Source organism: Orcinus orca, chromosome 19 (assembly GCF_937001465.1).
Source record: "Orcinus orca chromosome 19, mOrcOrc1.1, whole genome shotgun sequence".
Taxonomy (NCBI): domain Eukaryota; kingdom Metazoa; phylum Chordata; class Mammalia; order Artiodactyla; family Delphinidae; genus Orcinus; species Orcinus orca.
In genome coordinates, this window is record NC_064577.1 from 37,319,907 (window position 1) to 37,380,854 (window position 60,948).

At 47.0% G+C, this 60,948-nt stretch overlaps 1 protein-coding gene across 1 annotated transcript; it reads right to left on the reverse strand.

Annotated features, from left to right (window-relative positions):
• Positions 1-736: 736 nt before the first annotated feature.
• On the reverse strand, positions 737-52,825 carry ITGB3 (integrin subunit beta 3). The gene is made up of 15 exons (XM_049701643.1): positions 52,690-52,825; positions 37,179-37,264; positions 29,394-29,589; positions 27,619-27,871; positions 26,260-26,422; positions 25,460-25,621; positions 23,531-23,626; positions 22,812-22,901; positions 21,955-22,094; positions 20,076-20,500; positions 14,519-14,741; positions 13,491-13,591; positions 11,119-11,238; positions 5,434-5,600; positions 737-3,947 (listed from the first exon to the last, which is right to left on the reverse strand). Exons 1-15 carry the CDS (start codon positions 52,754-52,756, stop codon positions 3,882-3,884), a joined length of 2,355 nt encoding a protein of 784 aa, XP_049557600.1. The 5' UTR covers positions 52,757-52,825; the 3' UTR covers positions 737-3,881.
• Positions 52,826-60,948: the final 8,123 nt, after the last annotated feature.

A 60,948-nucleotide genomic window follows, 5' to 3' on the forward strand; every position in this document is an offset into this window, starting at 1 on the left:
AAACTTGAGCATGCAAAAAAATCACCAGGGGGACTTAGATCATCTGGTCCTAGGGCCAACACTTTGAAACCCACTGCCTTAAATAAAAGTTGGAGTTTGGAAGAAGTTGATTCCAAGCTTCATGGATGACTTTGAGGGGTTCAAGACTTCAGTGGAGGAAGTCATTACAGGCGTGCTGGAAATAGTGAGAGAACTAGAATTAGAAATGGAGCCTGAAGATGGGACTGAATTGCTGCAATCTCATGATAAAACTTGAACAATGAGGAGTTGCTCCTTATAGATGAGCAAAGAAAGTGGTTTCTTGAGATGGAATCTACTCTGGGTGAAGAGGCTGTGAAAATTGTTGAAATGACAGCAAAGGGTTTAGAATATTACACAAACTTAGCTGATGAGAAAGAAGCAGCAAGGTTTGAGAGGACTGACTCATTTTGAAAGTTCTACTGTGGGTAAAATGCTATCAAACAGTATTGCATACTACAGAAAAATCATTTGTCAAAGCCAGAGTCAATCAATGTGGTGAACTTCATTGTTGTCTTATTTTAAGAAATTGTCACACCCTCCCCAGTCTTCAGCAGCCACCACCCTGAACAATCAGCAGCCATCAGTATTGAGACAAGACCCTCCACCCGCAGAAAGATTAGGACTCGCTGAAGGCTCAGATGATGGTTAGCAGTTTTTAGCAATAAAGCATTTTTTAATTAAAAAATAAAAAAATAAAAGTTGGGCATTTAAATGGTCCTGTAAGTAATTTGCCATTAAGCCTTTATTTTACTAATTTATGCTTCCTGCAGACAAAACCTAGACTAAATTGACAGTTCTGTTGAGATTATACAAGTTCCTAAAAAATCTCCAATTAAAAAAACAAAACTCTGACTCTCATAACAGTAAAAATGTACTCATTTTGTTACTAAAGTCTAAAGAAAAGCTCTAGGTTCCAAAACTAACTTCAGTTCCCGGAATCGTCATCATTCTGTTACATTTGGAAGCACACTTGTTCTAAAATAATCATTTGTGAGGCAATGACACTCTTATTCACCCAAAGGAAACAGAAATAACAACACAGGAAGCACTGGGCAGCCTTAAGCCAATTCTTTTTGGAAAGCACATTTAATTCACCGTTGCACAACTCAAACAGAGGAGGTGGTTAGGAAGTCAGGAAGGTAATTTCAACCAGGAATATTTAACAAAGAGAAATATCTTGAAATCATGAATGTTCTAGGAATATCTGAGAGGTAAAGAACTGACTTCTTATGTGACAACTTGTCAGGAATGTTCAAAATTTCCCATTATTGTCCACAGACCCTGAGATTGAACGTAAAATATCTCCAAAAGAGCTAGGCACAAATAACTTCTTCGGGCTGTTTTGTCTGAGGCTAAAATACTATTTTGATGTTCATCCTACACAATGCCAAAACTGACTGCTCTTTGCTATCTCGGGAGCACAGCTACAGCTTCTCCCCACATACAAACAGTACTGATCTTCAAAGACTACAAGCCTCATTCCAGAAACTCAGACAAGATTCTTACTGTTTTTTTCATCCTTTGAATACATGTTCCTCCTCCTTTGATACAGTTTCTTCATATAAACCATTTTATCTAAAGAAAGTGACCAACTGTTACTCCAGTGGAGTCTCTTCTCAGTAGCCAAAGGTTATAGTTAGATTCTAAACTTCTTGGATTCACGATCATCCCTCCCCGTTTATCCCTCTACAACATTACCATCCTCAACAGGAAGGTGTAATCCACGAGTGAGGCAGGGCTCGGTCATCTGTCCTGTTCCTAATCCCAAGGCTTATTCTCAGTGTTAACACATGGACACAGAAGACACATTGCAGCTACTTCTTATGGAGTCCTCTTCCCCAATTCGTGGATGAAACCATGTGCAAAGTGAACAAAGAAATAATAACTAAGTGGAGCTTAAGTGCTACACCAGGAGATGTGACTACCAACAACAGTTGGAAAAGGGGTTCTGTGAGACGACAGAATGAAGCTTTTTCATTGAGAAAGGTGATATGGGATGACATCTGCTCTTGCCAGAGCCAGGTCTCCCAACTGAAAAAACAAACAGTATCAACATCCCACAGAATCCTGACTGCATGTTTGATGCCACAGTAAGTCCCAGCATCACAGACTGTTGACACTGAAAGAGACTGCCTAGACTGGCTGGTCCAAACCCATCATTTTTCAAACTAGAAAACTGAGCCCCAGGAAAAAGAAAGTAACTTGCCTTAATTAAGGTTAAAGTTCCTTAGCTGCAACACTGAGGCCAGGACTTAGATTTTCTGACCATCAGACCACTGTTTTTAGGCCCCTCCCTTTTTCTTGGGGAGTGGTGGTGGTGGTTAACGTTGAACGAATGTAAACACCAATGGAGTTTTTCTGCTTTTGCTAGAAAAAAAGAACAGCCCATTTACCTCCTCCTGCTTGGGCAAGGTCCAGCATGTCCACGTGTCCATCCCCGCAGGCTTCAGGGATGAGAGAGCCCTTACAGACCCAGCAACTGGGCAGCAACTTGCTATGAATGACGCTAAGTGGGAGTGTCTGCATCCAGCCCAGGTCTGTGTGGCTTTTCACCCTTTTCTTCATCATCAAATAAAATTACAAATATAATGCAAGTGTGTTTATATCTATGCTCCTTTAGATTAAACAAGCCTCATCATGGTTTCAGGTGCCCCAATGAGAAAAATAAAACAAAATTGCACTTGTGGCCTCTCAGATTAAAGACTGAGTTAAATGAGGTTGCCCGGCCCACAGGAGGATGGGCCACACACGCTGATACGACTGGCCCGTCATTCCACCCTGGCACTTATGCCCAGCAGACTCAAAGACCCGTGGGAATGACGCCTTCACAAGACACCCAAGAGGTAGATAAATGCAATCAGCCCCATGGGTGGACGTAGCACACAGAAGCACAGGGTTGGGTGTGTGGAGGTGCCTTGGACACGAGACAGAAGGCCTGAAGGGTGAGGCCAGACCTCTGGCTCTAACCATGGCACTCTCCCTGGAAGGAAAAGCTTCTGGTCATGAGAGAAATTCCCCGTATGTAGCAAATGTCTATAGTAGTGAAAGGGTGGAATAGGAGGTAAAGAGGTGTTGCTGGTCTAAGGGTGACACACTTTTTCTACACGAATCACTAGGGTAGAGCTGTCAATGAGGCAAATCTGAAGGGTTAGGATTATGAACTGGGGAACTCGGGCACCTTAACCCCAGGCCATGCATGACCCGTGGGTGACCCTGCCGTTCTCACTCTCAACAGACCGAAGAATAGGTAGCAAGGACTTCCTTTAGGAGAGAACCATGCTGGATTGAGGTGATGGCAAAGACAGGCAGCTCTGATGGTTCAGCTCTCCCCGGATTTCTCCTTCTGCCTGAGGGAAGGGAGAGGAGCTAGGGGCATGGATGACACAGCAAGGCTGCAAAGCCTGGCAGTTCCTACCAGAGCTGCTGAGAGTCAGGCCCAAGAACCACAAACACAGGGTAAACCAAGGTCCCTTTCTCTGAAATGAGAGGCCTTGGCCCTGCCCTCCTCTTTAAGAGAATGGCCTGAGAAGGAAAGCTGGCTTCCCACTGAGGTAATGAAGAATACCTGCTCAGCTACTAGGTCACCCTCAGGTTAAGCAGGTAGACTCCCTGAAGGAGGCGTTCTGAGGACAAAGGCGAGGAGCTCTGCTTATCTGGGACACATCACAAGTTTTAAGTTACACACTCTCCCACACGCAGCACACTCACATGCACACACGCACAGAGACCCACATTCTTCCAACCCACCCCACTCCAAGCCCCCAATTCTGCCCCACAGGTATTGCCCCTGTAAACACGACAGCAGAGACACCCACAATCCTGGGACAGTCTGATAGTGATCTGAGGATGACTGCCTGTCATTAAGTGCCCCGATAGGTGATGTTGGTGAAGGTGGACGTGGCCTCTTTATACAGTGGGTTGTTGGCCTGCGGAGAGAACAGAAAAGTGTCTTATAGCGAATTCCTCAATTCTTCCCTACCCTCAGGGTTTACACGTCATCTGAGATGTTTACCCAAGACACTCTTCTCTGGGATACACCATCGATGGACTGCCTGATGCTCATGGTACTCACACATTTGCTCTTAAGGACGGAATGGATAGGAAATAAGAGGAGAGATAAAGTGGAATGCTATCTTGCCACCATGCCTAAGGGGTTAAATTCAGCCCATCACTTTTGGTGATCCCAAAACACTTCAAGATAGCTTTTAGCCAATACTTCCTATTTCCTCCCTATGAACTCTCTCTTTTGCCTTTCTCCCTTTTTTTCTTTGTTGTGACTGTGATTGGGAGTGTGGGCAGAGAAGAGAAATGTAGCAGGTGGTGGCTGGAACATATAGGACCACATTTGCTCAAATAATTCTTAATCTGTTTTCATCTCATCCCTCAAGCACTACCCACAAACTGTCACGTTATCAGGAAAAAGGCCCTCACAATAATTTGGTTTCCCGAATTATTTTCTAACAAAAAGAGACAATTCCCATTAGGTCTAGTAGTCCTTAATGGTAGCCTCAAGAAACAGAGCACATTCTCATGTGCCTCAGAGAGTCAGGATTTCTACATCATCTGAACAGAAACATCTCAGTTTCTTGGGACCCTTGAGTACAATGGCCTGAGGTCACCATCAAATGGGAACAAACTTTCAGCCTAACCTCAGGTATTCAGGGAGTCGGTCATTTGGAAGGTCCAGAAAAAAGTTAAAATGTGGAACACGAGCCAGAGGAGAATAGAGTAAACTTAAGTATACAGAAGGTTCTCCATAAATGCTTGTTTGATTGGATTCAATCAGGATAAACTTCAGGGAGCGTACTTTTAAGAGGCTGACCCAAAATAATTCCTATCATAACCTAATTCCCTCCCACAATCAGGAAAGCTGCTTAACTTCTCTATACTCAGTTTCTTGGTCTATAAAATGGGAATAATAATGTTACCTACCACATAGGGCTGTTATAGAGATGAAATAAATTAATACGTAAAAAGCATTTAGAACGGTTCCTGGTAAATCCTCAGTAAATGTTAGTTATTATTATCTGTCTCTGTTTGTCTTTAATGCTTTCATCAGTAGTATATCATGTATTACTATATGTCCTCAGTGTAGGATTCTCAAGTTTGTCCTGTCTCCCTCACTCAGAGAATAAGTTTCCTTTTCATCACTTCGCAGTGTCCAGAGCAGAGGTGAGCCCTCTCTGTGCTCAGTTGGTACTCACTGATGCGGTAGAGAGAGAATCGGGTGGTTTCCAAGAAGCATACGGACAACAGGACAGTTAGACCATCTCTCAATTTCCAGAACAGAGGCTAACTGGGAAACTATGGTGCTGGCTGATGCTGGCCACCCTAAATAAGCATCTGCTGCTTCCTCTTGAGACCCTTGAACCAGCGACTTAGGAAAATGCCCAGCTCAGCCCAGCCTCTTACTGTGTCCCATTTGGCTCTGGCTCTCTCCTCCTCAAATTTAGCAAACTCCTTCCGGTCATGGATGGTAATGAGGAGCTTCCAGATGAGCAGAGTAGCAAGGCCGATGAGCAGAATGGCCCCCATCACTGAAAGCAGGACCACCAGGATGTCAGGGCCCTTGGGACACTCTGTCAGAAGAGAGCACAGAGCAGGGTGGTTGGCAATGGAACAGGAATCATTCGAATTGGCTATAAATAAGATCTTCTTGACAAAGTAATGAAGTATTGGGTTGGCCAAAAAGTTCGTTCGGGTTTTTCTGGCCAATGTCATGAAAAACCTGAACGAACTTTTTGCCCAACTCACACTAGAAAGTTATCTAAAGGGAACAGGACTTATAAAATAAGCCAATTAATTTTTTAAAGGAGGGGGGTACAAGCTTTAGAGCAGCAATAATCTGTCCTGATTGTTTTAAATGAGAGGTTGTTAGTTGGTCACCCACAGGCGGAATCTAGCCTACTCTGTGTGAGTCCCTACAATTGGTTTTTGTTTTTTAATTTTTTTAAATAAATTTATTTATTTTTGGCTGCGTGGGGTCTTTGTTGCTGTGCGCGGGCTTTCTCCAGTTGCGCAAGCGGGGGCTACTCTTCGCTGCGGCGCGCGGACTTCTCATTGCGGTGGCTTCTCTTGTTGTGGAACACGGACTCAAGAGTGCAGGCTCAGTAGTTGTGGCGCATGGACTTAGTTGCTCCGCGGCATGTGGGATCCTCCCGGACCAGGTCTCGAACCCGTGTCCCCTGCATTGGCAGGCGGATTCTTAACCACTACACCACCAGGGAAGACCCACACAGTTGTTTATTAAAATTTTGATTTTGTGGGCAACATTGAATAATCAGGAGATTCTCCCCTTAGAATTTAAGATTCTTCTTCTCTTTAAAAAAAAAAGTCAAAAGACCTAGAACCACTGAACCTATATTTTTATAGGGTTGTAAATGGCCAGGGCTGAGGAGCAGCTGCCCCTTTTAGATGGGACACGTTTTTTAGTTTGCCAGACTCCTCACTACTCCCTCTTTTCTCCACTAAACAGAGGCAAAGTGTGACTTGTCATTGAGTCTGTGCCACTGTGGGCTTTGGAGCCAGACTGCCTGGGTGTGAATCCTGGCTTTCCACTTACTCTGCTATGTGACCTTTGATAAATTATTTAACATTTCTGGTGTCTGTTTCCCATTTCTCCATCTCTAACAGTAATAGCCCTGACTTCAAACCTTTATTATGAGGAATAATTAAGTTAAATATATTGAAAGAACTCAGAACAGTGCCTGGCAGAGCCAGTGCGCGATAAACATCAGCTCCCATTATTACTGGTGCCCCTGTTGCACGTGGCTGTTTTCCCTAATTTACTTACCCAGCTCCTGTAGGCATTTGAGTTAGCTGCCCTGGTTCAGATATCTAACATCCCCGAGGGCTGGGAACCAATGACAATTTTAGCATACTTTGAGACTAGGAGGCTTGCCAGCCAAGACAATATTTTGGGTTTCTTCCCAAAATATTTAGTCATCCAAAATCCTAACCCTATTGAGAACCGACTTCCTGTTCAATCCCAGTCAACAACCAACATAAACAGAGGTACGTCACCCCTCTGAGGGCCAAGATGAGTATGCTCTGAACAGCTCTGCTTCCCATCAACCACAGACGTCTGATGAGTGACCTCGCTCCGGTAACTCTCAGGTGTTATGTAATTAGGTGTTTGTATATGTGAGTACTGATGGGCCTGGAAAGGAGTCACACCTACCTTCCACACTGTTTCCCACCTTCTTCTCTAAACATATACACTATGCTCACCACACACTACCCAAAAACAGCCACCACCAGAATCCAAGCTGGCTATTTCCCATCCCACCAAATTACAAGCTGTCTATAATGAAAGAAATGTCTGGAGAGAGGCTGTGAGGTTCCAGTGTCCGAGGTCCTAGGAGTGAAGGGCCCCCGTTCTTCTGGGAAAAGCAGCTACGAATTCTCTGGAAGACTGAGGTAGGGCTGACCCTCAAACCTCAAAGTGGAATCTCTTCAATTTTACATGTCAGTACAGGCAGGACAGGTAGAATGCCAGATCTTAAGGGGAAAAATTAAATCTCTTAACCATCTGTCCTGAGAGGGGTGGATGGCAGGCTTCCTGGAAGCAGACACAAGATCAGGCGGTCTCTGGAGAGCCCTCCCAGCCACAGTGATGATGGCCCACAGTGGGTGATGACCCAAGGTCAGGGAAGACAGGGTAGGGTTAGCAGACTTGACAGACAAAAGTACAGGAAGTCCAGTTAAATTTGAACTTCAGATAAACAACAAATAACCTTTTAAGTATGTACCACATATTGCATGGGACATATTATATTTTATCAGGCAACACTATCTGGAAGTGATGAGGGCTCAGCTCAGGGGAGCTCATAACCTGAGGGCTGAACACCACTTGGCCAATGCCAAACTCTGGTGGTGCCCTCTTCACTGCCCTGCAGTGGCTCAGCCCTTCAAAAAGGACATCTGCAAGGACATGAGTTAGGGAAGAGAATGAGAATAATCTCCTCCTACACTCAGGGCCCCAGACGCTACCTTCTACTAAAAGCCAGAGACCCTGAAAATGATTGGAGGTTGGGGTGAAAGGAGAGGCAGAACTTGGAATTCCAGGACTACAAGGTAGGAAACGTAGGTCTAGGGTCCCATCTCCTAATGTGGAGGAAGGGGTCTACTGGCAGTAAGCCTAAAAAGTTACCCTCCACTCTGTTAACTAGTTATGTGTTACCATCCCAGTTATCATCATCTTCGTTCCCCACAACTCCAGGAAGTAGATTCCAGTCTCAGAATACGAGGTCAAATGATTTGGTAAGTGATACAGCAAGAGCACCAGCCGGATTGTCATAACAAAGAGATGAAGTAATGTTAAACCCCAAAGCAGGAACACACTGCCCTTCTGTAATGAGAAGGGACAATGGTACAGATCGGGAGGGTGTGGGAAAATCCATTTAATGTGTTAACACAGGTGGATGGGAAAGTGTGAGGAAGTCATGGCCAAACTAACCTATATCTGCTCCCCCAGAGAGATATACCCAGACTCCTCCCTCTCCACTTCCCCACACCAGCCTTCCCTGAGTCACAAAATAAAACTAAGGTGATGCCCTTTCCTTACCTTCCTTCTCCCTTATAAAGGATAAGAGTTCTGGAAAGGCTGATGAACAATATCACAAATGGGGACCCCATGCTTTCCTCTACCCACGGGGACAGCAACACCCTGGGTGACATAGATGTAGCCCTCTTCCCACCTTCAACCCCTCCCTTCTTTAAGCAGCTAAAAGTCTGCCAACAGATATTAAGATGTATATAAGTCTGTCTGTCTCCTAGGAATAATCAGTCCTATTAATTCATTCAAAAACTGTGTATTAGGTATCTTCTCTGTAAATGACTGAGCCAAGTATGGGGATATAACAGTAGATAAGACAGACACCACTCCTGTGTTCATGGAACTTATGGTCAGCTGAGGGAGACAGCCGCTGTGGAGAACAGTATGGAAGTTCCTTAAAAAACTACAAATAGAACTACCATACGACCCAGCAATCCCACTACTGGGCATATACCCTGAGAAAACCATAATTCAAAAAGTCATGTACCACAATGTTCATTGCAGCTCTATTTACAGTAGCCCGGAGATGGAAACAACCTAAGTGCCCATCATCGGATGAATGGATAAAGAAGATGTGGCACATACATACAATGGAATATTACTCAGCCATAAAAAGAAACGAAATTGAGCTATTTGTAATGAGGTGGATGGACCTAGAGTCTGTCATACAGAGTGAAGTAAGTCAGAAAGAGAAAGACAGATACCGTATGCTAACACATATATATGGAATGTAAGAAAAAAAAACTGTCATGAAGAACCTAAGGGTAAGACAGAAATAAAGACACAGACCTACTAGAGAATGGACTTGAGGATATGGGGAGGGGGAAGGGTAAGCTGTGACAAAGTGAGAGAGTGGCATGGACATATATACACTACCAAATGTAAAATAGTTAGCTAGTGGGAAGCAGCCGCATAGCACAGGGAGATCAGCTCGGTGCTTTGTGACCGCCTGGAGGGGTGGGATAGGGAGGGTGGAAGGGAGGGAGACGCAAGAGGGAAGAGATATGGGGACATATGTATATGTATAACTGATTCCCTTTGTTATAAAGCAAAAACTAACACACCATTGTAAAGCAATTATACTCCAATAAAAAAAAAAGCAGCAATTTGATAGTGTGATGAAGGCCCATCTAAAGGGAAGCACAGCTGCTGTGAGAATCAAACAGGTCACCAAATCTAGGCATCGGAATGGAGGCTGGAGGAGGTCTGAGATGGCTCATCAGGGGACGTGATGTATCTAAAGCAGAGGCGTTCAAACATCGGGGAATATGTCACAGTTAGCAGGAGCATTAACAAAGGACACAGAGGCATAGGCCTGTGGAAGCAAGACAGGGCTCAGGACTCTGGATTTTTTAACAAGGGAACATACAAAAGTTTGAGAACCACTGCCCTAAAGCAGGGGCCAGTAAGCCAAATGCGGCTGGCCACCTGTTTCTGTAAACGCAGCCAGACCCCTCCATTTGCATATAGTCTATGGCTGCTTTCCTGTGTCAGAGTTGAGTAGTCACAGCAGAAACCACCTGGCCCACAAAGCCTAAGATATTTAATATCTGGCCCTTTACAGAAAAAGTTTGCTGGCCCCTGGTCTAAACGATGATTTGAAGAAATTCCTATGGCTGTAAAGAATGTCCAGCGACCGACTGATTTACCCTCTGCCTTCAGAAATTGTTCCTTCACTCCTGAAAGTTCTTGTCCACTCCTCCCATCCCCAACGCCCGCCACACTGTAGCCTTTATCCCTCTGCAGTGTCATTACCGATTTACATGCCTCTCTCCCCCATGGTGAGTACCACATCTGCCTTATTTACTGTTATAACCCCAGCACCTAGCCCACTGCCTGATATATAATAAGTACTCAAGAATATTGTCAAATGATTCATTACTTAGTCCGTTGTTTAAGGGAAAGAAAGGAGATGAAGGAAATAAGGGGAAGCAAGCAAATCTACCATGCTGGATGGTGACAAATCTGTGGTGGGTCTGTGTGTGACGGGATGAGCTCCCCTGCTTCCAGAGGGTCTTGAGAACACGAGGTAAGTTTTCAGCGTTCAAGGCAGCCTCGGGCCGGTGCCTCAAGCACCTAACCACATCCTGTGGTGAAGCTGGCAAGGGCAGCTTGCCCTCAAACCTCAGGCCTTCCTCTGAAGCAGCAAGCAGGTTGCTCTTGGCAACAATTTAACTTTTAGAAGAGCAGATGCCTTGTGCTGGAAAGTGCTAGCATTGAAATTCCTTACTTCTTAACATTATCAACCTCGAAAAACGCCATGCTATATATACTCTGTTCCTTGATGAGCTCCATACCTCCCTTCTTCCTCTCCTGACCCACCTTCTTATTTTTCTATCTCCTAAATTAGCAAGTAAGTTCTTGCTAATATTTGTGTTTATATACCCCCACACCCAGATAACAGGCCCTGACTTATCACTTGTAAGGTCAGGTTTAACCTGGCTGCCTCTGTTTAAGAGGAGTGATGGGTGGAAATAACTGCCTAATATTGGTCTCCCTCTCCCTGCGGGGCAGGGTTGGGACCCTCAGGGTTCACTCACCGGGCTCTTCTACCACATACAGGATGGACTTTCCACTGGAGTCTTCATAGTACTGGAATCTGACGACACAGTCCTCCTCATTCTTGTAGGTACAATTCACAGCATCCTTTCCAGTGTCCTCTGGGGGAGGGGGAAAGATGGGAGGATGAAAAACAAGGCAATTCCAGAAAGAGGGAGCCATCCCCAAAGCCAGTCATGGGACGTCTGGGAAAGCAGGTGACAGGATGTCACGTATGCCTGACGTTAGGCAAGATGCCTAGATTCGAGAGGGCTGTGGTGCCTGGCAATTGCCTCTGGATGACCCTCGCTGACGTACTTTGTCCCTCACAGGCCCTTTTTGGTTCTTATTCTTTCCTCTGGAAGGGACATGACATAAAAGCATTACATAATCTGATTCAAAACCTGGCTCTATCACCTACCGGCTATGTGATCTTGGCTAAGTTACTTGACCTCATCGAATCTCTCCCTTCTTCTAATCGAAGAAAAGATACCTTCACTCACAGGGATGGTTGAGAATCAAACAGCATGAAGTCAACTACCCAACACACAGTGGGTGTGCCCTTCCCCCTCATTCCTTTCTCTACTTGCTCAATGATTCTCAATAGTTTGTTTACTCAGCCCTTATATTTCTTCTATTGCTGCTTCCAATCCAGTGTTCCTCTCCAGAGACATCTCCTCTTCTCTGACTCCCATTATGTTTTGTTGGCTTCATCCCTTCTAATTCTAAAACCTGTTATTCTGACTGTGAAACTATGGGCTACCCTCCACCAGCTGCACTATGCCCCTACAAGATTAAGCAAAGGTGCCAAGGTCACACAGCAAATAAGTGATGGAGTAGGGGTAGGACATGAGTCTCAAAGCACATCCTATGGACTTTAACTCAATATGCCTTCAGTAAACCAGTAGTATTACAGGACAGTGGAAAGAGTAAGGATTTCAGGATTTAGTTCTGATCTTAACTCACCACTCATTTGCTTGGACAAGTTACTTAACTTTCTTGAGATTCAATTCCTTATCCTCAAAATGAAGATAACAATAGTACTAAGTTCTACTTTACTAGGTTGTTGGGAGAAGAATAAGATAATGTGCATGAAAAGATACTTTTATAATTTGTATGAGTTATAAAATTCCATAAAAAGAAGCATTTATTTTTATGGTTATCATGGTGGGGGGCTGGGGTACTTATCGACTAACTTGGAATACCCATCTGGTCTAGATGATAAAAATATCTCTGGGCTTCCCTGGTGGCGCAGTGGTTGAGAGTCCGCCTGCCGATGCAGGGGACGCGGGTTCGTGCCCCGGTCCGGGAAGATCCCACATGCCGTGGAGCGGCTAGGCCCGTGAGCCATGGCCACTGAGCCTGCGCGTCCGGAGCCTGTGCTCCGCAATGGGAGAGGCCACAACAGTGAGAGGCCCGCGTACCAAAAAAAAATTCTGTTCCATCTAAGCTAATCATAGGAAGCCTGGTCTCCTCCAGAGGAAAAACTGTCGCTTAACTCAATCCCCAAATCACTACCCTCACTCCAGCCCCACTTTTGATATTAGCCAAAGGGTCCAGGGATCTAAGTCTTTCCCATAACACCCCACCCAGAAGCTGGCTGGCTAGCTGTGTCTTACTGTGGCTCTCATTGAAAATGTGTTTCCTGCCTTCATGGGAGATCACCATCTCCAGAGAGATTGCCATCTCCTGGCACCACCCAATGCCTAGCTGGCCCAGATAACCACGTCAGGTATGTGACAGCAGCAAAGATCATCTCCTTTTAAGTCAAGATGAAATACAAACCAGCATAATTGCAGGCAAGAGTTTTGCTCTCCATCATGTTTCTATCTGTCTTACTCCAGGAGGGGCTCTGGAGAGCCAAAGGGCTTCAGGCTAATGATTTTGGCTACAAATCCGTAAGGGCGAAGGTTTCCCTCTAAACCAGCAAAGCTGTATGCCTGGGCATTGCTTAACACTCGTAGTTAGATAAACTTAGTAAATGATTACTGGCCTACTAAGCTAAGATTATCATGGGTAACCACTTCCTCACTCTGTGCCTCAGTTTCTTCATCTGTAAAATGGGGTACATTATCTTCCTTTCCTTGGGGTGCCTGATTTAGACATACTTTAAAGGGTATTTGCAGGATTTTGCTGAGCCCGTGGGCTCTGGGAAGCAGAAGGGGAAGGGACTGCTGAACAGATGAGCGAAGAGGCAGGAGGGCTCTCAAGAAAGCCAGCCTTTAAGAGCCTACTGTGCCTCAGGCCTGCACAACATGCCTTCGAGGTGGGAATTACTCTTCCGTTTTGCAGATGACACTTGGATAGGTTATGGGATTAAATCGGAGAAATTTGGAACGTGGGTGTGTGCAACTGTGTGACATGCCGAACTTACTAAGCTCCTTCACAGGCTCGATCTCATCACGGCAGTAGCGGCTGCAGGTATTCTCCTCGTATAGGGCTCCTCGGTTAAACTTCTTACACTCCACACACTCCCTAAAGGAGAGAGGACATAGGCATGAAGGCAGGGAAAGAACAAACCTCAGTGTGTTTCAGTCTGGCTCTGCCTGCCATACACCAGGAAAACTGTTCCACCCCAGAAAACAAACACAAACAAAAACATCTGTAAGACAATCCTGGGGTCCCAGATAGTCACGTCTGGAGTTCGGGGTGGGAGCGCCCTCCTCACCTATAGGTAAGGCCAGGTAGGCAGAGGCCCCCGGTAACTTCATTAAACTTCTTTATGTCCCATCCAAGACTGTGACAGGAGGGCAAACCCTACGCCACTTCTGGGAGCCTTAAAGTCAGAAATGGTCTCATAATTTGGGGGCCCGGTGCAAAATGAAAATGTCAGGTTCCTCATTCAAAACTTAGTAGGAATTTCAAAACAGTGACAGCAGAACATTAAACGAAGTGTAGAGCCCTTCCAAGCACGGGGTTCTGTACAAATGTGCGGGTTGCACGCCCATGAATCCAGCTCTGCTTAAAGTAGTAAGAGAAACAGCAGCGCCACAGGCCTGGGCTAGCAGGGACTTCCTCTGACGCCCAGATGAGGGACATTTGCAGCGGTGAACTTCTCCTGTTTCACATAGTGTCCTCCGTAACCCCAGCCCCACATCCCGCACAGAATCAGAACATGAGCACTGGAACACTCCCCAGGAGTCACCTGGTTTAGCCTTCCTCCCAACTCAGGGATTCAGGATCCAGCCTAAAAGAGAGGTTTCTCCAACAGCAGTCCAGCTGGTCCTACTCTGTCCCCTTCACGCTTGGCTCTACCTCCAGTTTTTCCCCAAGTTTTCAAAGGAAAGAGGAATGCTAGTCATTTGCTGTAACAGACTCCTCTCCCTAAAGCTTTGGTGAGTAAGAGAGAACCTGCACAGTCTGGGGGACCCCCGGACACTCAACTCTCTCCAACTCACTCACTTCTTAAAGGTGCAGGCATCAGGGCAGGTGGGACACTTCTCACAGGTGTCCCCGTAGGAGCCCGGCTGGATGCAGACGCAGCTGCCGCATTCACACTTGCCCCGCCCGCTGCACAGCAGCCCATTGCTGGACATGCAGGTGTCCGTGCGTGTCGTACAGTTGCAGTAGTAGCCGGTCCAGTCGGAGTCACACAGGCAGTCCCCACAGCTGCACTGGCCATGGCCTGAAAACACACAGCCCAAAGAGGCAGACCAGCCAGTGAGGCCCCACCCCAGGACAGCATCCTGGCTTTACCCCTCCTCACATTGCCACACTTTCACCCCCACACTGAGTGGTTAATCATCTTCTACACTGTCCTCATAGCCTCATGCTTCTCTGCATGTTGTTCTCTCTGCCTAGATGCCCTTTCATCCTGTGACCACTACCAAACTCCTACTCACCCTTTAAAGCCCAACCCAAATGTTCCTTTCCCTCTGTAACTTTTCCTGACCTCCCCAGGCCAAAGCAACTGTCTGCCCATGTGCTCTCCCAGCACTTATAAATACCTCTATTTCAACCCTGATGTTCAACCCATTTGCTTGCTTATCTGTTTCTCTTTCTGGATTGTGAGCTCCCGGATGGGGGAGCACATATCATATTCATTTTTCCAACAATAGTGATTAGCATAACATCTGGTACAGAGTAGGCATGCCATTAATGTTTATTTATCCATCCATTCAACAAATATTTACTGAGCTTATACCACAACCTGCGCACTGGAGACTCAGCAGTGAACAAGACAGGCAAGGTCCCTACTATCATGGAGCTTACATCCTAGTTAAATTCCTGGAAATTCACACAAACCTCCACCAACATGTGCCCTGGGTTGTATTATCATAGTATTGCAAAGAGCCGTCAGCCCTAGTAGGAAAGACCTATTCACTTTCCTACATGAGTATAGGAACGGGACAGAGAGACTAGGGTGGGGGGCTGGACGGCTTAAATGTAGGCATTAACTCTCAACACTATATTCCCCTAATATTCATTTACCAATGAATATTGGTAAACTTGGCTCCTAAACCCTACAGAAAGGTGACTCATTCTGCAGGATTCTGAATCAGGAAGAAGTGGGTGAACAATAGAAATCTGATTGTTAATCAGAGGAAAGGCAGGGAGCAAGGGGGAAGTAACCTGAATTGGTCTGAAAACCATGCCACTGTGTGAGCAGATGGGCCCCAAGATGGTGGAGGAGAGGGTGGTACACAGCCAAGCTCAAATAGCAACTAGCTGGCAGCCCTGTCCCCGGTGACCCCGGTGGGTCTGATAAATGTCCATTGGCCACTATGGGTCCCTCTGGATGGGTATCACCCACTAAAGGATGAGTGATACCAGCATAATCCTCTAGAAACCACACCGGCATTCAAGACTCAGACACACCTTCACTGTGTGTGTGTCTGCTTCCCGAGAAGGAAGGGAAATACAACCTCATCTGCCCCAGCTGCCAGGGACATCTAGAGAGTAGAGCTACCGGGCTGGCAGAAGGGTGGGGAAAGAAGAAGACTGCATTGTGAGGTTGGGTTCCCTGGCAGTATAGCTTGTGGTGAGGATTCTTGTTCCAGTGACTTACTGGGGAAGCAGAAGGGAAGGAGGGACGCGGGACAGGGCAGGAGGCAAAGGCCGGCAGGAATGCGGTCTCATCCGGAGACTCCCCGCAGCCTGATCCCACGGTGGGCTCAGGAACGTGAACGGTACCACGATAACCTTGAGGCAAAGGGATTGGCTTTGTGTAACCCCACTGTCCATCAGTCATCAGCCAAGCTCTGAGAGCAATCCAGGTCCTGTCAGCTGAATACAATTCTCCAGAGAAGGGGCAGCTGTGAGGTATTATCAGTAGCCCTACCAGCAGCTGGGGGATGGGTGGGGCAGCCAGCAGAGTGGGACCCCACAGTGTCCACTACACCCAGCTTCTGGCCACACCTCCCAGATAGGGAAAAGACATCCCAGAGGCCTGGCAGCACTCAGAGGCCTCCGTCTCCTCTGAAACGCTTGTCCCATAGTGTTTCCTTTGTGAGGCTAAACAAAGCGATCTTTGAGAAGACTTGTGCAGGCCAGCCAGGGAGTGAGGCTGGGAGTGGAAGTGGCAGGCCAGTGCCACTAGGCTGACTCCAAGGCCCCGGCAGGGTCAACCCTTAAAAGGAAGCCACAGTGTGGTAATGTCACAGGACTGGCACCCCTCCAGCAAAACGGGTTCACAGGAAAGTCAGGGGAGGAGGGTGGGAAATGAAGAGAAAGTGTAAGAAAGAAGAGGGAGGGAGGGAAGAAGGCAGCGGGGAGGTGGGGGGGGGAGGGAGGAGGAAAGGGAGGGGCCGGTGTTCCAGGTCAGAAGGAATGAAGTCACTCTCCCTATATAGCTTGACCTTCTGGGCTGATGCCTCACTCCACTGCCCTCCTTTATAAGCCAGCCCTTCCTCTGACTTTCCACCTCCTCCATGAAGCCGCCCAGGCCTCCCCTGTCCACAGTGAGTCTCTCTCCGGAGGACTCCTATAACACCCACTTCCAGGATCTGGGAGGTTCTGCCTTGTGCTGTGAATTCTCCTTAGGTAAGTTAATGGAGAGCAAAACTGTCTTTTTCATGCCTCTTTATCCCACAACACTACGGCACACAGCACAGAACCTGGCTCACGTGGGTGCCTGATCAATCTATGTTCATGGATGTGGCAGGTGGAAGAGTCCCTTGACGACAAGGACGCACGCCCTGACGTTTGAGAGGTGCTGAAACTGTGCGAGCACGAAGACCATGCCTCCGGTGGGGAGGAGAGGACAGGGACGTCCAGGGGTTGAAACAATGGCCGAGGCATAGTGCTTCTGCCTCATGAGCCCCTGCTTGAGCAAAGAACAGACCAGGGCTTCCCCGGTGGCACAGTGGTTGAGAGTCCGCCTGCCGATGCAGGGGACACGGGTTCGTGCCCCGGTCCGGGAGGATCCCACATGCCGCGGAGCGGCTGGGCCCGTGAGCCATGGCCGCTGGGCCTGCGCGTCCGGAGCCTGTGCTCCGCAACGGGAGAGGCCACAACAGTGAGAGGCCCGTGTACCGCAAAAAAAAAAAAAGAAAGAAAAAAAAACAGACCAGGCCAGCAGCTCTGGGCAGGGACAATGCTGAGCTGGGCTATAAGCCTGGCCAGGTCAGGAATCATGCATGAGCCCCGTTCACCCATATGGACCGAGGGCCTGGCACAGAGCAGGTGCTCAGGGAGCATGTGTTCCTGACTGTCTGTCAACGGAGAACGTGATCATGGCACCACAGGGTCCAGACCTGAGGCCAGCGGGCACCCAACACCCTGGCAGGAAGGGAGAGGGAGGCCTCTGAGAAGCTGCGGCGGCTGTCCGGGGTTCCCTCGTTTAATTGGCAGGAGCACACTGAGGACGGGCTGTTCTTGCACTGCTGGGAGGCAGGAACCAGCGCTGCTGACCCCGGCAGCTTTGTTTTGTGGCTTCAGTGTGGCCGGCAGCCAAAGGAAACACACTCTGGCCGGGGTCCCTCCCACATGCCTCAGTCAGACCAGGAACAATCAGGCCACAGAGGAGCAGAGGACCTCCCTCCATCCCTGGTGCCCCCGTAGGCTATGCGTAGGCCTCTCCTAGGGTAACGCTCTTCCCCTCAACCCCAAACTTCTCCTCATGGGTCTCCCATGTCAAACTTAACCATTCCCTTTGGAAACTAGAATATGATGTAAATACTATTAAATATTAGAAGGAACTGAAATTTCTGCCTCACGCCCTAATTCAGATTGATCTGTGTGTATGTGTGTGTGTGTGTGTGTGTGTGTGTGTGTGTCTGTGCGTATCTGATCTCTCTTTCCCATCATCTCTCTGATACCGTTTCTCTCCAATCTCTCTCTCGAATTTTGCTGGCATGAGTAAAGGAAACAACTGTATAGCACAGGGAGCTCTACCTAATGCACTGTGGTAACCTAAATGGGAGGGAGTCCGAAAGGGAGGGGATCTCTGTATGCGTGTGGCTGATTCATTCTGTTGTGCAGTGGAGGCTAACACTATACGGTAAAGCAACCACACTCCAATACAAATTAATTTAAAAAAATGAGTAAAGGAAACAATGTTGCAGATAACACATAGGAGCCACTTTTGTATTACTTGGGCTTTAGCGCGACACACATTTCCATTCCTCATCAGGCTTTCTGAAAGGCTGACGTTACAGTGAACATCTGGGTAAATTAGCTCAGCTGGTTAGAACCCCCATGCAAGTGAAGCCAATCTGGGTCATGGATTTGATCACCCCAGAAGCCGATTATAATCTCTCTTTGATTGGCCACACAAGACACCCACAAACCAGTCCCAACCAATTTGCACATATCTCCAATCTATCCCTCACAAGAGGGATTAAGCCACAGTCCACTACACCCCAGCAGAAATGTATCCCCAGTGCCCAGGAACAACTCAGACTGCCTAACTGCCTCTGGGAGTGTTGTCAGTGTGTCTGCAGATAAAGACTACATTAACGTTGGCTGGACTTCTTCTAGCTGGCGAAGTACCCCAGGAGTGGGCTTTGGGGCAAGGTGAAACCAGCTTCAGATTACCAGTGGGCCTCCAGATTTTACTGAATTTTGTAATGAGAAGGACAAAACGCAGTACCCTGCAGGTAGAAGGACTCAAAGTCATAACCCCCAATCTGCAGGCTGGGACTCTCTATGGCAGTGCTATCCAATAAACATCTGTGCTGTTCAAAAGGGCAGCCGCTAGCCACAGGTGGCTCCTGAGTGACAGAGAAATGAAACTTTTTCTTTTTTATTGAATTTGATTTAGATTTAAATGTACTTAAACTTTACTCTTGATTAATTTAAATTTAAATAACCACCATATTGGACAACAGCGATCTAGAGTACAAAAAGTAATAGTATATCAATAGTGATAACAAAATAGTACCAACATTTAATAAGAGCTCACTATTTTCCAGTCATTGTCTAAGGATACTGGCACATTAAATGCGCTCCAATATCTTGCATATACACTACCATTTTCCACGTCTTTTGTGATGAAAAAATAAATTCATGTAAAATAATTGTTTGAAAATAAATAAATGTTACTAACTTCATTACATATTCTGACATCATGTAGTTTCCAAACCTAGATATACTAAAAATTTAATTACCATCAGTCAGTGATTTTTTTTAAACTTAAAAAGGGGTTGGTCCATATCCTCGAAAAGATTAGGAACCAGTGACAAAATACTAGCAGAAGGGCAGATGAAGGAAAAGAAAAAAAACTATCTTCACTTTCAAGTTTCCCCACGTCTTCCCACCCTCTTCTAGGAGAGAAGCCCCAGGAAGCAGATGCTCATTTCTCTTCCTTGTGCCCCTCGAGCAAGGGCAGAGGGAGCTGAGAGGATTAAAGAGAAACTCATTTCTGTTTCCTGCCATTGGAGTGGCACACCATCTACTCGCTCTGCCCCCGGGCCTTCCTGTGCCCACCTCAAGCCCTGGCCTGCATCCATTTCCAGAGGCTGCAGACGTGTGAGTGTGTGGGGGTACCAGGACGGGAGGGGTGTGCAGTTCTACTCACCTGAGCACATCTCCCCCTTGTAGCGGACACAGGAGAAGTCATCACACTCACAGTACTTGCCCGTGATCTTGCCAAAGTCACTGCTATGGCAGACGCACTGGCCACAGAGACACTCGCCCCGCTGGCTGCAGATGGGCTGGCCCTCCCGGGGGCTACACTCGTCCTGCTGGGAGGGACGGTAGTCCTCTTCTGAGCACTCACACTGGGACCCCAGCCAGCCAGGCCCGCAGCGGCACACCCCACACTCAAAGGTCCCGTTGCCGTTGTTGCAGTGGTGGCTCTGAGGCTCAGCCTGGGCCTGGCAGGCACAGTCACAGTCGAAGGTGACCTGGACGGTGAGGCTGTCTTTGAAGCCCACAGGCTTGATGGTGAAGGACTTCTCCTTCTCCTGGGGGCAGCCACGCACCTTGGCCTCAATGCTGAAGCTCACCTGGATGGAAAGTAAGATCGCATTCAGACACAGGTGGACCCTGTTGACACTCCAGCCCCGGAGGGAAAGAAGCTGTTCCCTGCCCTGCCCAGGAATATCCAAACTGGGTGTCCTGTCCCCCCGCAAGCTGGAGTTCCTCAGCCTTCCCACCACCATGGTCTGCAAAGCCAAAGCAAGAGCCTGGGGATAGCTGTGCAGTTGGGACATATCTGGCTGGGTGTAGACATGGTTTACAATCACAAGATAGCTTTTTTCTAAAATTCCATACGTGAAAATAAACCAGCTCAAGCAGAAAAGAACCTTTGATCTTACAAACGCTCTGCCGTGGCCAAATAAGCTAGCGGGACTGATTACGTAATATCATCAGGATATACAAAGCACTATTTCACACCGCACAGTGGCCAACCGCAGGCTCAGAGTCTACTGTGCAATTTCCACAAGACATTTCATCACTTATGCAATCAAACATGTTTCAGGCCAATATTTTTTACATAGGGTGTGTGCACATGTGCCTAGAAGACAGAGAGATGGATGGATGGAAACAGATATATAGACAGAGATGATGTAGATATAGATGATATAGCTATAGATATCCCCTCTTTTTCTCCACCCCTTTCACCAACCCCTCTCCCCTAAGGCAGAAGCAGAGAAGAACCAGCCACTAAGGAAGGAAAACTATAGACGGACTGGAGAGGCAAAATGAACATTTGCATTCTGACGTTCCAGGAGGATGGGTATTTTGTGTGTGTATGTGTTTATTTTGTTTTCCTTTTAATTTTTATTGGGGTATAATTGATTTTAAATGTTGTGTTAATTTCGAGGGTGGCTATTTTTTTTTTTTTTTTTTTTTGCAGTACGTGGGCCTTTCACTGTTGTGGCCTCTCCCGTTGCGGAGCACAGGCTCCGGACGCGCAGGCTCAGCAGCCATAGCTCACGGTCCAGCCGCTCCGTGGCATGTGGGACCTTCCCAGACCAGGGCACGAACCCATGTCCCCTGCATCGGCAGGCGGACTCTCAACCACTGCGCCACCAGGGAAGCCCAAGGGTGGCTATTTTTGCCTATTCTGTTTGCTGCCGAATCTTCAGCAGCTGGAACAATGCCTGGCACAAAGTCGGTGGTCAATAAATATTTATAGATGACACTGCTGTTTTACCTTGTGAAGCAAAGAAAGGCATTACCTTAGGGGAGGCTGGAGACCAGTTAGGGGCTGTGCATAAACAGAGGTAACCTAAACGCAAGTTTTTAAAAATCCTGATGGTGAAGTTACTTAACGGATAGAGAAGGTTTAGGCAACAGAAGCCTCAGAGGAAAAGGCTGGCAGCTCCATTACATCTAACTTGTAAGGACGTTCAGAAAGAAGGTACAGGGAAGGAAGGGGTGGGTGCCCACAGACGCTCTGGGGCACAGGCTAAGGTCAGAGCTGCAGCCTCAGCCCCTGCCCAGCCCACCTCACCGTGTCTCCAATCTTGAGTCCGACACAAGACTTAAGGCCTGGGATGACCTCGTTGTTGAGACAGGTGGCGTTGAAGGATAAGGACAACTCCTCAGGGAGGTCACGCACTTCCAGCTCTACTTTAGAGCGGATTTTCTGAGCAGAAAAGGGCAAGAGAAGATAAGAAAATGGGCTGAGAGGAAATGAGTAGGAGCCAATTACATCCCAAGCAAAACCTCCCAGATGGTCCTGGACTCACCTGCAGTGCCAGATGCTGAGGTCCACCTGCAAGCTGCCAGAGCATCCCTAGGAGCCTGTTTCCTGCTATATGTCCAGCCCAAGACCTGCTTTCTCTCTTTCTCCACTTGCTTCTAGGTGAGTCTGGGTAAAATCTAAACTAGCTACGCCCTCCTGCAGGACTCACGGACGTGTGAGAAGGGAGTGCTAATACTGGTCACCTTGGCTAGTAGCACTTTCTACCTGATCTTTCATCAACCTCACATTCCCCATGGTTCAGCTCCCTCTCTGCTTTATTGTTGGAGCCCAGATCTCCATCACTCTGTACCCGCCCCCCTCAATTTCAGGGCCCTGCTCGTCCTCATCACCATCCCCATCCTCTCTCTTCCACCTTCTCTAAGCTCTTCCCCCATTGTTCCTAAGCCTCCTAGGCGTTCCTTTCTGAGCCGTTTCTATCTCGGAAGGCTGCAGTCCTCCCAGTGCTGGCTATCACTTCCTGGCCTCTGGAAGAAGAAGAGGAAGGCGGTGAAAGCTGCATGGTGGACTTGCAGCCAGGACTCCCAAATCTGAGCCCTCCTGGGTAATGCCAAGTGAAGTGGACTCTTAGCAGGCCCATTCCCAGTGTAAGACACTTACCCCGTAAGCATCAACAATGAGCTGAAGGACATTGCTGGAATCAGTAGACAGGACCCCCACTGTGGTCCCTGGGATGAGCTCACTATAGTTCTAGAAAGGAAGACAGAGATGTCCGGGGATGACTGATGAAGCTGGTGGTCTCCAAAAGCCCTCCCCAAATCAGACTGAGGGTCTTGAAATGAAACTTGAGGGAAGGATGGGATTTTTTTTTTTCTTTTTGCGGTACGCGGGCCTCTCACCGCTGCGGCCTCTCCTGCTGCGGAGCACAGGCCCCGGATGCGCAGGCCCAGCGGCCATGGCTCACGGGCCCAGCCGCTCCGCAGCATGTGGGATCCTCCCGGACCGGGGCATGAACCCGCGTCCCCTGCATCGGCAGGCGGGCTCTCAACCACTGCGCCACCAGGGAAGCCCAGGATGGGATATTTTACTTGTCACTGCCAGGAATATATCTAGCAGTTTTTCAGCACTGAGCAAAATTATAGAGAACCTCACACACCCCTCTCCCCACTGAATTACTCCCCTCCACCACTGCAAACATCAACACACCTATCCTACTAGGTTCAAAGTTAGAGGAGAGAGACCGTCGAGAGGAATCATTAGCTCCTGGGTCTTTCCTAGTTAGGGACCATGGCCAAAGCTGGTGTGGGCTGGTTCCCTGAGACAAGTCCACCCATCACAGGCCCCACTCCCACTCCAGGAAGCCCCAAAGGCATAGTCACCTGGTAGAGATTGACTACATTTTCAGTCACTGCAAAGATCAAATTGATGTTTTTCTGGGACAGCTTCTCGGTCATCAGCCCCAGAGAGGGATAATCCTATGAAAAGAGAGGATGTGATGGTTAGTTAAGAAGTCTATTCACATACATCCATGAATTCTAAGCCTTAGGACTTGGGTGGTTTGGGCCATGGCCCTGACAGTGGTGGGATTTAAACCTTTTCACCCCATGACAATGTGAGGCAAACACAAACCCAGTTGTGAACTCTAAGGATAGATAAAGAGGTACAGGCTGGTAGTGCCAAAACTAAGCACCTCTGTCTTCCTACTCAAATTCAATGCATTCGTACCAAGGAGCAGCTTCCACGGGTCAGGTACTGCCAGACCTCGTTGTTTTGAAGCTTCCTCTCATTTTGCAGCTACTGAAAAATGCCTTGGGTTGTTGCTTGCAATCCTTCACCATGTGGTCTCAACCTTCCTTTCCAATCATTCACCTCTCTCCCCCTTCTACTTACCACCGAGCTGGCCCACTGTCTTTCTCCCACCTCGAGTGGCCTTCTTTTTGGTAATGCTCCTCCTTCCTTAGGACCCAGCTCAGGTCCCACCTTCTCCAGGAGGCCTTCCCTGATCATCCCAGTTCATGACGAGCTTTCCTCTTTTGAATACCTAAAATCCTCATCAACTATTCTATCCAGTTAGCTGTAATCATGTATCTTCTCTTATTGGTACCACATCTCCTCAACTAAACCAAAATCTCCCTGAGGGTGAGACCTTATATAGTCCTGTTATCTTGGCCCCTGGTTAAGGCCCTGCATAGACTAGGTGTCAATCGTTACAGACTCGCCCATTGCCTGGTAGTGCTCAACCTGTATATGGCTGACACCAAAGAATTCAAGCCAAAATGGGGGTGCTGGTAAATTATGAACATGTCCCTGGAATCCTAGACCTTTCAGGGAGCTCATGAGATCATGCAACTCAGGTTCCTTTTCACAGCTGTACCTTTAAGCCCCCTAGATGAGGTAGTTGCTACACTGTCTTTAAGAAATGAAGAGTTCACACACCTCTAGATACTCAGAGTGGCAGCATTCTGCAGGGCTCTACGTTCTCTTTATGGCTTACTGCAATTCCTCCTGTTTCAATGTAAACTCCTCTCCTCTTATTTAACCTTCTATGGTTAGATGAAAACAACTTATACAGAAAACAACTTATAAGAAGTCTTCTCATACAGAGCAGTGATTACCAGAGGGGAAGGGGCTGTGGGGAGGGAGAAATAGGTAAAGGGGATCAACTGTATGGTGACAGATGGAAACTAAATTTTTGGTGGTGAGCACGCTGTAGGGTACACCAAAGTAGAAATATAATGTTGTACCCATGAGACTTATATAATGTTATACACCAATGTTACCTCAATAAAAAATAAATTAAAAAAAAAGTCTTCTCATGGATCAGCTAAAGCATCCTTTAGCCTTCTTTTATTCCAGCTAAAGGACTCTGAGCCCTTTAACATTTCCTCACAGGACTGGCTTTCTATGCTTTTGAGGATCTTTGTCTCTTTTTCCTCTGTCTTCTTCCGATAACCACAAGTGAGCATGATATTCCAAGAGGGGCTAATCCAGGCACAGTCGACAGGATGGCCTGCTTTCCAGCTGGACCTGCAGAAGTCCTCTGGGTCCACTCTGGATGCCATGACGATGCTGCTGGTGCTGGAGGCAGTGGTAACACCAACCACAGTCAGGACCATCTCTAATGGCTGTACAGGTGGCACCCTGGATGAGGGTGTCCAGTAGGTGGGAGAGGTGAGGGCGGGCTGAAAAGAGCCCTGAGCCTTGCCCAGAGGAAGGGCTGCCATTTTCATATTCACACAAAGACTGCCTGGGTTAGGGCAGTCCTGGCCATAGTGAATAGGAACCATAGGTGGTACCGAGAATCTCACCATGGTAGTGGAGGCAGCATAATGGTTGTCACTGCCCACGTGACACTGCCCATCGTTGGGCTGGACGATGCCTGCCAGCCTTCCATCCAGCGCTATATGGGTCTTGGCATCAGTGGTAAACACCAGCAAGTGGGAGGCATCATTCCTCCAGCCAATCTTCTCCTGTTAAAAAAAAAAAAGGTAAAAGAGAGACAGCGACTTTAGCCATGTCACTGGTACAAAACAAAGACCCAAGAAGCTCCCCATCTGAAGGGCTAGACAAGTTGTCTTGGAGAAGGGCCTCAGTCCTAGTCCTTGGAACATAAGCTGGAGTTTTCCAACTCAGGGGTTTCTGTTCTCTTAAGAAAACAGTCTCAGGGCTCATTACTTCAAGCAGCTGAAAGACACCTACTTCAACTCCAAAGAGAACTTCTTCAATGATAATCACATGGCCCATCTAGAAACCCATCTGCATCTGCAGAGCTGGGTTGGGCTAGAAGAAATCCCATCTGGACATCTGCCCACTTTGCTGAGGTTAGGTGAACCCAGCCTTGACTCTGATACACTTCCAGAGAAGATCCTCTCCCCAGAAAACATCTGGGACCACTGAGGTTCCCAAAAGCATCAGCTCTGGCCAGGGAGCGGATACAAGCAGAGGCTGCTGATCGGGAGCAACCTGTTGCTCAAATTGTACAAATTGTACAAAGCTCTGCCTAGTTCCTATCTCGTAGTTCACATAGAAATCCCCACAGTTGAGCCACTTCCCTCCCCGTTTTGATCTGCACCACCCACACCTGGCACTCCACGCCCTCCAAACCTACATCACAGACGGTAGCCTGCATGATGGCATCAAAGCCACCCTCTGGGGCATCTCGGTTTCGTGACACACTCTGCTTCTTCACCTCCTCATTGAAACGGGTCACCTGGTCAGTTAGCGTCAGCACGTGTTTGTAGCCAAACATGGGCAAACAGGTGGTCTTCATACTGGGGAGGGAAGGAATGATTTAAGCAGACATCTGATGGAAAAGGCTGCATGGGGAGTGGGAGGGAAAAGAGGGGGACAGATATAGACAGTGGAATGCCCAGGCGAGTTCTATACAACTACCATTACCCAGACGGGTTAGACTCCAAACCCTTCAAATTACCTAGGCATCACATTGACCTAATCTCCAGCTAGATCAGAGGATAAGGGAGCGAACTGTGGAACCAGACTACCTGGGTTCAAATCCCAGCTCCCTGACTTACTAGTCATGGAACCCTAGGCAAGCTTCTCTATACCTAACCTATAAAGAAATGGGGACATGATAACACATATCTCATGAGAGCTGTGAGGCTTAAATGAGTTAATAGATGTAAAGCTTTTAGATCAGAGTGAGGCTCTAGTTGTTGTTGCTATCACTTTATATTTAACACTTCTCTAAAGTAACATTAACACAACAACAAAGCAAAAGTTCATCAATAACTTAATGTCCCTGAACTATCAATAAATTGATAGATCTGTGCCGAACAGGAGCATTTCTGTCCCCAGTCCAATGGTTTGTTTAATTGATGGCTGACACAATTTCTGGGGAACCTTACAATCCAGACAGAAGGTTAAAAAGGCACATCATATAACTCTCGAGTCTAAAAAGTAAATTCATACCTCGTCAGGCTCGGTAACCATCATTTTAAATCATAATCCATGGATTTGCATAGTCTCCAACAAATAAATAAGCCATTCAGTTGTAAGTCCAACTCTCAACAGAGGGACACATCAACTTATGCTCTTAGAGGGTTCAACAAATATCATTTCCACTCTTTCCTATGCCTCTAGGACTTAATTTCTTGCATTTTAACCCTGCAGGACTCATATCCTGGATAACGAGGACAATAGCAATGGAATCAATCATTCTGAAATCATAACTCCTCTATCCACTTATACTATTTATTCGTGGCCTAGACCAAGAAGCTGATGGATTTCCTTTCTAGGTCTCCAAACAGTCTTGGACTCTATTAATGCAACACTCCAGATCAATGGGTTGGCCCACTTGCCGGACAGGGAGACCATGGTAGAGAGGAGATATGATTTGGCCAGAAGGCAGCCAACAAAGCTACCCTAGACTAGAAAGAGGAAGCAGGACTTGGATTTGTCTGGGGCAACGGGGAGAGATGCTGCCCTGGCTTCTAGAAGAGAGACTTACTCATAGCAGGGGTTTCTGAGGGCCTCTGGTGGGGAGATGTACATGTATGGTGAAACGGGCTTGTCCACAAAGGCCCCGAAGCCAATCCGCAGGTTACTGGTGAGCTTACGCATCTGGGAGGCCAGCTTGGTACCCAGGTTCTGGATGCTCCACAGATCATCCTTCATGGAATAAGACAGGTCCATTAAGTAGTAGATGTCCACAGGGTAATCCTCCACCTGCCGAACTTGGACGGAGAAATTCTTCGAATCATCTGCAAGGCAGAAGGACGTTAATTCTTCGCCTCTTCTCCCTCTAAGACTTAAGTAGATTTGGACACAGCTGGGATGAAGTAACTTCCCCCCCCCCACCCCACACCACTCGTCTTGTGGGATCTTAGTTCCCCGACCAGGGATTGAACCCGGGACCTGGCAGTGAAAGCGCCAAGTCTTAACCACTGGACCTCCAGGGAATTCCCTGAAGTAACTTTTTAATCAAACCAAACTTGAAAGCCCTGGTCCCTTTTCCTCTCCCCTTGCAATTCTATTCCTCTTCCAATCTCTTGACCCTCCTACTTTTAACCTCTTTTTTTTTGCTGTACGCGGGCCTCTCACTGCTGTGGCCTCTCCCGTTGTGGAGCACAGGCTCCGGACGCGCAGGCTCAGCGGCCATGGCTCACGGGCCCAGCCGCTCCGCAGCATGTGGGATCTTCCTGAACCAGGGCACGAACCCGTGTCCCCTGCATCGGCAGGCGGACTCTCAACCACTGCACCACCAGGGAAGCCCTTAACCTCTTCTTTTCCATTCTAAAAGTCTCCACCCTCTCTAAATCCTCATCTGTCTAGTCCTCTGGGTCCCAAGGGTTTACCACCCTGAGTCACAGAAGTGTTGGCAGTTATTACACTTCAGACTCTGTAAAAGGTAGGAACTATGTCCCACCCTTCTCTGAATCCCATAGTAACCAATATACGCCTTGCACGTAGAAGGTACTTTCTTAAATTCTTGACTTAATTGAAAAGTCAAAATGAGTGCTTCAGAAAAGCCTGTCTCTGGACTTCCCTGGTGGCGCAGAGGTTAAAAGTCCACCTGTCAACGCAGGGGACACGGATTCAATCCCTGGTCCGGGCAGATCCCACATGCCACGGAGCAACTAAGCCCGTGAGCCACAACTACTGAGCCTGCGCTCTAGAACTGGCAAGCCACAACTACTGAGTCCACGTGCCACAACTACTGAAGCCCGCATGCTGAGAGCCCATGCTCTGCAACAAGAAAAGCCACCGCAGTGAGAAGCCCGCACACTGCAACAAAGAGTAGCCCCCTCTCGCTGCAACTAGAGAAAGCCCGCATGCAGCACAAAGACCCAATGGAGCCAAAAATAATTTTTTTTAAAAAAGCCTGTCTCTTAGCCTAGTCCTTCCCCCCTCTGAAGGTCTCCTGCCCTATTTTCTGTGCCCCCATGCATGCCCTGCCCCAATCTTACATGGAAAACGAGCTTACAATTTGCTTTCTCATCTTAGACTCACTTGAGCTTCAATAAAAAGCTATATGCTGGGTAAAACAGGCATTGGGGGAAAGAAGAAACAAACATTTTTTGTGTACCTACTAAGTTAGAAGGGTTAAGTAACTTGCCCAAAGTCAAATAGCTAATATATGGAAGAGTCAAGATTCAAACTCAGATCTTCTGACTTCAAGACCCCAAACCTTCCACTTTCTTCCATTCTCCTGCCCACATTTCCCTCCACATCCTTCTCTTCCCACCCCAATTCCACTGTGAGCTACTTCTGCAGGATCCCCACCTGGCCGTAGCCGGAGTGCAATCCTCTGGGGACTGACTTGAGTGATCTGGGAGCTGTCTCCAGAGCCCTTGTCACTGAGGGGCCTGGCCTCCAGGATTCTGGCCTCGCTGATGGGGAACTCGATGGACTCCAGGGCGCAGTCATCCTTCAGCAGATTCTCCTTCAGGTTACAGCGGGGCGAGCCCGGAGGCAGAGCCTGTAAGACGAGAGGAAGCCCTGTGATCAGAGCTACAGTGGTTCTCTGCTTTCTGCAGGCTCTGCCACATCCCAGCAGCCTAGAGCTTACCCAGCACTTTGGAGCTAAACCAACATAAATGAACTCGTGCGGTCCTTCCTAAGATAGCCCCTAGGCCTGTTGTACAGAAGGGGGAGACTGAAGCATCAGAAAGGTTGGGTGAGTGCCTGCTCATGGATGGGTAGGTAGGAAGAGGAACAGTACAATAAGAGGCCTGTTGGACCAGTGTTTTTCAAACTGTAAAATGCAGCCCACCTGTGGGTCTCAAAAATCAATGTAGTAGGTCCCAACCACCAATTTATTAAAATGCAACATAAGAGAATAGAAAGTATCAAAGTGTGTAAGTGGTAAAAGTAAATATTGTTTTGGGAAAGGTTTATTTATTTTTTAAGTTTTTAAGTTTAAATCTTTTTTAAGCTTCTTTTTTTTAATATTTAGTTTTTATTTTATTCGTTTATTTTGGCTGTGCCAGGTCTTAGTTGCGGCACAAGGGATCTTCATTGTGGCAGGCGGGCTTCTTAGTTGCAACATGCGGGATCTAGTTCCCCCACCATGGATCAAACCCCGGGCCCCCTGCGTTGGGAGCGTGGAGTCTTACCCACTGGACCACCAGGGAAGTCCCAGGAAAGGTTTATATGTTGGGGAGGAGGGTATAATATGTATAATAAATAATGATAACAATGTATGTCTTTCTGTAAGTGAGGGTCAAAACAGTTTGGAAGGCACTGTGTTGAAACACTGGCTGGGGTGTGAGATCCACGAGGGCAGGGACTATGTGTGTCTCATTTCCCCTCTATTCCCAGCACACAACGTGAGACTGACAACTAAGTGATGGGGGGAGGATATGGGGAAGCAGCAGAGAGTAGGCGCTAAGAGCACAGATTGGCTGAGACTATATCTCAGCATTGCCTCTTACTAGCTGGTTACTAGGGCGAGTCACCTAAACTCTCCAGGCTTCGTTTCCTCAACTATAACATGAAAATAATAATAGCCCCAGCTTCACAGGGATGTTCTGCAAGACCATATAAGACAGTGTGTGTAAAACACATAGCACGGTGCCTGCCATAGTGTAAATGCTCAATAAATCTTAGCTATTATTGTAAGATGTTCTATAAATAGTTCCTGGATAAATTAATTTTGAATAAACTTCACAAGCTTAGGCAAGTCCCATGATGTCAAGCCACTGATCAGAGCCTGTCCTATCACTTTCAGCTTCCTCCCTCACCCTGGCCAAATGGCAGACTGAGTGCCCTTCCAAACACCCCGGTGTGTATCCCACAGCCCTCTGGGGCTCGGTGTGTGTTTCCACCTGAGTACTGAACGGGGAACATGCTGCATTGGAATGAACGCTAGAAATCAGGAAATGGGTTCAATCCTAGGTCTGCCACTAACCAGCCTGTGACCTCAGATAAGTCATTTCACTCCACTGAGCCTCAGTTCCCTCACCTGTTCACCCCTGTTAAAGGGGTTAGATGACATGGTGTTCTCAGTCCCTTCCTGCTCTGACATTCAGCAAACTTAGCCAGCACAGTGTGGGCGCAAGCCCATAAGGGCTGCTTGCCAGGCTGGGGGAACTGCCTGCAAAGCTAGAAAACCCCTCCTCGGACCTATTTCGAAATATCTAGGCCTTCAACCCCACAATCCCCCACATCCCTACCCACCCCCTCTCACAACCACTTCCAGAAGTCAGCTGAATAACCCACACCAATATCCCAGAACAGCTAGTGTTAACATTTATGGAGCACTCACTGCACGTCAGGTACCACAAGAAGCACTTTACATGGATTATTGCAATCCTCCTGATCACGGTTCTGGAATGCTGGAATTATTATTATTTTACAAATTACAAACCTGAGGCTTGGAGGTTTCACAAATGAGGAACCCAATCTTACAAGTAAGAAATCGAAGGTCTTGAGAAATTAAGTATTTTGCCCAAAGCTACAGAGCTAAGAAGTGGCAGAAGTGAGATGCTGACTGGATTGTCTGACTGTAATTATCCTCATAAAACGGTACGTTGTATTGCATTCTGTGTAGAGCGGGAATCAAGGCAGAGAAGCAGGAATGTAGAAGAAACAGTCCCGGGAAGAGCCACACCTGAGAATGCACCAGGTAGGGAACAGGATGCAAGATGGGGATACGGGAGGTGTGGGAAGGATAGATAACATTCTGCCTTCTCAGCCCCTCAGGTGACTGGAAGCCATGTTTCCAGGAGAGGGACTGGGCCACAAGGAGACATCCATACTCAGAAACTCAGGACTCTGTAGCTTAAACCCCTCCCGATGCTCGACGCCCCTCTCCCACTCCTGCCCAGCCCTCCTCTGATAGGCGGAAAGGCTTCCCCACGTGGATGGGACCATGAACAACACCAACAGTACTACAGACTGAATGTGTGTCCCCCCAGAATTCATATATTCAACCCTAATCTCCAAGGTGGTGGTATTAGGAGGTGGGGTCTTGGGAGGTGACAGGTCATGAGGTGGAGCCCTCACGAATGGGATTGTGCCCTTATTTTAAAAGAAGGCCCCAGACATCTCCCTGGCCCCTTCCACCATGGGAGGACACGGTGAGGAGATGGCCATCGATGACGCTGAATTTGCTGCTACTTTGATCTTGGACTTTCTAGCCTCCAGAACTGTAAGAAATAAATGTTTGTTGTTTAGCCAGCCTGCCTGTGGTATTTTTGCTACAGCAGCCTGAACGGACACAAATGGCATGAGGACCGCCCTAGCCCGGGCAAAATGTGGAAAGAGCTTCCAGAAGCCAGCAGCTTCCTTCTTCCTCTTCACGGGTCTGAGGTAGAGAAACGGCATCAGCAATGGGAAATGGTACATGAGACTTAATCTTCCTGGTTCAGAAGATCCCAACAGGACATCAGAGCTCCTCAGAGAGATGAAGATGCCCTCCCCTCACCCACCCAGGTCCCTCTGCCAGGGACAGAATGGCAGAAGGGAGAACTCACGAACACTGCACGTTTTTGTGCCCCAATTCTTGCAGCTTCTGTCCATCTCTCCCAACCCTTCTCTCTCAGGAAGCAGTCTCTTTCTTGCTCAAAAAACTCCCTACTGTATCTCTGATTCCAGGGTCCCACAAAACCCCAGAGAGAAAACCTTCCAAAAAAGGCAATGATTGGATGGACCGAGATGCCCTGAGTTGCTGATCCTTTCCAGGACTAAGACAGATGCTGAAGGAGAGAGAGGGAAGGGGGAGACCAGGAAACAATGAGAACAGCAAGGCCATCGTGTATCTTCAGGCTGCATCGGTGCAGGGAGAGAATATCTTGGCGGGGGTTTCCTGACCCCCATTCCCTAACGTGGCAGTGTTTATTAGAAGAAAGTCTGAAGTGCCAAGCCTTGCTGACAGTGCTTATGGTTTGTTATGAATTTCCGAAGAAATCTAAACACTAAGAAACAAAAACTGTCTCCTTCCCTCCCTCTCTGGTCGCTGACATCAGGGGTCAGGCCTGCTCCTCAGCCACGCTCGCCCTGAGAGCCTGCTGTCCTGAAAGGACACCAAGGCACTGACCTCGACACATCTGGGCCACATTCCTTTCTTAATCACCCAGGCTGAGAAGGTAAAAGGAATGTGTCCAGGTTACTCAGAGAGAAAGCTGGAAGGAGGGGGGGAGGAGTGTTCAAGTTCCAGTTCCCAGTGAAACCAGATGTTACACAAAAAGGGCAAAGATAACCAAGACCCAGGGGAAGAGCCAGAGCACAGCAGTGGGAGGTCCCAACCCACGTGCAGTGTGAGCTGAACTCCCGCCCTCTCCTGGCGGGAATTCAGCTCCTAGTCCCATTCTCCATTAATCCCATTTTAGAAACTGGGAGAGGACAGCATGAATAACTGTCATTATTCTACTTATTTCACAGGGTTGGACAGGGGATAAAACTGTGAATGGGAAATGCTTTCAAAATATAAAAATCTCAACAGAAGTCAAATATACTCAAATCCTTTTGATCTGATAGAAACAAATAGATTCAAATAGGCGACTCTTTTCTACTATTACCATTCTAACTACTGCTATTATTGCATACTCTTTCTTGGAGGACAAGGAACAATAGGTCGTGGTACATTTTATTTCCCCAGAGTGCTAACAAATGCCTCCAATCCAAAAAAATGAACATTGTTCTCTTGACATCTGGTAAGGACAAGAAATCACTTGAACATAGAGAGAGAGAGGTGTGGAGGGGACAGAAAGGAGAGGAAAAGGAAAGCATTTTAGTTTATGGTTATTGATACTCACACCCCACTGTTTACAGAGGGAGGAGCACTTTTAATATTATGCCTTTTTTTTTATGAGAACAAATTGGGGCAAAACACTCAGGATGAGAGTTTGCCCTCCAGATTAAGAAAAAAAATAGGAAGAAAGAAAAAGCAGCAGAGAAGTGAGAATGAAATTACATTAGTGACTAAAAAGGAATTAAACAGTGGCCTAAACCTCCCCCCACCAAAAAGGCAGAGAAGAAAAATGAGAAGTAAGTCCTATTAGAGTCTTCTTCTTTGTGGGATCCAAACCCTTTCTTCTTGTTTTATCTGACGTGCACTCACGACTATCGAAGAATTCCTAGTATTTCTCTCCACATTAGGGTTGCCAAATTTGGTAAATATTTGGGATATACTTATACTAAAAGTATTTGGGACATACTTATACTGAAAGTATTTGTTGTTTGATTCAAATTTAACAGGGGTGTCCTGTATTTTATCTGGCAACCTTAACTCCAGCTCCACCCATCATGACCCCAATGATCAGCCCCTTCAATTAGCAATATTTGCCAAACTTGCTATTGTAACAACCCATTCTGATGCAACAGGTTCAGGGTCCATCCTGGAAACCCTTATATTTAACAAGCACCCTAGGTGATTCTTACCAGCAGGCAAATTTGGAAGGTTCTAGATCCCAACATGATGCCACCAGGGCCAAGACCACAAGGTGAACCTCTCTGTGAAGCCAGCCTCTCTGCTAGATTCACAGTCCAGAGACAGCACACCACCCCAACCCGTATCAGTATCCAGTCCCCCAAGAACACACCCTATGCAGATGAGCCCAAAACTCTGCACTCATCCACATTGGCTATGTTTTCCTATTACCCAGCCAAGGGCTTGCTATCCACACCCAGAGCTGCTGTCCTCCAGGACCAGGGAAAGCTGAGCCCAACCAGTTGTTTTTCCAGGCACTGCCAACTCTGCCTGTAACAGCCAAGGTAAGAGAGGCAGGAGCAGAGGGCTCTCCAGGATTGATTATTCAACAAATCACATGCAAAGTGGCCCAGATGGTTCACTTTTGGTTTCTAAAATCAACAGCCAAGACACTTTCAGCAGTTAAACTTGGTCAGTGCAGGGGAAGCCCTCAGGAAAAAAACAGCAGTCCTGTTCCAGTTACAGTCCGGGATTCCCACCTCCCATTTCTCCCTGGTTGACAAATGTTAACCCACACTGGTCTCCTCTGCTACCCTTCCTCCCCTCTTAGATAACTGTAGTCATTCACTAAGCTCTTGGCCCTCCCGCTTCCCCAGGGTGCTGAGAACTCAGCAAAGGCCAGGAGGATGCTTGACTAACTTCCTGTGTCCCCCTCCCCCTCCCTAGGTCCTGTCCACTGATTCAATCCAGAGCAATAAATCTGACTTTATCACTCAAAAAAACCAAAAACAAAAAAAACACTTTCCTTTTTAAATTCCATCCTCCTAGAAAATATCTTATTGGACCATCTATCTCCTCTCATTAGTTTTCTTTGGTCCTGGATACACCCGTCTTCTCTCTGACTCCATCCCCCATCCCTAGGCTAGTCCTACATTATATTTTGATCCTACCTGGTACCTTTCCCACCCTCCTTCTTCCCTCCTCCCACCTTGGTATGCCCCATGGGAAAAAATTCACCACGGCCATCAATAAATATTCTACATATATCTCCAAATTCTGGTCACATGACCTAAGGGCTTTGTCTGGTCAGGCCTCAGCATGGCCTCAGCAGGCCAGTTACCTGACTTGTTCCTATGCAGATCAAGACAGGTGACAGACATTCCAAGAATCCCAGACTCCTCTGAACCACAGTTTCTCCATTTTGTCTTGCTTTGGGTTGAAGAGAGGGGAGCATCTTTTGAGTGATACTAGGGCTTCTGCCCTGGCTACCCCTCTGCTCCAACCAGCTACAGGCCATCCAATCCAATGAGGCGCCCTCCCCATCCAGCTCTCCCTTCTTCGAGGATTCAGCTGCAGAATTCCAACTTCCTCGTAAAAGAAGCTTAATAATATCACGATGGTGACCAAGGGAAGGAGCATACAGCAAATGAGAAGGGAGGAGGCCACATCACACTTGAGCAGCCATTTCAGCCCAGAGGGGTGGAGAACCTGCGGGGGTGGAGGGGAAGGGCTCACTCAACCCAGCCCCACCCCCAACTCCCAGCCCCAGGGAATATCTCATTTGCTAAATGAAGTCAATGTGGCCCAGATGTTGGGCAGCTGCCTCTGGAAGCAGTTCTCGTGCTGAACTGCTCAGAGGCCAAAGCAGTGTGCTGGGCTGGCCTCTGTCGTTCTGGCTGTCCTCTCCTTGAGGGATAAACACAGCCTCTCGGCTCCCACCCCCCACCAGCCTTCCAGGGAGGTTGCCTTTTTAGGAAACTCAGCAGATTGGGAAGAGAAGCGGAGAGAATGAGGGCCTGAGTTAGAGCAGTCACGGAGCTGCAGAGGGCAGGGACGGAGAGGGCACCTCAGGTGGCTGACACGCAGCCAGGCCAGGAGCTCAGGTAACCACCTGCCGGGGACCAGGCCCATGACTCAGCCCCAGACTCTGTGATCACTGGACCTTCTCCAGCCACACTCACCCCCCAGCTCTTGCCAGCTCCAAATTCCCATCCCAGCCACAAACACAGCCATTCCCTCAGACACACTCATTCCCTAGGGCCCCAGACACAACAAATCCTCTGCCTAGACACAGCTAACCCTTTCCTGTCACCCTCCCAGCCTCACCAAATTGGCCCAGCTCTTTCTTTCATTGACACCTTCCCAAGAGGAGGAAGGAAGGAGAGGAAGAGGAGAAAGAAAGGGGAAAATGTAAAGCCATGGGGGTCCAGTCATCAGACAGGAAAAGGGAAGAGAAGAGATCCTCTGTCTAAACAGCCCCCCACACAAGCGCAAGATCCCTCTCTTGCTTGCCTTTTAAAAATTCTGGAATGTTCATAAGCCAGCATCCCCTTTGTACCTATAACCCTCTCATGCCTCCCTTTTTGAGACCCGAGGTCCTGCTTCTCGGGGGTGTTGCACCCCAACAAAAATCAAGCAAAGTGTGGTAAAGGATGGCAATGGCTACAGAGAGGCCAGCAGGCCTAACCACTCTGCCTAAGGCCGGGGGCCACGCAATACACTCTGGATGGCATTCCCAGCAACAGCCCATGACGGCTCCCTTTGACGCCCATCAATGGGAAGGCTTCTCCCTAGTTTTGGTCAGAAGGGACAAGGGGCTTGTATGCTTAGGAGGAAGGAGATATCCCCATGGGTCTGTCTCTACACAAAAGCAGCTAAGTCTGGGGAAGAAATAAAGTTGGATATCTGCTCCTTACCTCATCAGAGCACCAGGCACACATGGGACTCACAGCCAGACATTGCTGGCAGGAGCTCACGCCTCGTGTGGCACAGATGTTGGGCCCTGTAACAGGGAGACAGAGGCATTAGTATCTCATTTGACATGACAAAGTACCTGGTCTGCCCCCATCCTTTCCCAGCTTTCCCAAATGCCCAGGTTTACAGCTCTCAGATGCACACAAATACACCTTACCTATCCCATAGACATTTACCAAACACAGGCTGTTTGGTAAGGAAGAAGGAGAATGAGGAAGGTCAGGAGAAACTCATCACAGCCCTCAATTGATGAGGTCACTGTGATGGCAAGTGATGGAGCAAGTGTCAGATCATAAATGACGGAAAGGCTTTAATTAACAACTGATTTGACACCTACATTGTACAAATGAAAATCTCAGGCCCAGAGCCATGGCAACGTACCCTCTCTCCAATTATTCTAGTGACTTAGTCACAGCCGCTACACAGGGAATTCAGAGCCCGGATGCACTAACATTAACACACGGTCTAAATATGGGGGTGGGGGGTGACCGCCATGGCAGTGTCCTACTGGCCTGCCAGGGGAAAGCAAATCTTCTCAAGCTTCCCAATACATATATCTTGGGATCCAAGTACATAGAATGCTTTAGGGAAAACCGCAGAAATATTAGAAAAAGTTGACTGATATAAGCTGGAAGAACATGGAATTTTGGAGTTGGAAGACCTGTATTTGAATTCTGAATGCTCTTCTTACTAGGTGTCGTGACCTTGGTCAAGTTAGTTAACCTCCATGAAGTGATGATATCTGTCTCATAGGATGTGTGCAAAGAAGTCAGTGAGGTAAAGGAGAAGCAGTGGGTACACTACAAAATGCCACTCAAGTGTGAACAGTCTTCATACTGTCAAAGGACAGAGAAAAAGCTGCAGGGAGGAGCAGAGACAACCAGAGGCATGAAAAGAGCCTTGAGAAGCCCAACCAGGAAGCAAACCCCAGACATCTGCCTGGACAGAAGCCCCCATCCTCCCTCCTTCCCCCAGCTTAGCCTTCCTGGCCTCAGTCAGGTAAACCTCCAGTGCCCCAGGAAGGCCTTCTGCAGTACAGTCAGCCCTCCATATCCGTGGCTTCTGCATCCACAGATTCAAACACCCACGAGTTGGAAATATTCAGGAAAAAAATTCCAGAAAGTTCCAAAAACCAAAAGTTGAATTTGCCACGTGCCAGCAACTATTTACATAGCATTTACAACTATTTACATAGCATTCACATTGTATTGTAAGTAATCTAGAGATGATTTTTAGAATACAGGAGGATGTGCAAAGGTTATATGCAAACACTAAGCTATTTCTATAAGGGACTTGAGCATCCTTGGATTTTGGTCGTCAGGGGAGCTTGGAATCAATCTCCCACAGATCCCGAGGGACGACTGTGCAAAGAGCAGAATGAGGGAGACCCATTCCTACTATGACCCAATTATCTTGACAATTACTTTATCCAATTTTCCAAAGTGGTCCCTTGCCCCCAGTTTGTAAGACCAGCAAATATATTTGGGGGAAATCAACCTCATCACTGGGATGTTTTCCCAGTGTCCCTGAAACTTCTTACGGAGCTGTCTCAGTCCCTTTTATAACAGCGTGGCTGAACTCCCTTTCAACATCTGGGGAAAATAAAAAATAAAAAAAAAAACACCCAGCAAATGCGTGTGTACACACATACACAAAATATTGTTAAGAAAAATTATCCAAAATGTGGAAATAGGCAAAGGGAGTACTGGGTGTCCTTTCAAGGTAATGCAAAGGGTTGACCAGTAGACCCACCATGCTTAGAGATTGTCTGATTTTCCAGGGATGTGTACCTTTGTTTGACTTCTATCTTATGATTCTGTAAGAACAGAGGCTGACCTGTAGAAAACCAAAAACAATGGAGAGCAACGTATATGATTCTTATCCAACAGCAACGTAAATGATTTCTGTCCGGTAGAAAAGGTAACCCCCAAAGGTTAAGGTTTATTGCCTTGTAGAACATTAACCAATTTTGAATCTGTTAGGTAACTGATTTCAGCATTCCTTTGACTGACTATAACTCCCTTACTTGAATTCTCTTTTGAACTAGTCAACATCTTATTGGTTCCCTCATTAAGTTGGATGAAATCTTTGACACATGTTCATTTTATAGTTGTATGAGAATCATACTTTTAACTCTTTGAAAATTGCACTTTAACAGTATCCATCTCAGGGCAGAGTGACCTAACAGAAAAGGTACACACGCAGTCAGCAGACTGTGGTCCTAACTGAGTCACCCACTAATAATATAGTCTTGGATGAGTCATTTAATTCCTCTCAGCCTTAGTTTCTTCACTCCAATATTCCCAACTTATAATTACTTATGCATCTGCCTTAACAGCACTGCCGCTCAATAGATTTTAAGCCTCTTGAGGCCTGTCCTGCCCAGCCCAGCCTCAGCCCTTGCTCAAAGGAGATGCTAAATAAATATATATTAGAGCAAATTGAGAGGTATTGGACTAGATCAGTTTTGTTTTGTTTTTTAAGCAACTGAGCTCATTTCTCCAAATTATGCATACAATTCCAACATAAAACAGGCAAATGGGTTGAAACTGTTCCTTGGGCAATTTAAATTTTCATTGTTCTCCACAAAACACTAGATTATATGTGGAATCCTTGAAGCGCCTTCTGGAAGCCCCACATTTCCTCAGAGCCCTGAGTCTGTCTAACTTCAAAGACCTTTCCCAGGACTTCCCTGGTGGCGCAGTGGTTGAGAGTCCGCCTGCCAATGCAGGGGACACGGGTTCGTGCCCCGGTCCGGGAAGATCCCACATACCGCGGAGCGGCTGGGCCCGTGAGCCATGGCTTCTGAGCCTGTGTGTCAGGAGCCTGTGCTCCGCAATGGGAGAGGCCACAACAGTGAGAAGCCCGTGGACCGCAAAAAAATAAAATAAAAATAAAAATAATCCACCTGCCAATGCAGGGGACATGGATTCGATCCCTGGTCTGGGAAGATCCCACATGCCGTGGAGCAACTAAGCCCACGTGCCACAACTACTGAAGCCCGCGTGCCTAGAGCCCGTGTTCTGCAACAAGAGAATCCACCGCATTGAGAAGCCCACGCACCGCAACGAAGAGTAGCCCCTGCTCGCCACAACTAGAGAAAGCCCGGGTGCAGCAACAAAGACCCAATGCAGCCAAGAATAAATAAATAAATTTAGTTTAAAAAAGGCCTTTCCCAACCCTAAGATTCTTCAAGTGATATGCTACTGCGAGCCCCTGAGTAACCTCTGGGGCTCCAGCCTCTGACGGACTCCAACCTAAGCATGCCATACAAGGACTGCGAGGTGGAGATTACGGCAGTGGCTCCAGACCTGGCCCTACGGCACCAAGGCCACCTCTGAGCTGGGGTGGCCCTCAGCCATGTACTGTCTCTAATGGAAGAAAAGTAGCCAATCTTCCCAGAGCTGCCAGATTCAGAATGCCTGAATGTTCAGAACCAGCAATGCATCCAGAGGGCCTCTCCCTTCACGGGCTGCCTGGCCAGCTGTTAGCTCACAACTGCTCTTTTCTCAGCCAGATGGGAACTCATCCCCCTTTTACTGCCTTACTGGAAGAGTTCTGAGAGAAGCACAGCCTGCACTATTTTAGGCAGCCCCTTTTGAAGTTTCCATGAGAATCTACATCCATGGGAGTACTTCTGGACATAAGTGACATGGATTTTCGGTAGGGAGAGGAGACGCACAAGATCGCAGGAAGTGTCAGAAGAGAGAAGCGGCCGTGGGAGGTGTGGGCACTGTCTAATTATTTTTTGAAAACTTTTCCCAGTCTATCCATTTAGCCATCCATTCATTCTCAAATTAGCATTTCCCCATGAGTCCTTGACTCATAGCCACAAAAGCAAGCCTTATCAGATGTGAAATAAACAACAGCAGCCCCACCCCCACCCCGCAGTGAGCGGGCAGTCCCTGACCCCAGAGGATGCTATGAGCTGCTGGGACTTGTTCTTTAGGAAGTCATGGCTGGGGAGTCACGGTTACCCAGCTCCCCTTACCTCTCCTTTTTAATGAATCACAGGTTGATTTCATGAGAATCAATGATTTCCCCCCCCCCACCCGCTTCCCGGGATGCCCCCCACCAAGACCTGCGACCAAGGGCAGGTTCCCCGGAATGCAGTGGCTGAAAGCGACTGACTCATCAGAAGTCTCTGCGCCTGGGCCATGCTGATTCAACGAGCCGCTGCTCTGCCACCCCTCCCCCAAAACATGTGGAAGGAGTTTGGGCCTCTGTTTCCAGTCATTCATAAGGCCCATGTTCCTCCTCAGCCTCGGAGGCCCAGACTCGGCTCTGCTGGAGAATCAAGGGTCTTCATCAGAACTTTGTCACTGAAACAAATTAACAACCCTAGCACCCATTTTCTTGGACAGCTTAGCCACAGCAAGGCAACAGGAGGACTGGCCCTGGTCCTCCCAGTGTAGTTATAAAGCAACCAATCCCTGTCACCCTCTGAGCACAACAGCTGGCAAGACAGAAAGTTCTCAATAAAGGCTGCAGCTGCTATGGTTGCTATTGTTTTTATTGTTGCTGTTTTTATCCTGAGGCCCAAGCAGTTGAAGGCAGGGGATCAAAAGTGACCACCTGGAGGGGTGGGATAGGGAGGGTGGGAGGGAGGGAGACGCAAGAGGGAGGAGGTATGGGAACATATGTATATGTATAACTGATTCACTTTGTTATAAAGCAGAAACTAACACACCATTGGAAAGCAATTATACCCCAATAAAGATGTTAAAAAAAAAAATATATATATATATATATATATATATATATATATATATATAATCTAGGAGGGATGGCCAAGAAGAGAAGGCCAATTAGAAAACATAGACAAGACCAGCAAAGAACTTTGCCTGGAAAGTAGAAGTAGAAGGCTGTGGTTTGACACATCAGCCCAATTCACAGAACCAGAAGAGAGACAAAGGGTGGGGAAAATGGAGGAAAAAAAGGGAACAAGGAAGGGAGTTGGAACCAGTGGAAGTCATAATGCGTCAATGAGAGCTATTTGGAGGATATGCCGTCCAATTAGACAGGATGTCAGAACACAGGAACGGGCCACCCTAGTGAGGCCAGGGGACTCCAGGAGAGGGCTCAGTCAGAGGGAGAGGTGTTCAGTGGAAGGGAGGACTGTCCATACCGCAAACACCATGGGCATCTCTCTTACTATCTGCAGGGAGGAGTTCTGGCCTGGGTCTCCAGCCCCGCCACTGATCTTTGACTAGTGACTTCTCAAATAGGTCCATGGGGACACTGGGTGACTCGGGCAGTGCCTGACCTTCCATTGCAGTCACCTGGCTGGGTGAGTCACCCAAGAACAAAACAGAGGCTAACAGTGCTGTGGATGCAACAAGTGGTTTCTCTAGAACAAGCTGTTAAGAAAGTTTATCTTATTTTTGTTCTTTCATTTACATGCAGCAGCAGCTCAGTAATCCAAGGAAGGGGAAGAAGGCAGGAAGGTGGGATTCAAGGTAACACATACCTCTGTGCTCTGAGCAGAAAGCTTCAGTAAGCATCTCCCAAAGCAGTAGGGAGTCCAAACTACCGTACAGGAGGCAGGCTGATTTCAGGGATTTTCAAATGTTTAAAAAAAAAAAGTGCATCAGAGCCAATTAAATATGGTACTTAACATCAGAAGCCGTTTGTGTACAATTTGCCTCGACCAATATTAAAATGTGTTACAGGTTGAATTGTGTCCCCCAGAAAGATATGCTGAAGTCCTAACCCCCAGTACCTACAACTATGATCTTATTTGGAAATAAGGTCTTTGCAGATGTAATCAAGATGGGGTCATTAGGGTGGGTGCTAAACCAGTATGACTGATGTCCTCATAAGAGGAAAACACCACGTGAAGACAGACAGCGAGAACGTTGCCGTATAAAGACAGAGGCAGAGATTGGAGTGATGTAGCTGGAAGCCAAGGAACGCCAAGAGTTGCCAGCTACCACCAGAAGCTAGGAAGATATGAGGAAGGAGTCCATCCAGCGTCTCAGAGGGAGCATGGCCCTGTTGACACCCTGATTTCAGATTTCTAGCTTCCAGAGAGAATAAATTTCTGTTGTTTTAAGCCACCCAGTTACAGCAGCCCTAAGAAGCTAATAATACAAAATGGATAGCATTTCCATAGCATATATGACATGATTTTGAGAAACACTGCTCTGAAATACTCTGCATGATTGAAAAAAGCCAGCCTAACCATTTTGTAATGGTTAACCCACCTATGGATAACAGAAAAGTGTTTACTCTTCTTTTATACTTTTCTACTAACATATATCAATGGTGTTGGCATTCATTCATCCACTCACTTACTCAACAAATATTCACTGAGTACCTACCTGTGTCTGGCACTCTGCTAAGCACTGGAGACACACTGATGAGATAAACAACCCCCTTACTCCTATGTGGAGCTTAGAGTTTAGCGAAAATCAAACATGCTCAACAGAAAGCCAAAACATATACAACGAAAAAGTACAATTTCAAAAAGTGGCAAAGGCACTGAGAAAATAAAGCAGGACAAAGCATCGGTAAGGGGAGGGTGTCTCCTTTAAAGACAGGCCTCTCAGAGTGACATTTCAAAATGATATGAAGGAGTGAGTCATGGGAAGATCTAGGGGACGAGTATTCCAGAAAGAACGCACAGCAGCTAGATGGTCCTCAGCCTCTTAAAAAAACAGCAGGAAGAGAGAGGGAAGAGGAGAGAGATAGAGAGGCGGTTGGAAATGCAGTCAGAGACCATAATACTGGGAAGCAGTAGCCATGGTAGAGAGTGTGGCTGTCATTCTCCATGTGGTGGGAAGCCGCTGGTGGGCTGTGAGCAGAGGTGAGCAGAAGATCATCCTGGCCACGAAAGGAGGGCAGACAGTAGGAGAACAAGACCAGAAGGAGACCAATTAGGAAGCATTACAACCATCCAGGCAGCAGATGGCAGGGGGCTGGATTTGGATGGTAGTGGTATCCATGGCATGGTTAGACCCTAGATGTTCTCTGAGGACTTGCTGATCCACTGGCATGAGGGACACGACCGAAAGACAGGAAGGATTTCTCCCTGAACAAGTGGATCCCCTTGGACAAAGTTCAAATGTATTGACCACTGGCCATGCCCTTTCACTGACCTTTCTTCAGCCAGTAGGCCCTGCCCTTGTAAGCGAAGCCAGAACATGTCTTGTTATCATCTCCAACTGGGATAATTAAGTCGCCACGTTTTATGCTGAACACTGCATAAAAAGGACAGAGTCCTGTCTTCTGTGTAGTTATTATCTAAAATTAACACCCAGCCCCTGGAAAACACCCTGAGGGCAGGGGGAGTAAAACGATGAACAGTGTAACAGTGGATGTGGTGGGGGAAGCATGGTGGTGGGACAGCAGACAGGAGACCTCAGGTCTAAAACCACTTTTACAGCTCCACTGGCTGTGTGACCTCAGGCACGTCCCTTCATCTCTCTGGTGCTCTCTCTAAGGTCCAGTGTCACATCTCTATTCGAGAACTTATAATTGTTCCCTCCTATTTAACGGGTGCAACCCAGCCACATCAGCCAAGCCCTGGAGACCTTCCTTTCCCCCATGCTCCCAATATGGGCGGAACACTTACCTCAGGAGTTGTTAGGATTAAACGAGATAACACAGATGAAAGAACCACGGATAGCAGAGTGGATGCTCAGTAAATGCTGGTTCCCTTCCTACTTACCTTCATGCAAATCACTTCCTGCACGAGGAATGCCCATCCCCCCCACACCCCTACCCGCCTCAGGGTCAGATGAGAGAGGGTCCTTGGTCTCTACAGGATACAGTGAAGAATCACTGGCCAGGAGACAGGAGCCCCCAGGGCTAGACCCCACCAACGCCACTAAACTAGTTGTGTGATCTTGGGCAAGTCACTTCACCTCTCAGGACCTCCCTTTGTGCTTCTCTGTAAAACAAACGGTATTAGATGAGATGATTTTCAAGCTGCCGCCAGCCCTGGAAGTATATATATTCCAAACAGAAAGCATCAACAAGCTGACTAATACTCTAGGAAGCCTAACATCCCAGGGCCCCAGAACCCTCAAATATTGCACACATGTCCATTTCTTCCTAACAGCCTAACTAATATTTGATTCAAATGTTGCATCTCAAGTTCTGGAAAATTTTATCAGCACAGGCCCCACCTCCCATCTGACTCATTCAGTATAGAAAAGAGGCAAGCCCATACCAAGTTCTGTTTGAGGCCCAGCCCAGCAGCACCCTTTTGGTGACCTCCTTGGCATTCAACTGTCCAATTCTGCTACTTTTCCTCCTGAGGCTCATATCTTGTGGGTAGAAACAGCAGGCGGTGGTGCTGTCACCAGCCCTTGCTTCCAGCCTGTCTTGGTAGGAAGGCAAATTGGTCCCACCATTTTGGAGGACAATTTGGAAAACCTATTAAAATTTAAATTTAAAATATTCGTGTCCTTTGACCCAGCAGCTTTCGTTTAAGAAATTCAGCCTGCAGAAACACTGGAACAAAGGTGCATAATAATGAACAAGGATGTCCCCTGCCGCTTTATCTGTAGTAGCAGATAATTGGGGGTGATCCCAATGTCTACCAACAGGGAATTGGTTAAGAAAATTCAGGTATATCCACATAGCAATATGTCTTCTGGCTAGAGTTACAGCTCTTGGCATAAATAGTAATGGAAGGCCATGCACTGATATAAAAAGATGCTCACGGTATATTATTAAGTGACAATGATCCTACTGTGGATGTTTCTGCTTGAGAAACAACAATAATGATAAATCATTATATATGGTGACATATACATAGGAAAAAAATTCTGGAGTAACTGTCAACAGTGGTTATCTTTAAGTACAAGACTACAAGGGACTTGTACTTTCTACATTATTCTATTTCTGTACTGCTTGACTTTCTTTTTTTTCCAGCCGTGCCATGCAGCTTGTGGCATATTAGTTCCCTGACCAGGGATTGAACCTTGGCCACTGCAGTGAAAGCGCTGAGTCCTAACCACTGGATGGTCAGGGAATGTCCTTGAATTTTTTTTCCCCCACAAAAAGTTGAATTCGTTTTATAAGCTCAAAAAAAACCTAAAGCTAATTTTAAATGTCTTCTCTTCTGTCTCAGTCTCTACATTTGCATTCATTTAAAGGTAGGCTCCCCAGGGCATGCCAGGCTCTCTACAAGCAAGCACCTTCAGCCCCAAAACCCAGTAGCCTCTTGGAATCCCAAAGCTCAAGGGGAACTCCAGAAGTAACTTGGCCAGCCCGCTCCCACAGCCTTCAGGAATCTCCCAGGAGAGTGTGGTCTAGTCTCTATCTGTAGGGGTCCCAGAGTGGGGGCACCGCACGCCCTCCTCTTCCACCTTCCCAAGGAGTTGGTCAAACCTGCCCCTTGCAGGTGGCTCCAGCCCAGGTTCAACCTGGAGGAGTTTATCACGTGCAGTGGCTAAAGCAGGGGGTTGGAATCATCAGCGGTTCTCACAGACCTGGGTTCCCTCTATCCAAGAATCCCATCACCAAGCAGATTTAGGGTTGACGACAGGGACTTTCAAAGTGGCTACTGAATGTGCCTTTCGCCAAACTTCTGGAGCTTTCTTCCAGGGCGAAGTTTTTCAAGCTTGTTTTTAACTGCAGACCTCCCTTTTTTCCCCCCCAAAGAAATCCTTAAACGGACTTCCACACTATTAATCAGCTAAAGGAAAAACTTCTCCAGCTGGTGGTGGGGAAGGGCAAGAGCAAACCAACATCTCTCCCTTTGACACGTTCACCCGTTTGCAGCCCTTGAGACCCCAAGAGCCTGAGGCCCAGAGGTAAGATGACTTGTTCAAAATCACCCAGCAAATCGACAGAAAAGCCTGTTGAGCCATGAATTGCATATTGGTTTCTCAAATCCAGACCCACAGTTCTTTTCATCCTGAGGGGTTTTTCGCTATATGAACAAAAAAGTGGCTTTTGTTAAGTTGAAAAAATGTAACACAAGTTTAGGTAAAAGAATAGACATACACATGAGAATTATTACATATATACATACCAATGAGAATTATTACATATACATATTACATATGCAAGTTTAGGTAAAGGAATACACATACCCATGAGAATTATTACATACATTATTACATAATGCAATAATTCTTGCATTATTACATATGCAAGGATTATTACATATGCAAGATTTTACAAAAAATATGAATAGAACACACCATCTAATTAATAGTGAACATTAAGGGGGAACAGAATTAGAGGGGAACCAGCCATTTACTCTCCAACATGTGGCTTTCATATAATGAGCACACATCACCTCATTCACCCCGTGAATGTTTAAATAGCTTTACTAACTGAACTAAGAAATGCTGGCAGGGAGGAAGAGAAGTCTTTTTGTGGGAACATGAAAGAAAACCAGAAAGGAAGACTTACGGTGGGTTGTTTTTTTCAGAGATGCTACCCCAAATTTTAAAAGGTAGAATAGCCCCAGTTTACTTAGCTTCTAGCTCCAAAGATTGTGACATACCATATTTGACCACATTTGATTTTAGGACCAAGGATAATAAAAGTGCTGGCTGCAAATGCATCTATCCAATTTCAAAATTTAGAAATTGAAAGCTGGATCTGGCTTTAACAGATATAGCCCCCTGCTTTCAGGGTAACTGTCTCAGAACCTGAGGAAGACAGAGTAGCCTGGGATAACCTCTTAACATTCTGATATACGCAACAACATGGATGAGTCTCGAACACATTATGCTAAGTGAAAAAAGCCAGACTTGGGCTTCCCTGGTGGTGCAGTGGTTGAGAGTCTGCCTGCCGATGCAGGGGACACGAGTTCGTGCCCCGGTCCGGGAAGATCCCACATGCCGCGGAGCGGCTGGGCCCGTGAGCCATGGCCGCTGAGCCTGCGCATCCGGAGCCTGTGCTCCACAACGGGAGAGGCCACAACAGTGAGAGGCCCGCTTACCACACACACAAAAAAGCCAGAATTGAAAAGCTACACACTGTATGATTTCATTGATATGACATTCTGTAAAAGGAAGAATTGTAGGGACAGGAAACAGATCTGCCAGGAAATAAAGGTGGGGAAAGGAAATTGTTGACAAGGAGCTCAAGACAACTCTTTAGGGTGATGGAAATATTCTGTATCTTGATTATGCTGATGGTTACTTGACTGTGAGCATTTGTAAAAATTCATAGAACTGTACACCTAAAAAGGATGAATTTTACAGTACATAAATTACACCTAAATAAACTAACTATAAAGAAAAGAGTGTTCCTGGCGATACTGTGTACATGCAGAGAAAGGCAGATTTTATAAATTTTTGCTGCAGAGTTTCCCATTTAAATAAACACCAGCAGTTCACACAGGGAGAACAGGCAGTGTCATCTCCCTGCTGCCACCTGCACTTCCACTTGTGACGTGAGCTCCATCAGCCACAATGATTGTCCCACTCAGAAAGGGCCAGGGGTCAGGAGAAGAGAGAAGAGGCGATGGGGTGACGCAGCAGGCCAGCTCTGTGGGCAGCAGAGGGGGGTGGGTCAAGCCAAATGGTTGATCCCTGAAGCCGCTCAGTCATTCCCCCAGTTAATTATCTGTCTGCTGATTCATGAGTTGTGGTTCCGGTGGGCATGTTTCCTGGCTATCCCTGCCAACAAGGGCAGAAGGAGTCTTAGGGCTGGGAGGGGATGATAACCAGAGATCCTGAGTGGGGTGGGGAGCTGTAGAGGGGGAATTTCTACTAGGAAATTCCAGAGTCATATCCAGACTCCCCCTCGTCACTGTTGCCTCCTTGCCCCAATTATGCTGTGCCCAAGAGACCTCAGCCGCTCACACTCACAATTTTGAAGGTGGTAAAGAAGAATGCTGCCCTCCTGTGTATATTCCCCCAGGAGGTGGGGGAAAAAGCAAACACTTCACAGAGGATCCCCTGAGTTTCCAGCACCCTCAGAGCAGAGGTCTAAATGGTGCAAAAGTATAGAGGTCCAAATGCCCAAAGAACTCATGGGTTGGCTGTATTCTAATATCCTCCAGAATGCCCAGATGGAGCACTTGAGGATCGTCTATGAATGAATACAGACATTCAAATACTGGGTATCTTAAGGTGAGGCACATCTCCTCTAGATGCCTTTTCATAGCTTTCCATAGGTACGTATTTTTCCACCTATGTGTCAGCCACTGGGCATAGAGTGTCAAACAAAATAGACATGTCCTTCTTCTCAAAACCTGTGAATGTATTTTACTTTCCTCTTTTCCCAGGGACAGAACTTAAGGTTTTCTCATGGATAAAGCAAATGTATGGGCCTCTCTTCCTCTTGGACTCTTCTGTGAATTCTTATTGCGACGAAGCGGCTGAGATCTGCCAAGCCACAAATGCAGAATGGGTTGAAATAAGGAGGAGTCCCCTGTCACATAGGCATGGGAAAAGGGATCCCATGGGTCTCATTTAGGAACCTGGATTGTATTCATGCATGAAGCAGTAGCAGCCTTACCTCCAATACGTTGTAGTTACCAAGGATAGGAAGAATAATGCCATTTATTGAAAACTTTTTTGTGCCTTTATCTCATTTAACTGGCACAATCATAGAAGTATTATTTCCTCCACTTTACAGATGAGGAAACTGAGGACCCAAGAGATTAAGTCACTTGCCCAAAGTAAGACAGATAATAAGAGGCAAAATCAAGAATTAAACCCACATCTGATTGGCTTTATATCATAGCTGTCCCCTTCCCCAGCCAACAAGGCTTCCTCCTATGTCTCTCCAGGCTCTGAGGGCTCCTGCAGAGGGTTTCAGTTGGAGAGTTTCCAGGATATAAATCAGGAGGAGAAATCAGCACCTCAGCTCAGAACTAATCAATTTAGATGGTGATAGCAAACAAAACTTGTCACTCAGTAGGTCTCAGATTAGAATAAAGAACCATATTTGGGGGCTTCCCTGGTGCCGCAGTGGTTGAGAATCCGCCTGCCAATGCAGGGGACATGGGTTTGAGCCCTGGTCCGGGAAGATCCCACGTGTCGCGGAGCAATTAAGCCTGTGTGCTACAACTACTGAGCCTGTGCTCTAGAGCCCGCGAGCCACAACTACTGAGCCTGCATGCTGCAACTACTGAAGCCCGTGCCTAGAGCCCATGTTTTGCAACACGAGAAGCCACCGCAGTAAGAAGCCCGCACACCGCAACAAAGAGTAGCGCCTGCTCGCTGCAACTACAGAAAGCCCGTGTGCAGCAACGAAGACCCAGTGCAGCCAAAAATAAATAAATTAAATTAATAAATTTATATAAAAAATAAAAGAACCATATTTGGGGAAGCCACAAGACCCAAGAGTTCTTGAGTGAAGCTAAAAAGATCACCTTTGCACATAAATTCCAAAACTCAAGTCTATGCTCAAACAACCTCTCTATTCCCCATACGAGACTCTCCCACTCTGGGGTGGCCTCTCTGTGCCACTGCCACCCAGTTCTGTCTCTGTCCCTTCAACACTGTGTATCCCAATATAGCTCTCCAACTCTCATCCTGCATCTGCTTCCCAGGGATCTGATGTTACCTGCAAGCCAGCCCCCAACACTGAGATGGGGGATTTAATGACAATTGCAACTGCTTTTACGGGGGGCTTATTACTCTGGAGGTCTTCTCTAGAGCCCATGCTCTTAAATATGACTCTATCCTGCCTCTCAGAGGGAGTCTGAGGCTAGCTCAGTACAACCTATCACCACTTCTGGAATCACCCCAATCACAACAATGAATCTGTGAACAGATCCCCAAGAGGATATTTCATGCAAACTTAGGTATGTCAATGCAGTGGAATCCTCTATGTATTATTGAAAAAAAAAACAGATCGACAAAAGGTATACTCAGGGGTGGAGAAAGAGACACCAAAATAACAAATACGCTCTTCATTTCACTAATTGATCCAAGCACCATGCTAGGCTCTATCTTGTGTTACCTTACGTACTTCTAAAACTGTAAGAAAATATAATGATTAGATTCAGAAATCATTCTGAAATTCAGGAAGCTGTACATGTGGGAAAAAAAAAGCAAAAATGTTTTAAGTTCATGGAAGCAGGCATCTCCGTAGGAGACACCTGAATTGCCTCTGGATTTCTCCATTCAGACAGCATCTGAACCAAGGCTCTAACCTCTCCCAGGGCTGAATGCTGGAGATTCATAATTCCATGCCATAGTCATCAGGCTGCTCACTGCAGGCTAAAGACATCAGCTGACCTGTTTGAGCATCTGTCACATGGGAAGCTTCAGCAGTAACAACTTAAACAGCCCCCTATATGTTATCTCTAACTCCTTCATCAAGTTATGGGTCATAAATTGTGATGATTTCATGAGTGTATACTTATCTCTGAGTGTATACTTATCTCCAAATTCAAGTCATATACATTAAATATATACAGCGTTTTGTATGTCAATCATACCTCAGTAAAGTGGGGTTTTTTTAATGATGCTGTTGCCCTCTCCTGCACAATCTCTTATACATGCACGAATCTTGAAGGAAGTCATCAAGTATTTATGAATAGCTATGTTCGAAATGGCCTTAGCAATAAATCTTACTTTTTAAAAAATATCTTCTGCAGGAACTAAATTGCCCTACAATGAGTACTACTCTTTTCACTAAAAGTAGGTATATGCACACTTGTGCGTCCTCTGCAGAGAAACACAGAGGACCAGGAGCCAGCGTTCTCCCTGGGAAGGTCACCCAGGCTCCAGAAAGATCACGGGCAGCACCCTTGGGCTGTGCTCTGCTCTGCCCCTCGCAGCACCAAGGAGGCCGAATGCCAACTGCCTTGGCAGCTAACAGTGTGCGCAGCAGCAGGAGAGACAAAGCCAGGGAGCCAAGCCAGCTCCAGGGACCCCTGGCGTAGCAGCTCGCATACAGTGGAGATTTTTCGGATGCTGGGTTTGTCCCGGAAGCAGAGGCACCGCTGCCACCCGGGGACACTGTAGGAGGCAGAGCCCTCATCCTCCTCCGAATCGTTCCCGCGGGGAGCCACCAAGCAAAAACCAAACAGAAACTTGGGAGAAAGTGTACACAAAGAGAAAGGGGAATGTCGAGTAACCGGCAACCCGGGGGCGCACACACTCTCATCCGAGAAGCTACAACCGCATCCCTCTGCCAACGCGCGGGAACAGCCCCGGGAAGCCCCAGCTCGCCTTGGCTTCCAGAGCCAGTCTGCCTTCGGAGGGCCGGGACCACCTGCGATGCGCGCAGCCGGGGCTGAACTCGGGGCTCAGAGATGCGCCCACCTCACCGCGCACGTTGAGACCGCCCGGAGCAGGCGCCTAACCTAGCTAAGGGCTTCGGTGTCCCGGAGGACCCGCCCCTAGGTAGCCTCTCGCCTTTCCCACAGCGGGGCCCGGAAGGTCCCCAGCTCCGGGCTCCGATAGCCCCAGGCTGGCCCCGCGCACTCGGAGCGCAGCCGCGCAGGACCCGCCCGCCCGGTTTCCCCGCTCGACGTCTGCACACTTGGCTGCGTCCCCGCCGCGCGGGAGCCTCACTCACCTCCGACGCCGACGCCCGCCAGCGCTCCCAGCACCAGCACAGCGGCCCACAGCGGCAGCGCTCGCATCTCGTCCGCTGGCCGCCGCGCTCCGCCTCGGCCGCGTCCTCCAGCCCCACAGCTAGCAGCGGCGCCCGCGGCCGCTTTTCCCGTGGCCGAAGGGGAGGGGACGCAGGGGGTGGGACGCAACGGGGCGGGCCGTGGACTTGCGCTTCCTCCCCTCTGGCACTTTTCTGGACCCTCCACCGCATGGGGGGAAGTGAGAAACCGCCGCTCGTTTCTCGCCACTTCGGCTCAGCCGGCGGGGATCGCCGGCGGGTACGCAAGGCAAGACTGGGACCGGGGAGAGGGGGGCGGGGGTCGACGTCGCATCTTCCGCAGACATCCTGGTCCCAGGGTGCGCGCTGGGCACTTGGAATACTTAGAACAACCAGGAGCCTCTGGCACTTTTCCCTGGAGACACCCACGCGGCTTTCTCTTTCCCCTGAATTCCTTGGGCACTTGCCCTCTGTACCTTGAGTTTTGGTCATTCACACATTCATTTAATTGACAAACCTGCTGAATGCCTACTCTGTGCCAGGCCCCGGTTTAGTCCTTTATTATTCACTAATTTTTATCTTGGGTTGGTTCGGTTTTCAGGTAAACTGTAAACCTCTTGAGGACAGGACCACACCTCAAGCTGTGTAAGCACTTGATGTCCAGAAAGGGCCTTTCTCTACAAATACTTGCTTGCACAGGGTAAGTATCTGATAAACGTTTCAAGACACAGTCAATATACAACCTCCACTCAAACTCACAGGCTTTGGAGCTTTATCTTACTCTCTTCAAAGGCCTCCTGCCTCTGCCGAATCCTACCTATTGCTCTCTGGGTCCTCCCCAAACTAGAAACTTCAGGAGGCTCAAAGGGGCAAAATGCTAGGGCTATGAGCAGGAGGCCACCAGTGGCAGGGGCTGGTTCAGGCTGCCTGGATGGGAAACTCTAAGGATGATTAAAAACAAGGCCTGAAGACTTCCCTGGTGGCGCAGCGGTTAAGAATCCGCCTGCCAGTGCAGGGCACACGGGTTCGAGCCCTGGTCCCACATGCCACAGAGCAACTAAGCCTGTGCGCCACAACTACTGAGCCCATGTGCCACAGCTACTGAAGCCCGTGCGCCTAGAGCCTGTGTTCCGCAACAAGAGAAGCCACCGCAGTGAGAAGCCGTGCATCGCAACGAAGAGTAGTCCCTGGTCGCCACAACTAGAGAAAGCCCGTGCACAGCAACAAAGACCCAACACAGCCAAAAATAAATAAATGAATAAATAAATTTATTAAAAAAATAAATAAATAAGGCCTGAGGCATCAGGCAGGATTTGGACATCTCTCCAGCTCTTGGGCTCCCCTAAAGGCTTTCAGGCTGCCCCTGGGCTTCCCTAAGCCCTCTCCTGAGACACACAAGATACCTGAAAACTGGCCCTGCCTCATGTCCAGCCTCATCTCCCATCCTAGTCCAAGAAGATACTTAGCATTCCCGAACACGCCATGCCTCTCTGTCTGATTGATCTTACTTCCTTTTTCCACCTGGAAAATTCCACTTCTCTTTCAAAACATCTCAGATGTCACTTCTTCCATGTAATCTTATCTGATATCCCCCTTCCTTCTGCCCCACCCTCAGCAGAGATGGGCATTCCCTCCTCAGACCTCCCAAACACTAGGATACACCAAAAGAATAGCACACATCAGCAGAAGTGTCACTAGCAATTTGCAAGGAGGCAGGGGAGGAGCCAGCCCACAGTGGGTAGATGGGCTTCCTGACCTGAGGACAATATACCTCTCCTAGCTGCTGGAAGGCCTCTAGGTCAGAAGCCATTTCAACAGTGTTGCCATTGCCCTGGTGCAAAATCCAGATCACACAGCCTGGTTACATCTCTGCCTCGATATTTACTTATGTGTTTAATTCCCATATATATATAACCAGTCTCCCATCCACCTAGGTGTCTCCTCAGCCTAGCTCTGCTGGTGCCAACCACTTGGGGTGGGCACCGGCCCAGAAAACATGCCATCCAAATTTCCAACCCCTTCAGCCTGAAGAACTTTCTTTAGCACATCTTGTAATTAAGGTTCACTGGCAGCAGATGTGCTCAACTTTCACTGGTTTCATCCTCATTTTTAGTGATATTTCTTATATAGAGATTTCTAGATTAATAGGGTTTTTTTTTCTTTCAGTACTTCAAAGATGTTGTCCCACTGTTATCTTGGCCTCCACTGTTTCTGATAAGAAGTCAGCCATCATTTATTGTATTTTATTTATTTATTTATTTATTTTTGGCCGTGCGACACGCAGCTTTTGGTATCTTAGTTCCCTGACCAGGGATCGAACCCTGGCCCTCGGCAGTAAACGCACAGGGTCCTAACCATTGGACTGCCAGGGAATTCCCATCATTTACATTCTTGTTCCCTTGTCTTTTCCCTCTGGCTTTTTTTTTTTTAATCATTTACACTTACAGAAAAGTTTAAAAATATTAGAGAGTTCCCTTTTATTCTTCACTGTTTCCCCTATTATTAACATTTGGATTACCATATTGTAATTATTGAACACAGGAAGTTAACATCGATATGATACTATTAACTAATCTAGACACAATATTTGAATTTTGCCAGTATTCCACTAACGTCCTTTTTTTGGTGTAAGATCCAATCCAGGATCCCATATTGTATTGTCATCATGTCTCCTTAGTCTCCTTCAATCTATGACATTTTCTCAGTCTTCCTTTTCTTCTCATCACCTTGACACTTTTGTGTCAATTATTAGGCCAGTTATGGTATAGTATGACCCTCAGTTTGGGTTTGTCTGATGTTTTCTCATGATTGTATTGAGGCATTCTATACAAGAATATCACAAAAAGTATGTGCCTTGTCATTACATTATATCAAGGGGTACATGATGACAATACATCTTATTACTTACAGTGTTAACTTTGGTCACATGGTTAAGGTGGTGTCTGCCAGGTTTCTTCACTATAAATAACTATTTTGCTCTTTGTAATTAGTAAATACTTTATGAGAATACTGCAATTCTATGCAAATATCCTGTTTCTCTTCATACTTTCACCCACTAATTTTAGCATCCATCAACGGTTCTTGACTGCAATTAGTTAGTGTGATGGTTGGTTAATAGTGATTTTCCACTTCCATTTTTCCTTCTACAGCTATTAATTGGTATTCCATAGTAAGGAAGACCTGCCTCCTTCTTCCTCACTTTTAAAATTCAGTTATTTATTTGTATCAGTATGAATTCATGGGTATTTATTTTATTCTATGAGTTATAATCCGATACTATGATTTATTTTGTTGCTCAAACTTTCTCAGTTTGACTCTAGCTGCTTTTAATGTACTCTTTATCTTTGGTTTTTAGCAGCTGGACTGTAAGATGAGTAAGTGGTTTTGTTCATACTTATCCTGCTTGAGGTTGGTGAGACTCTTGGATATATAAGTGGTTTATTTTTCACCAAATATAGGAACTCCTTAGCCATTATTTCTTCCAATATTTTCTCTGCCCATTCTCTCTCTCCTTACCTTCTGAAACTCCAATTACCCATATTTAGATGTTATCGAAAATAAATTGTCCCACAGGCCACTGAGGCTCCAGGTTTTTTAAATCATTTTTTTTTGTTTGTTTTTCAGTTAAACAGTAATCTCTCTTTAAGTTTCCAAACCCTTCCTTTGGCACTCTCTAATATGCGTTAAGCCTAGCCATGAAATTTTTCAGACATTGTGTTTTAAGTTCTAGAATTCCCCTTTGCTTGTCTTTCATAGTTTCAGTTTCTCTGCAGAGATTCCCCATATCTTCAATAATTATGTCTATATTCTCCTTTAAGCCCTTAAACATGTTTACAACCACTATTCTAAAATTTCAGTCTGCTAATTCTGACTCATCTCAGGAAATGTATCACTTTATTGCTTTTTTTTAAAATGGTGGGTCCCAATTTCCTGCTTCTTCATATGTATAGTAATATTAGACTATATACTAAACATTGTGAATTATTCGTTTCAGAGTGTATATTGTCTTCCCTTGAAGATTATTGAGTTTTGTTATATTAGGCAATTAAATTACTGGCAGGTTATCTTGACAGGTTGGTTTTATTCTTTTTCAGGGCTGGTCATTTTAAATTTTATCCTTAGTCTTAGGGTGTGTTTTGTTTGTTTGTTTGTTTTACTGTAGAACATGCCCTTACTCCTAAGGCATGGACTTTCTGTATCACCTAAGTACCCAAGTTGTTTAGTGAGATCTTTTCATTCTGACTGGGCTAAAACTCCAACATCTCTAAGCCACGTACAACCTCTAGTGTTCTCATCAGCTCTCAGCTGCTCTCTGCTAAGCCTTATAGAGTCTCATCATGTGCATGTGCAGCTCATCCCTTATCCAAAGACCATGGAGATCACCCATGCAGATTTCTGCGGGCCCCTCTCTGTTCGACTCCCTCCTCTCTAAAAGCCTTTCCCACAAATTACAGCTTCCTCAGCAGCCCTGAACCGTAATCTATGCACTTCACCTCAGTGAGACCATCGTGCACTTATTAGGCTCCACCTTCTTGCACTGCAGTCCAGAAAGTTCCCCCAGGCAGAACGCTTGGCAGATGTAGGGCTCATCTCATGTGTTTCCCTTCCCTCAAGGATTATAATTCTGCTTTGTCATATTCAATGTCTAAAGCAGTTTCTCATATATGTTATCTAAATGTATTGTTGTTATCTGTGGAAGAGCAAGTCCCATACCAGTCACTCTGTCATAGTCAGAAGCAGAAGTTCTGTGATTATTTTTCCACTCCACCTCTTCCACCATCACCTCTCTGTGGTAGACAGTGAGATCCCTGAGTGCTTATTATCTTTATATTCCCCAGTAGGCTCTCAGTAAAAAAAAGAATTTCTTCCTATTTTTGCCTTCTTAGCAGCCCTTGATAGTTAATTTTAATAAAATATTAATTGAACAACGATGTTGGGGGATCTGAGTGTCTATTCTGTGATTTGCCCAAGTACCATACTCCCCAGGTGATAGGACTATGGAGGGGTATCCAGTGCATGACGGATAGATCTTCTCCAAGATCCATTTAGGATGCAAGAGGGAATTCCCCAGTGGCCCAGTGGTTGGGACGTGGTGCTTTCACTGACAGGGCCCGGGTTTGTCCCTGGTTGGGGAACTACGATCCCGCAAGCTGCACAGTGTGGCCAAAAACTAAAAAATAAAAATAAATAAATGTCTATGATGAGACAGTATAAAGAGGAAAATTTAAAAAAAAAAGATGCAAGAGTCACAGTATCTGGCTCCTTGATTGACCTTGGCCAGGCTGACCCCAAGATAGGAATCCTTTCCCTGTGCTCTCATCAATAGTCTGCCCTCTCGGGGAAGCCTCACTTTTATCCAGTTCCTCGTTGTCACCACTATAAGTTGGAGGAAACACTTTTGTGGCCATTTCCTGGACCTCTTGCCTTCAAGGTCATGCTTATTTCCCCTTTGTACTAAGAGTCAGAAGGTCCCCGGATTTAGGTCCCTGCCCCACCTCTTACTAGTTAAGTGATCTTGAAAAAGTCTCCAAGAAGGGAACCCTCCTACACTGTTGGTGGGAATGTAAATTGGTACAGCCACTGTGGAGAACAGTATGGAGGTTCCTTAAAAAAACTAAAAATAGAGCTACCATATGATCCTTCAATCCCACTCCTGGGCATATATCTGGAGAAAAACACGGTCCGAAAGGACACATGCGCCCCAATGTTCATTGCAGCACTATTTACAATAGCCAAGATATGGAAGCAAACAAAATGTCCATCAACAGAGGAATGGATAAAGAAGATATGGTATATATATATATCATCTAAAAAAATGATACAAATGAACTTATTTACAAAACAGAAACAGACTCACAGACTTAGAGAATGAACTTATGGGTACCAGGGGGAAGGGAGAGTTAGGGAGTTTGGGACTAACACGTACACACTGCTCTATTAAAAATGGATAACCGACAAGGACCTACTGTATAGCACAGAGAACTCTGCTGAATATTACGTAACAACCTAAATGGGAAAAGAGTTTAAAAAAGAATAGATACATGTATATGTATAACTGAATCACTTTGCTGTATACCTAAAACTAATACAACATTGTTAATCAACTATACTCCAATATAAAATAAAAAGTTAAAAAAAAAACACGATCATCTTGTTTAAAAAAAAGTCTCCAAATCCTCTCTATACACATTTTCCTTATCTGTAAAAATAACTATCCGTTCCCTGCCCTTTTCCTCACCCCCAAACCCACTCTACCCCCTCCCAACACACACACACACACACACACACACACACACACACACACACACACACATTTATGAGGTTCTAGAAACCAGGGATATGAAAGCCTTTGGAATCTGAAAAACACAGAGGAAGTGTTCTTATTATTGTTATTATTTGTGGAGCGATTGTAGGTCTATCAATGCAAATTCATTCTTCTAGTGAAGGAGACTGAGTGTAGAGTAAGTATATTGGCTCAGAATCTTCTCCTCCTACACATTTGTCAGTGGCTCTTCTGTCCATTGAGAGAGAGAGAGATGATAGAGCTGTTCCTTTGGCTTAAAGGAAATGGGTTTTTCAGAGTCCACACTCTGACTTAACAATGATATAGCTTGGAATTTCTGGGCTCTGGGGAGCTGTCTGAGAAAGTACCCCTAGATTTTTATCAACGTTGTGGAGGGATGAGCTCAGCCTTGGCATTTCACATTCATTCACAAGTATGTATTAGGCACCTGCTGCGTGCCAGGTGATTCTCAGCATACTGAGGATGTGGTAGTGAAGAGTCCCAGTCCCCGCCCTCCTAGAGCTTGAGCCCAGTTGGGCCTGAGACAATCAAGTTCTGTCTGGGATTGCATCCTCAAGTGAGGAGACCATCCTCAAGTGATGAGCCAGACCTTTCTCTGCTGAGAAGAAAATGTAAGAACCCGTGGACTCTCCATCCCAGCTCAGCATACAAAGTACTGCCTGGCCAAGGCTGGATTCAAGCTCTGTGCCCACAGAAGGCATCACATGGCTGCTCACACCCCATCTCAGACCAATCCAGACACCCTCCCATCCAACCCCCAAGCCATGGTTGCCTCGTTCTAATAACAGAGCTGCTTCTTGGCTTCTGGACCCAAATACCTGCTCTGGCATCTTTCTAAGTTCCCAGTCACCCTCCTTGGGGCCCTGCTTCAGTGAATCCAAACTTGCAGCTGGGCGCCAGACATGTTTTTTTGTTTGTTTGTTGTTTGTTTGGGGGGACGGTGTGGTGCACCGCATGGCTTGCAGGATTTTAGTTCCCCAACCAGGGATCGAACCCAGGCCACGGCAGTGAAAGCTCAGAGTCCTAACCACTGAACCACCAGGGAATTCCCCCTCCAGACATGTATTTTAGACTTCTCAGACCCTCCTTGCCTTCCTAAGAGACAGAGTAAAGTAAAGATTGCCTGTACAAGAGTCAGGTGGCCAAGAATTGAATCCTAGCCCCACTATTCATTAGCTCAGTGACCCTTGGCAAGTGGCTTAACTGCACTGAGCCTCAGTTTCCCCATCTGTAAAATCGGGGTTCACTGGAAAGAATTAATGCAAACCACTTAGCACAGTGACCGGCCTGCAATAAGTATTCAATAAATGTGAACTTTTTTTCCCCCCTTAGGATCAAATCATCTATGCTGGATTCCTAGTATATCCCCACATTCTGCCTACAAGTCAAGATACCCACTGCTTCATAGTTGTTGCCTATCACTAGCCCCCTGGGCTAGTTGAGGTGAGCTGAATTGAGGCAGGAGGATGTTATGGGCTATGGGCATGGTCCTTGCTGGTCAAACTGACCATCCTCTGCTGTAGCTCCTGGGTCAGGTCCCCTGCCCCTGTACCAACCCATGGCTGATTCTTGGCCTAATCAGTGCTGCTGGGACAAGTACCAGATTGTCCCAAGCTCATGGACCCCTCTTCTTGCCAACACCTAAAGCATCAGGGCTCTTCTGAAGCCAGGGACAGAGTTTCTTCACCCCAAGACCTTGGATAAGTTTCAAGGGATCTGTGAACCCCCTCCAATAGGCAAAAGTTTGTGTGATATATGTTTTCTACAGGAATAGTCCTTAGTTTTCACTAGCTTCTTAAACGGTCTGTGATTCCACATGTTAAGAACCATCGCTTTGGGGTAATGCTAGAGTCTAGAACCCCATGAGGCTGGGAGGCCTTCTTCTGGGCCTCTGAGGACTCAGAGGGGCCCCCAGTGCA

Coding starts and splice junctions, on each gene's coding strand:
- ITGB3 (XM_049701643.1), bottom strand. CDS start 52,756: ATGCGAGCGCTGCCGCTGTGGGCCGCTGTGCTGGTGCTGGGAGCGCTG. Junction 27,872..29,393: donor TGCACTCCGGCTACGGCCAG/GTGGGGATCCTG, acceptor TCTGCCTTGCAG/ATGATTCGAAGAATTTCTCC. Junction 22,095..22,811: donor TCATTGTTGATGCTTACGGG/GTAAGTGTCTTA, acceptor TTTTCTGCTCAG/AAAATCCGCTCTAAAGTAGA.